This window comes from Sinohyriopsis cumingii, chromosome 18 (assembly GCF_028554795.1).
Source record: "Sinohyriopsis cumingii isolate HCF-2022 chromosome 18, ASM2855479v2, whole genome shotgun sequence".
Lineage (NCBI taxonomy): Eukaryota > Metazoa > Mollusca > Bivalvia > Unionida > Unionidae > Sinohyriopsis > Sinohyriopsis cumingii.
This window is the reverse complement of record NC_142978.1, coordinates 37,557,716-37,629,804: the sequence shown is the minus strand read 5'-3', so window position 1 is coordinate 37,629,804 and position 72,089 is coordinate 37,557,716. Positions and strand designations below refer to the sequence as shown.

Here is a 72,089-nt window from a genome sequence, read left to right as displayed (position 1 = left end):
AAATCAATGACCTTGAACTTGGTTGTAATGTTCTTTGTTCCTGCGCTAAACATTTATCAGCTTTTTGTATTACTCTATTCATAGTCAGTATTTTAATAGCTATCAATTCCGATCTTTGTAAGAATCATTTTTTCATTTTTAAAAGACTTACTGGATTCTTATTCAAGAATTACTAATGCAGTAAAAACATAAACAAACATTTCCAACTCATTCCTCTCATGAAGGACACCATCTATCATCCATTGTATAATACGAGTGGGAAGATGCAGATTTCATTGTCTAATTAAATACTGAAACCCAAAACTGAGTCTAATGGATTTGTTAGCTACATTGTAAAGATACCTGTGGCCAAATTAGTGTTAACTTTTTTGAAAAAACACAAATCAAAGACATAAGACTCGCCAATGTTATATTTCTTTCTGACTAGGTATCAATCTTATCAGTTTTGATAAGTTGCTATGTTCTTTGGACCAATCACTGCCTATGTACCACATTAAGATGTCAATCTTGGCACAGTTTCAATAAACAATACATGTATAGATGGCTTATGCTTGGATGAGTAAGTAAGACAATATCTCAACCATGGTCATAGATTCAAATGTTTTCACACCATTTGTTACATGACATCTTGATCTCATCACCATCATTATAGCGTTGTCTGTTGTATTCACACTGACACTCCTCTGGCTGAACACATATACCATCCTGCAAAAATGTTCCACTGGGACATTGACACCCGGAGACGCACTCATTCATGCACTCGGCTGGCATGACATAATGGAGAGCCTGACATGTGCGTGGACAAGGAGAGGCACAGTTACTGTATTCCAGTCCAGCTGGGCACGATTTTGCTGACAAAAATATACGTTAATAAAACAATCTGTTCATAAAATAAATGACTATCAACTGACCACCCTAATATATATTCTCAATTTCCAGTGAACTATGTGACAGAACAATCCCATTGTATTTATGTGAGCTACCTCACTTTATCATATGGATACTGTGTTATTTATGCTATCACACCAATATCATTGTACAAATGTAACATCTGTAATACACCAATAACATCCTAAAATAATTTCATAATGTAATATGCATAATAGACCCATAACACCCTAAAATAACATCATAATGTAACATTTGTAATATACTCATAACGTCCTAAAATAATGTCATAATGTAACATTTGTAATGCACCCATAACATCCTAAAAAATGTCATAATGTAACATTTGTAATACACACATAACATACTAAAATAATGTCATAATGAATTTATAATACACCCATAATGTCCTAAAATAATGTCATAATGTAACATTTGTAATACACCCATAACATACTAAAATAATGTCATAATGTAACATTTGTAATACACCCAAAATATCCCCTAAAATAAAGTCATAATGTCATGCAAAGGATTCATAATGACAGTTGCATCAATTTATTTGAAAGTCAGTTCCCTACACAATTCTGTGGTTTGGAATAATAAAACCATGCTTTTTTGTTATCTGATAAATATAATCTTACCTCTGTGCTAGTTTCAGATTAAATTTCTGAAACTCATAGAATACTTTCATTATTTTGTTCATCAAGATTCACAAAATTAATTGACTAATTTAATTAATTTCATTTGAAATGAGTTTTCATGTAACATCTATATTGGTGGGAATGTGCCCTGCTGGGTTACAAACAGGGTGTAGATAGGAACTCACCAGTCACAAAAAAGCAGGTCATGTGGGCGTGACCATGACCCAGAAGTAAATGTTATGGAGCTGCAAGTGTCCAAACACTGGACTCATTCTACAACTTACCAACATACAAAGCAAATCAAATTGAAATAATAGAATCATTTTGGACAGGGAATAATTAGATTAAGGATCTTTCAGTACAGGTATTATTAAAAAATGTGGGGTATTTACCACCACACAGACCCATAAGCGGTCTCATGCTAATGCAAATAATACCCACCCACCCACCTGTTGAAACTTGTGAATATGATATGTGATGGTTGATATAATGTGACCCCTAAGGCAGTGGACAGGTTAGAAAAATAAAATACTAGTGAAGAATGTTTGATGTGTCTTATTAATGATATAAAGAAGATCACTGGCCACAGTTAAAGTTAAGGAAAACTATGAGCAAATTGGTACTTCTCTCTTGTGCAGAATGAGTATTAATAAAGTTGTTGAGTAGCCATCAGTATTTGTAGGAACAAATTAGCATTTAGTCCTATCTGACAATTAATAATAATGACCAAATCTGAATGACATATTGGGTCAGAAAAATGCATCCATTTGTTATGACAAGAAGGGCTTACGGCATAATATGTTACTTCTCCAAGACACCAGTATGTTGAATCGAGCACATTCTCTTGCATAAGCATCAATGTAGTTGCACCTGGCAATCTCCCTTTCTTTCTGTGTGGAAGCCCCACAGTAAAAGTTCATGCACATGGAAAACCAGACATGGACATCGACCTGAAAACATTATAGAAAGATGCATCTATTTACTCTTGTATATTTGGCACTTGTGAGGTTATTATCATCATGAACATTCCTGTCCTGTAAAGTTAGCTACAATGTCAACATATTGTGTCATTTATAAGATTTGATTGACATGACAATTACCTGCACTCATCGCTAACTGATTTGTGGATAGATTAATTACTTAAATGTGTGATGCATCATCAGAACTTACTGGAGACAAACGTGTGATGCATCATCAGAATTTACTGGGGACAAAATGTGTGATGCATCATCAGAACTTACTGGGGACAAATGTGTGATGCATCATCAGAACTTACTGGAGACAAATGTGTGATGCATCATCAGAATTTACTGGGGACAAAATGTGTGATGCATCATCAGAATTTACTGGGGACAAATGTGTGATGCATCATCAGAATTTACTGGGGACAAAATGTGTGATGCATCATCAGAACTTACTGGGGACAAATGTGTGATGCATCATCAGAACTTACTGGGGACAAATGTGTGATGCATCATCAGAACTTACTGGAGACAAATGTGTGATGCATCATCAGAATTTACTGGGGACAAAATGTGTGATGCATCATCAGAACTTACTGGGGACAAATGTGTGATGCATCATCAGAACTTACTGGGGACACTACTTTTGATTTTGGAAACTTTAATTTGGATTATGAAAATTCCTACACTGACAATAAATATTCATATAAACCTATGTACAACAAATCTCATATTATATTTACAAATATCTTTAATTTGACAAACTATGGTTTAACTTGCAACTACCTCAATTACGTGGGTCTTTTCATTTAACTCTTATTGTTAAATTTCATAAATATCATATCAAGGAGAAGACAACAATTAGTAAGTTTATTTAACTGTTAAACGTACAACTGTGTGGCATTCTTCAAAAAGGTGTGACATCATAAATGAACAAGCTTTCTCCGCCTCTGTAAGTAAAGTTGTGTTATCACCGCAGTAATTGGGGATACTTCCAGCATTTTGACACTGTGAATTAAAAATAAAAGATATTACACCTACCTGTGATACAATTTTTTTTATAAAGGTTCAAACTGTTTGATGTCATAAAACACATGCAGGTATGTATGAAAGCTCATGATTCGACTCGTCATGGGGAATAAAGAGTGATTTTTACATGTTCTTTTGGTCTGGGGGTGGATGGGTGATAAAAATAATAAATGCAACAATTAAAATATTACAGAGTCATAATTAATTAATTTGCGTATCAAAGAATAGTAACAATGGCAGCTTAAATTGACCTAGTTTCCGATTTAAAATTCTCATATAGTTTAGACATTTTTAAGTTTAAGTTAGCAGTTTGGAAACACTGAGGTTCAAAAACCTGTGCTCAAATACCAATTTTAATCGAAGTAAAGAAATTCATACACCTGGAATAAGATTTCTTTTATTGAACTTACATATAAACAAACATTTTAAGAAGGGTATCATGCACATGGTCAAATAATGGCAAAGAATATTACGTGGCAAAATATAACCAAAAGATTACATTGATTTTATTTTTGTTTATCTGATTTGCATTGTTTTTGAGTCCAAGTTTATTGGCATCTCACCTCATCGTCGGTGTCAACAACTTTCCAGGAATTGGCAAACTCAAAGGCACTGCTTGTATAGTGACCACTTGTTCTCAGGATGAATTCGTCTGAAAATAAAAAAAGGAATTTATGAAACAAATTCTCAAAATTAAATAACATCACCATTAAAATATTTCTTTTCTATCAGTCAACATAAAACTTCCAATGAAGTATTTATGGATCCGATCAGGTGAAATGTTGATCACGAGTCTTTTTGCATCTTTGTTTAAATATTTTGTGGAGATGCTAGCCACTAACAACTTTTTGTGTGACAATTTTTGGGTGAGTTAGACATTAATTAGTTCAGTTTGACTTACTACAGGCAATTGATATACACTGCATGAAAAATATGTCACTTCCGGAAATGGTATACACACTTACCAGTTTTGTCAGGAATATCATTGAAGTTTCCGCACAGACCACCAATGGAAGCTCCCTGGGCTTTGAGTTTATCAAGAGTGATGTATATAGTTGACTGGGCATCCACTTTAACCTTCAGTCCATAAGGACTTTCGATGAAGATCCACTCTCCAGAGACACTAACCGTAAATGCTGGAAGATAAGAATGAAACAATGTGATCAACTGGTTGAGTTGATACGGTGACTGTTCAAGTAAAATGAAAATAGAATTTTCAAGCATCTGCCCAATTAGGGTTTAAGATTAATACCCTAAGATCTCATTTTATAATTTTTTAATGGCACATGGATTCATCTTATTATTTACATTGACTGTTTTAAACCAAATCTGGTCCCGTATTTATAAACTTTGCATAAAGTTCAGTTGATAAGATTATGCAAGATACTAAACCTAGAGTTCAGGCAATGTGTATATATATATATATATATATATATATATATATATATATATATATATATATATATATATATATATATATATATATATTATTTTTTTTTTCAGCCCGGATTAAGACATGTCAATAAACATTGTGTAGATCACACGAAATTGGTACTAAATAATTTACAAATACATAAAAGTAAACTGAAAACACGTTTTAGGTGTGTGCAATGTTGGCGCCACAAATATTGCAGAAAAGGTAAACTTATATGTAAATGGCAAAGAGCTTGCACTACAGCTTCTACAATCTTTGCTTGCATCACACATTTCATCCTCAGAAACAACTATCCTTTAATATGACACTATTTTTCTTTGCAAGATGCCAATCATTGATTGAGTACTAGCTTATTAAATAATTGCTATTCCCTGCAACGATGCTGCAACCTTTTCTGGTGGAAAATTGAAAATTTAGTTGACATTATCAAATTCAGTAGTAAGATGATTAATGTGAAATGTTGTAAACATGCACTACTCACATTTTAGTGGTGTCTGTACAGGGACATCTGCGCTTACATTGATGATTTGTCCATTCATTTTTATAACCCCTGACTCTGTTTCCACACTGTCGCCACTGTATATGTACACGTTCAGTCTCTGAAAAAGTTGATGCATAAAAACATGTCACTGCAAGTTTTGAAGAACTATTGTTAAAACAGTAAATTTAATAAACTTGTCTAAATGTTTAAACTCGTCTAAATGTATAAACTTGTCTAAGAGTCATATATTACCATAGTATAAAAGGACAACAAAATATAGGTCATAAACTAGATGAACCACAAATATAGCACATGTCCAAAGATTTACAACCATGTAATTATTCCAGCAAACATACACATAATAACAACAATTATCGTAATTAATTATGTTCCTTCCATTAAAGATAAGAAAATTCTAGATGACGAGTATCATTGTGACAAAAGTTGCCTGTTTACATATAAAACAAGAGGTCAAGTGCTCCTAGGATCATTCACCTGCCTGAATTCAGTCTGAGAGCTAAACAATCAGTTGGCAATGGAATCTGGTCTGTAGGGTATATTATTTTGTATCTAATTGATGGTTATGGTTGTGGTTTTGTGGATTTAAAGCCATTTTTCAGCATAAAAGAGACTACAAATTGTGGCCAGTATATTTGTGAAGAAATCCAGGAAAAAAACAATGACCTATGGCAACTTGCTGGCAAATTTTCTTGCATACCCATGTTGGCCAAGTCGAGGCTGGAACCCTTGGTACATCAGCACCATTTAAAAAATATTTCAATGCTTTCATGTCATAATGATTTCTGTGAAAATCTGCTGCAATTTGTTGAGTGGTACTTTAGATAAAGTTGTTTACATATTTGTTCTTAGTTTTGTTTTGTTTTATTTTTCAATATTGAGTAGAAGTTTTGTTTTATTTTTCTATATTGAGTAGAAGTTTCATTTTGTTTTATTTTTCTACATTGAGTAAAAGTTTTGTTTTGTTTAATTTTTCTATATTGAGTAAAAGTTTTGTTTTATTTTTCTATATTGAGTAGAAGTTTTGTTTTGTTTTATTTTTCTATATCGAGTAGAAGTTTTGTTTTGTTTTATTTTTCTATATTGAGTAGAAGTTTTGTTTTGTTTTATTTTCTATACTGAGTAGAAGTTTTGTTTTGTTTTATTTTTCTATATTGAGTAAAAGTTTTGTTTTATTTTTCTATATTGAGTAGAAGTTTTGTTTTGTTTCATTTTTCTACACTGAGTAGAAGTTTTGTTTTGTTTTATTTTCTATATTGAGTAGAAGTTTTGTTTTGTTTCATTTTTCTATATTGAGTAGAAGTTTTGTTTTATTTTTCTATATTGAGTGGAAGTTTTGTTTTATTTTTTTATATTGAGTAGAAGTTTTGTTTTATTTTTCAATACTGAGTAGAAGTTTTGTTTTGTTTTATTTTTCTATATTGAGTAGAAGTTTTGTTTTTATTTTTCTATATTGAGTAGAAGTTTTGTTTTGTTTTATTTTTCTACACTGAGTAGAAGTTTTGTTTTGTTTTATTTTTCTACATTGAGTAGAAGTTTTGTTTTGTTTTATTTTCTATACTGAGTAGAAGTTTTGTTTTATTTTTCTACATTGAGTAGAAGTTTTGTTTTATTTTTCTACATTAAGTAGAAGTTTTGTTTTGTTTTATTTTCTATATTGAGTAGAAGTTTTGCTTTATTTTTCTATATTGAGTAGAAGTTTTGTTTTGTTTTATTTTTCTATATTGAGTAGAAGAGATCATATTTGATAATATATCTGTATCATTTGTACAATTTTAGAAGCAATTAATGCCAGTGTGCTATTACATAAGCTTACATAAATATGTTAAGTGCTTTTCTCACAGTGCTTGGTTTTTTTTGAAAGTCATGTAATGGGTTTTCTATTTTTAGTAGTGGTAGCATATTGGAATCTAAATCTGTATCATTTGTACTAACATATCATTTGTAATATCATTTGTACTAACATATCATTTATAATATCATTTGTACTAACATATCATTTGTAATATCATTTGCACTAACATATCATTTGTAATATCATTTGTACTAACATATCATTTGTACTAACATATCATTTGTAATATCATTTGCACTAACATATCATTTGTAATATCATTTGTACTAACATATCATTTGTACTAACATATCATCTGTATTATCATTTGCACTAACATATCATTTGTAATATCATTTGTACTAACATATCATTTGTACTAACATATCATTTGTAATATCATTTGCACTAACATATCATTTGTACTAACATATCATTTGTAATATCATTTGTACTAACATATCTTTTGTAACATCATTTGTACTAACATATCTTTTGTAATATCATTTGTACTAACATATCATTTGTACTAAAATATCATTTGTAATATCATTTGTACTAACATATCATGTATTTATGCTAGTTTCACAATGCAATAGCATCAAAAGGTAAATCTCCTTAAGACATCTGGTAATATTAATCAACATTAGATTTACAAGTTGTTTTTTTTTTTTTGCAGTTTATAATTAATTATCATTTTCATTTCCTTCCTCGGTCTTTGTGAATTGTATCTTGGATTATCTCTTAGTCAAGTCTTATTCTTTTATTTAACATATTGTGTGTATTCATTTTAAGTCAAGTCCAACTGCAAACTGCAAAGATCCAGGTATGCTGTCACATAACACACTTGCAGATCTGGGTCTATGCAGTTTGTTAAGAGCAATCAGTGGAGCAAACAACACAGACCCTGGTGTGCTGGTGCACTATGTGATAGCATGTCAGGGTATACGTTGCTATGCAGTTTGGCTCAACTTGTGAGTATATACAATATATTGAAATTCCAACTTGTGACTGCTGCCTAGTAAAACAAATTAAGAGAACAATTGTTAAACCAATCACTGTAATATATATATATATATATATATATATATATATATATATATATATATATATATATATATATAAACCAACAAAAAAACAGATGTATATGAAAACCTTTAGCATAATAAATTGCCAACGGTCATTGAATATATTATTGAAATTGTAATAATTCAGTGGCTCACCGTGGAAATTCATGTCTCCTCCTGCTACAAAATCTTGTATAAATCTTGTTTACATTTTTTAAGTATTTAAAATGTTATTGTTTTTGCATTTTCTTTTTATATTTGACCTTTAACCTTCCATGAATGCCAGGGGAGGAGCCTAAAGATCATAATCCTATCACATTGGTTGACATGTGGGCAACCTATGACCCAAGCTTGGTTAATTTCCACAATGCAGTTTAGGAAAGATTATGGTCAAGTGGATATGTGGATGAATGGGTGGATTTACAGACTGATGTTATCACAATATTCCCCAGGCAAAAAAGTGCTAATAACAAACCTTCCTACAGGTATCCCACTGGTCACAATTGAGCATTGTTGCCTCGACTGTCCACTTGGTGTTGTCCAAGTCAGTTGCTAAGACATATGTGCAAGTTCCAGCAAACTGATACTCTAGTCCGTCGAATGTCCGGAAAAAGCTTCGTCCGAAGTTTAAACAAGTCCGAAAGGGTACATCAAAGGTTTGAGCAATTACATAAGTTTCCTCTGAAAGTAAACAAATATGGAAAATGCACCTATTCAATACAATGCAAAAACTAAAGATTCTTCTGTTTTCTTTTTCGATCAGTCCTCTCAACATCAAACAAACGGCAAATTATATAACATCATGTAAATATTATTTTTTCATAACTTATTAATATTTGTCATGACTTGGTTATGTAGAGACTTGAGAATTTTTTAAATATTAAATGGGGTAATATTTTTTTAAGCAAATTTAGATCAATCAGAGACATGACATCAAATAAAAGCTGTAAATGGATAAATCAAAATCTGATTAACGCGACTGTACTGTATTATCATAGTGTATTTCACTTTTTATAGACAGGGCACAAGACATTTTGACCCCAAGAAAATTCCCCAAGACATTTCGACCCCAGCCATGGAACAATTCAACCTTGATTCGAGCATTTATGAAAAAAGATGTCAACGGTGAATTATAATTAAAGTTATTTTTTATTAAGTTAATGAACATACACTAATTTGAATAAAAATAAATCAAATCTACCACATGCTGTAAATTTATATAACAGAGCCGGATTTTTTTAAAAACAATAATAGGCACATTGCTTAAATTGTAAATCCCACTAGTGACACGCTGATACATTGATGTGTACAATTGAAGAAAATACAAACACACCACTAAGTGGCTTTTATTAAATTAATGAATGTACGCTAATTTTGATGGAAAGAAATCAAAAGAACCCAAACAAATTTAAACAACACTTAGCACATTTTTAATGGTCAGTGACACTAATCAAACTGTGATTGATTGATGCCTACAATTATAGAAGATGCTGACAGCACTGAGGTCTTTTATCCTAGGTTATTACTTTTGATAATCGTAATCACAACAAACCCCTAAGTCGCTGAAAAAATTATGTCAACAGTTAATGAAAAAAAATGTATGCAGATCAAAAGAACCACACACTGTAAATTTATATAAAAGAGCTGACCATTTTCATTCCATGGCAATTTGTATCATAAGCTTTAATATAGGTGTTTGGTACACTTGTGTGTAACTTTGGATTGATTTTTATTAAATAACTTGTATATTGTGACATTTCAATCAGATATATTCTGATATAATACTAACTGAACTGTGTTAATTGTGACTGTGGTGTTTTACCCTTGTGTAAAATGCAATAAGCTTGTCACGTCTCGCCAACGTGCTTTGTTGTGTGAAAGATGCTGGAAATAGCAGCATAGCATCTGCGATATAGGTATGTGTAATGATTCATTATACATTTTATTATGTCTATCTATCTATATATATATCTATCTCTCTATCTATATATTTATCTGTCTGTATGTCTGTCTATGTATGTATGTATCTATATATATATATATAGATAGATATATATATATATATATATATATATATATATATATATATATATATATATATATATATATATATTTATTCTGAGTTGAACTGAATTAGTAGCAAGGATGTGTATTTATGCCATGAATGTTGGACCACTGGACTAATCCAATCAGAAAAATGTCAGTTTATCTATCAGCAGGTGTTAACACAACTGATCAAATAAGAATAAAAAAGCTAATACTTTTAAAAGATTTAAAATAGCAAAATTATAAATAATACAAAAATTAGTTTTGTTCTCATTGTATCATTCGTTTTTTTATATTTTTTGCTCTACTTTTTCCCCTTTTGTTTTATCCATTTATTTTCTTAATTAAGGAACTTATTATGTTATCTTTCTTTCTTTCTATTCTGAATTGAATTTGTTGTGCAGCACGTATGAGACTTGTATCCTTACGCAGTTAAAATTTGACAACAAGACTAATAATCCTGTCATGGAATAATGTCATTTAAACTAATCAATAGACGTGAACTGATCATTTTCCTATCGAAAAAATAAAATAAAAACTAATACTTAAAAAAGGAGATTATTATCTGAAACAGCTGATGTGCTACACAAGTGTGACACAGAAGGGGGACGTCTTTAGCCGTGGCGCTACACGTCACTGCCACCTAGTAGATCAGCCAAGAGCATCTGAATGAACAGTGGTGTAAATAAAACGTAATTAACTAAGACATCACAGTAATACGGAAACGATAAATAGAAATGTGATAGAGCAAATTTCTCTATCACTGATCTATATTTTAAAATTCTTTATTATAGATGGTAATGTTCTGTAAATATGAAAGCTTTTCAGCAATCATGAGCTCAGGAATGACGTAACGTCACGAAAAATTGCATAAAGCAACAGCTGGAATTGCATCACAATTAATACTTCCAGTTCAGTACCCATGAATGTAGTTCTAGTGTATTTTTAGAACATTTTTTCCTCTCTCATTTTGGTGGTGATAGAAGAGTTTTATTTATGCATTTTTGGTAGGGATTTAAAGGTAACTGTTTATTCTTGATAATATGAGCTCAGGGTGTTGTTGTCTGTATGTATTTTGGCAACAGTGCACAGTGAGTAATAAGGCCTTGGTGATGATCCAGAAGTGAAATCTGTGTTCTGTTTACATGCTGCTATGTTGATAGTCCAGCATCTAAAAAAAGAGCAGGTCAACCTTTGACAAGAACTTCACCGTGAAGTCATCTTTAAAGGTATTTTAGATTAACATATGATTTGCATTGATTGTCACACAGTGGAAAGGGCAGTACAGAGAAACAAATGTTGAGAAAATATAGTAAAAATAATTGTGTACTATGTCCAGCTGATGCGAAGTAATTACTTTAGTGCGCAACAGTACAACGTTCTGTTTTTCACTTTTCAGATCATTAAGGAAGCAGTTTCGGATGTACACGCTCTAGATGAGGATAAGATGTTAGAGGTGTTCGATCGGAACTATTTCAATCTGACATGGCCTGCATCACTGATCATGATAGTGAACCGTTCGTGGTTGAATGCACGTCTGCAAGAACCAGATTAATTGGTTCAGATCATTAAGGAAGCAGTTCCGGATGTACACGCTCCGCCTCGGAGGGTTGTTGAGGATAAGATGTTAGAGGTGTTTGATCGGAACTATTTCAGTCTGCCATGGCCTAAATCGCTGATCATGACAGTCAACTGTTCGCGGCAGAATGTGCACCCGCAAGAACCAGATTCGTTGGATTTTGAGGTAAATGCATGATGATAAGTTTAGACCATATTGCTATTTCTTCTATTGTCGATCAACCCCAAAAACCGAACACATATCTATATAAAACATGAATAGTACAGTATAACACAAAAATATGAGATACACACTTAATCAAAATAATTCTAAAACGAAATGAGTTTTAGCTAAGTACAAATTTTGGTTAGCCATAATATAATATTCTTCTTGTTTTGGAAATGTTATTGACTTTTTCAGATAAATATTGAATATCTACATAACGAGTTCTTGGTTGGCGACGTCCGGGTCGGTGATGGGCGCCACCTCATATTTGCCACAAAGGACCAGTTGATGCTTTTACAGCAGATTTGCAGATGGTACGTGGACGGCACATTCCAGGACGTGAACAAGCCATTCGCCCAACTATTATCCATCCACGCATTCTTGAAACAGGGCGAAGTCATGAAACAGGTCCGCTAATGTTCATCTTGATGTTCACATGGCGTAAACAGGACTATATGGCAGTAAGTATACAGAAAATAAAAGAAGTAACACCTTAAAACCTAAGGAAGAAAACAAACAAAACATTTTTGTCAACCGGTATTTTAAATGAACCGTTTAATATAATTTTATTATTTATACGACATTTAGTATTAGTTTGATTGCCTAAACGGCTAATCTATCATCCCAGTCTTACAGTCGAAATAATCAACTTAATTTGACAACCAAGGGAAAGTTGAATTTTGATACATTGATTGTTCTAATTTGCAGGTTCTGGAGAAGATTGTTGAGTTACTGGACGAGGCGCCGGTTGTCAATGACTTTGTGATGGATTTCAAAGCAGGTAGCTAATTTATGCAATTACTGCCGATAAAGCACGAGAACAACAATGGAAGTTAACAACAATTATTAATGATCCAATAACCTTTAAACAGTATTTTTAATATCATAATGGTAATGCATATAAACCGTTCCAGAGGTATGAATAATATGATACATTTTTAGATTTCCGATACATTTTCAGGACTGTAGCAGGCGATTCGCACAGTCTTGCCCAGCCCAGCTTGAATGTTAAGGGATGCACCTTCCAATGGGCTCACTATTTTTCGGAAGGTGGTGGGATGGTTGCTTCTTTCAGCTGGTCAGCAACTAAGCGATAAACGAAGGCATCATATTCAGACAAAGCGTGATCTTATTCTCTGGTTTAGTGTATACTTGCGACAACGTTTAATGCTGATATTCTGTTCTTTATCGTGGAAAGCAAGTAGCATTATATACCATCATGGATGGGCAGCTGATAAATACAATCACTGGCATAAGATGAGGCATTATGTAATTAAAGTTCACCAAGTTAGCTTATCAGGATAATCTGATAAGTACCCCATGCCTGTCAAAATATCACCATAACACAAATGCAAATTCGCATTGATATAACCTAGTTCCCAATATTTCATACAGTGGAAACAATCAATCAAAAATTCATCTCTGCAAGAAAGAATTTTTGTGATATTATAGAAATCAGTTAGCCATCTCGGCTTCTGTGAAGAGTCAGTCGATAGATTGCCAACTCATCCCACATATTATTCAAAGTTAACACGTCGCAACTAGTAATAGCCAGCTGCTCACTGTACGGCTGGCGCTGAAACACAACACTCTCCTAGTGTGCTCTGACTGAGTTAAGCAGACTCAGCCCAGAACCGATTACCTTTTCCATTGCTCCTCTCGTTTTCCGCCAAATCCAATTTAAGGCTTCCTCTGCCTGTTTGCTAACCTTGGTGATTAACTTCCTGCGGATAGTTCCTGTAATCCCAGTGGCTCCCGTGGCATGCCAAAGTCGGTGATGCAAAGCCATATCATCCTATTATTTCCACTGGTAGAGTGCTGGCCTTCCATCCATTCTGCTGGCACTCTTGGATGAGTGGCTGATACTTAGCCAATTTCATCTCATCGGCCTCCTGCATTCTAGCTTTCCGTAGCACTTTTAATTCTAACAAAATCACCTGTTTGGTTCCAGCTCTTAACCACAGTACAATATCAGGTCTGAAGGTAGTGTTACAGATATCTCTTGGGAATCTCGGCTGTCCTTTAACATCTGCCTGCATCTCTGGTTCCTCCTTTTGTTCACAAGATACCTCTTGTTTGAGTCTGTTGTTTTTGTGTCTCACCGCTTTTCACGAACCTCGTGAAGTTTAGACCACTTTTCGCTTGCTGTTTCTTTCTCCTGGCTATATTGATACTGGCAGCAATCTCAGCAAGCACTTAGTTACCAACAATGACGACAATCTGTTAGAGCTACATTGCAGGATGACAGCACGTGCTCTAACTGAGAGCATGTAGCCTGGCATGCCGAAGCTGCTCCCATACCATCTTTGGTGTTGCATACAACATGCAACAGTTTGAATGATCATTACTTCAAAAGTTATCATCCTGTTTTGGCGAGCTGTTTACAAATGCAGAGCCATACTAAGAGGTTTTGTTCAATAGAGGTCTTGCCAAGATTATGACTTTTATTGCTTAATAAATAATAGTAGGCTAATTATTATATATACTCTGTGAATTCATCAATTACCATTCACTGTGGTAATAACTCTGTCACTGCACCGTCATGTTGTTACTTTTTTTTTCGAAAATGTCTTGAACTATATTTCATTTATGAAAATCATTCTAAATACTGACTAATAATCGGTACTTGTGAAGCATGGAGAGGTGACGTTGTTTCTCGTGTCTACTCCGTAACATATTTTAGAATACCAAAAGGCAATACCAAGAGTGACTTACCTGTGTCTTGTCTGTTTCCACACTTTATGCAGCTTCCAGTCCCTGCGACTCCCCAACTTCCGCCATGGTGTCCTTCACAGCAAGTTACGTTATCAGACACTGTTCCTACCATACCTTGCGCTTTTTCTCCGTAGCAGTTTTCACTTCTGTAGCAGTACTGCTCTGATGTTTGGGTCTCTGAAGGAGAAGAAGATGGCACAATAGTGGACACTTGAAACAGTTCCAGTATTGGTTCCAATGCCTGTAAAATCATTTTCGCAGATTTTTCCCCTGATCGACTCAAAATTGACATCATTTGTAAGTTTTCTTCGCGGCATCCTATCTAAGATGTACTAATTCAGGAAACCAGTATTAACATCAGAAAAGGTCTATAATGGAATAATATTGTTTCAGGCCAAAAGGTGAAGAGGAGTTTTTGAAGAACCACACATTTTGGTCACTTATCACTATATGAATGGACAACAAATATTGGTAACAGGTTGATTTGGACCCGGCTTATTCAGTCCAAATTGTGCTCTGATTTGTGCACAATGTCAGGTTGATTTGGACCCAGCTTATTCGGTCCAAATTGTGCTCCGATTTGGACACAATGGCAGGTTGATTTGGACCATATGAAATGTTATGCAAGTTTCGTCTTGGGTTTAAATGTGACATTTACACTTGTTTAAAATATAATATTTCTCATTATTACACAAGTACGCTAGGCATTTCAAGTCTGCATTTAAGGAAACATAACCCTGATTTTACGCGAGATAATGGCGTTGTTAAACATAATGAAATAAATAAAAATGTAAGACTTTATCTTGCCTCGGCAATTTAGTAGTGAAATATTTTTAAAGCAACTCATTCGCCTTTGTGCAAACTGGACATCGATTATTTTATTTGATACCGACTAGTTTATTTTATTTTATACCAAATAATTTTATTTTATTTTATGCCAAATAGTTTATATTATTTTATACCAAAATAATAAAATTACTAACACTGAAAAGAAATCGTGAAAACTTGGCTAATACAGCAACATTTGTTTCCTATGTATTTGGTCTGGGTATGCTAATTCTTGTCTTAGATTTATTTAAAATTTATCTTTATCCTGTATATTGTACTCTCAACTACTAGTGCTAAATAATACATAAATAACAAGAAAACATATTAAACTGGACTCATGTCAAATGTATGACTCAGTTCAGTACAGTATCATATGTCTTTTATAATCCTATATTCTGCCAATCTTGTGGACCTCGTAATAATTAAAATACAGAAAATGATGACGTAACAAATTAGTGTTATCTCGATTGAAAAATCCTTGTTTAAAGCACGTTATTTGTTTTCTGCGAGTTCATAATGAATAGTTTCATTATTAACAATTTTTTTCCTGTAAAAAAATAACTGTTTATGTCTACACACAGGTATGTTATTGACCTTGTTATGTAGAATTTATTTTTAGACTGTATTGTACTATATATATATATATATATATATATATATATATATATATATATATATATATATATATATATATATATATATATATATATATACTATAAGTACTAAATAAATCTTATATACAAACATAAAAGTGAGAGTCTGTACGATTTAGTTCCATACAATATCTTACGCCAAGTTCACACATGTACATTCTCTTAATTTTGTGTCTGAATTCATAATGTATTATTTCATGTTCTGGAAATAACTAACACTGAATGGAAATCAAGTAAAGTGTTCACGAAGTAAATTTGTATGAAAATGCTTTAGCTGCATTTTTCGTCTATCTTAACTGAGTATGTTATTGTACAGTGAGCAAGGAAAGTTATTTTCATAGCTGAATTTGTTACGTATTATTTAAATGTATTTACTTTATTACTGAAAATGTATACCGTACGAGAGCAGAGATAAAAAGAAACACATTTGCTATTTAAATTAGTTTAATTGCAAACAATAATAGTGCATTCCTTACTGCTAACCTTTTTTTAAAAAAACAACAAGATCTATCGAGTCATCCTGAATTCAAAAGTTCAAAGAATTTTCACACATCCATAAGTATTCGATACCTGTTTCCAGCAGATGGCAAGAATAAATATAGTCTGCACTTATTTTTTGTTCTATGTTTACACTTTTTTTTAGTAATCATAATTGAAGCTTCTAAAATCACGGACTATATCTTTTATTCATGTTATTATTCAGGTTTTTTTCTGAAACAAATACAAATTAACTTAGTTTAATGCCCCTGTCCCTGGATGAAATCTGAAATTCTGAAAATAATGAGAAAGATATCCATTCATATGAGAAAGAGAAGAATTATAACTGGTTTACGTAGGCAGTAACATCAATTATAAAATTAATGAATACTAACGGTCCTGCCTGTCGTCGCAGCGGTAACCTGTGAAACCCGGAAGGCAATTGCAATTGCTGGGCTCCACACAGACTCCGCCATTAGCACATGGTGGATCACACAAAGCTGCAAGTATAAAGATGAAATTTGTTTGCATATTATTCGTCAAAACTAGCAAAACCATCAGTACTCATTCAAATCTTTCGAACATGTTTTCGAAGAACACAGTTTTGTAATTTCAGAGTAATATTACCAGTGTGTAGTGCTGTGGGAACGGAGGTGCCCTTAATTTCTTGTGCGTTCCCTTACTTTTTTTTGCGCTCGCCATTGTCCTCCCGCATCTGAGTAACACGCATTTCCTCACTTCTCTTTTGTGTTCCCTGTCTTCTTAGCACTACACCACTTAGTATTATCTTACTGAATTTTCTGAATAATATGTTTATATATTGTAGATATGTATATTGGCAGTAATATCTCCGGTTCATTAGATATACGTTTCGCGATACAAAGGTTGCAGCACAGTATTATGACGTCAAATGAGATGTGGAAATATTGCCCTATGAATGACCTCTAGTGGAATCGGTTTTGTCATCTGTTTTTTGTTATCTGAGAACATGATCTCGGTTAATTTTGTTGTCAAATTAGCTATATATAGTAAGTCTTTTTAATAAAAATTATAGTTTAAAAACGTAATCGGTCTGCAAGTCTGTTAAGTTCTCTATTTCGCAAGTGGCGAAAATTTTGCAAAATTACATAACATATGGCTGGTATGTTTTATTGTGCCCATCGCGATTCAGATATGACAACATTGTATATCTTATCAAAATAAACAATATCGTAGATACATATTTCCGTGCCGTTGCAGCCAAATACCTTGTCGCCAGGAACTGAATATATTGTTTTAGAATTTACTCATTAGAACAGTCGGATATCGTTCACGTAACATTGATTACCAACCATTTAAAAGCAACCATAAGGAGTGTATTTGCATTTAACACGGGTCAATTATATTTTTGATAAAGCACTACCTCCAATCATAAAATAATACAAATACGAATATGACGATGCCGAAGTTAGACGAAATGTTTAAGTGTTTTAACACACACACACACACACAATCGTTAGTAGGTTGTAATGCAGTTAGACACAATATGTGTGTGTGTGTGTGTGTGTGTGTGTGTGTGATTTGGATTTTTATGTAGCTTTAAAAAAAAATAATCAGTCACATCGCTATGATTGCTACAGTGTGACAGTTCATAGTGATGTCTAGCACTGGGGCATCATGCCGCAGAGATGTAGCATAATGTCCCACCCAGTACCATTATCCTGACACCAGGCCGACTATTCCTAACAATAACCTCTTAATGCTGTGCGCCAAGCGAGGAAGCTGCTAGTACCATTTTAACATGTTTTGGGTATGACTCGGCCGGGGTTCGAACCCACGACCTCCCGCCTCCGAGGCGGTCGCTCATAGTTCATTAAACTAGATCGACACCATGCTCTACCGCTGACGGCACAATAAACTAATAAATGATGTGAGAATGGCACAAGTTTATCACTGTCTATGGAACATATAATAAAGCATCAAATCTTACATCGATTAGGGCTAACGTTGCTTTCTCCGTAATACATACCGAAAAATGGTGCTCTCCATCAATCAATCAACCTATATTCTGTAACTTTGGTCTTAATCAAGCCAAAAATCAAAGAAAATTAATGTTTTTGGGTATTTTACAAAGTTCTGTTGTTTTTATTGATTTCCAGATTTAAATGGAAGTCATTTATTGCGAATACTGCATTGAGGGATGATATTCCAACTCGAATTCCAGTATAATGACTGAAAAGTTTAAAGACAACATTGCCAAATTGTGTTTAAACTTATTTTATTGCTTTTGCAAGGCAAGATTGGGGTAGCGCAGCAAGATCTCCAGTTTATAAAATGCCCCCCCCCCCATGTAAATGGAGAGAGAGAGAGAGAGAGAGAGAGAGAGAGATTATATGTTAGCGATTAATATAGGACCACGGATATATACCCCCCCCCCAAAAAAAAAAATCATATCCATCCATGTAAGTGAAATTATCCGTTATGAATATTAATTCGCAAATTAAGCAAATGTAATTCAGAGTTTATGTGATACAGAAGAAGGAAAAAACAATGAACAGAAAGATCAACTAATATGGGAAGCATTACTTGTTTCAGACATATAATCAGATTTACTGTAGCACACTAAATAACGTCTGAATTATTCATGTTACAGGTACACTTGATTCTTACGGTAGTTGCAGCTTGCTTCCGTCCATCCAGGGCAGCATTCAAGTACCTGAACCTCGGACTTCCTGTGTTGGTAGATACAAACATCATATTATGTTAGCATTTACGTTGAGAGAGAGAGAGAGAGAGAGATGGTGGGGGGGATTACAGATCTCTGGAGACTGACAGAAGGATGAAGGACAGAAGAAAAACAGACTAACGCACAGACAGAAAAACTTTCAAATAATATTTATAAAACTAGTTCAAATTAAATTTACATATTGCATCCCATCTAATTGTGAAATATTCCTGCTATTAAATAAAATGAAATACTTTGTCCACCTTATTGCATTTCTGTTTACACAGACTCCGTACCCTTTGCATTGTCCGGTTGTCTTGCGAGTTAAGAATTTATACTCACATATTATGCACAAATAATAATAATAATAATAATAATAATAATAATAATAATAATAAAGAATTTATACTCACATATTATGCACAAATAATAATAATAATAATAATTGTAATAATAAGTAGTAGTAGTAGTAGTGCAACTTTTCAGCAACTATGATTCTACTTTTGTTAATTTATGCAGAAAAAAAAACTTACTTTGAGAAGACACAAATTTCATTTGGTTGTGGGTTCAGTATGCACCGCTGGATCTCCGAGTCGGACAGTCCACTAAAACCTGATAGTTCAATGTTCAGGGTGTACATCTGAATAACCATCTGGGTGAAGTTTGCGCAAGGTGCTTTGACGTCATCCTCCACGAGTTTGTTGACGGAACATAAGTGGGTCTCTTGGCTGGATACGAAGGAAGATTAAATCTTTGTGATTTTCAAACATTTATCTCAAAAATGCACATGAAATGTGAAGCATGGGTATGAACACAGCAGCAGTAACGCAGTAGCTTTGCTTTTGTTTCATCTTGGTTTCCACCCAATGGCGTACCGATTATAGGGACAATATAGGTGAATCGCCCAGGGCTGCCCTTCTATAGGTGTGTCAGAGGAGAAAAGAATGGAAGAGAGAGAGAGAGAGAGAGAGAGAGAGAGGATGGTAATATTTTGAAAATTTGGTGATGCCAGCCTTGATGATGCCTCCGCCCTAAAGTAAGCGGCCGAGGGCGGCATCTTGTACCTGTTTCGACCACGCTTCGCCATTCTTTCGTCCACGCTACCGAATGAGATCGCGCTAGTCGGCTAGTGTATCCTTCACCTATTAGAATATATAGCTAGATCGCACGAGTCCTTAAGAATGTGCTGTTGAAAGATGACTGACGTGTAAAAATAAAGGTATAAAAATATTTTTTTCTTTTCATTTATATTGGTTAAAGCTTTAAGGTAATCTATGTAAATCTAGATGTATGCTAACTGTTGCCATTTCCTAGCTTCCTATTAGCACCTTTTATGTCAGTAAATCTACGTATCTTAGTCTTACGAGAAAGTTGTTTAATAAATACATGTACTTATCACGTCTATGGTGTTGTGACCTCATTGCTTTAAGGGCTGATATATATATTGATCAGTTCTATTTTGTTTTGCTTTTTTCTTTAACGAGCAATTCGTGCTCTTTACATGTGCTTGTCTCCGTTACATGGCTGGGAAAATCTTTGTTTGCCATTTCATGCTAAAGTTGTAAGATAAATTGTTTCAGTGAGTACAATGGTGTGTTACTTGCCCGAGTTTTTGTAATATGTAGGAATCTTTATTTCCACCAGCTTGAGGTTATTATAAAACAAATGCAAGAGAAACATCAATTACGTAAATTTCGTGCACGTCAAGCCATATAAAAGGTAAGTTAGCTACGTGGTAATGATTGTTATAGTTTATTGATGAACGACACAGCAACACAAGGTTTTCGCAAATTCGTGTATGCCAGTGTAGAATAGACCATTCTTAATGAGATCCTCATGAATATTAATACATCGTGAAAACGAGGCTAAGCTAGGCAGATCGAGAAAAAATATGACGTCATACTGTACATCCAGTAACGATCTGAGCTGCTTGCCAGATATTTATTTTGCATTCGTTGAGAATTTCGTCACGGGTGTATCCAAAAGAAAAAATAAACCATGAGTTAGGTGCAATAATTAGTTGTCAAAAATATCAAACAATTACTTCAGCACAGGCCATTGAAACTATATCACTGTATTTATTTAAAATACCGTGAGTCCTAAAATGAAGCAGTTGCCTAGCTTAGCCTCGTTTTGGATTCGTTGACCCTGGTCACATGAATACATTCTGAGAATGGTCTATACCGGTGCAGGATAACGCTCTTCTGCCTCACGCGTGACCTATATCCTGATCCACGGAGTATTATGACCTACTGCGAACTGTACAGAGTATCAAAAACTTCCAGTTTCAATTATCAATTGAACACTGATCGGACTAGCTACACATTTGAATTTTGTCAATTTCGTGTCCAAAAAGCTGTTGCGGTCATTATTTTTTTAAAATAAAAATTCATGTTGCCTTATTATTTATATGGGTACATAAATTCTACATCCATGTTGAATCGAGGAATATTTGTTGTCCGTCTCGATTAATTAACTTTATTTACATAAGTGAATTTGTCTGTGACTTGTTGATATTTTTATCATCGTGCAAGTTATCTGCATTACACAATTTCGACTGTGTATTACCATTCTAATATCTATTTTAACCATTGTTCTGAATCTCATGTGGAATTTCACAGTAAGTACATTTATTAAGTCCATTTATGTTATGAGCTATGAAACGTGGTATACATTAGCTACCGTATTTTAATAAATAAAGATGCTGATTGGCTGAAAATAATTATATATAAAAAATGAATGCATTTTTTAAAGAAGCCTACATATATGGCGTAACTGTACGCCAAAGCAACGAAAACCAGTTTTTATTGTATCACTGTTGTTAGACACGTGTGTGTGTGTGTGATTTGGATTTTTAACGTAGCTTTAACAATTTGTAAATTATATCGCTACATCTGCATTGTGGCAGTTTATAGTGATGCCTAGTATTGGGGCATCATGCCGCAGACATGTAGCATAATGTCCCAACCAGTCACATTACGCTGACACCAGGCCGACCAGTCCTAACACTAACTTCCTAATGCTGAGCGCCAAGCGAGGTAGCTGCAAGTACAGTTTTTATAAGTCTTTGGTATGACTTGGCCAGGAGTCGAACCTGCAACCGAGGCGGACGCTCTTACCACTTAGACTACCAAAGCGGTCACAAATTGCAAATGAAAAGATCTCACTGGACTGAATTACAACAATCGGCACCTACAAAGAAATTTAATTAAAAAACGAACCGTGCAGCATATTTTTATTTTCGTTTTGAAAATGTTCCTCTTGGACAAATCATGTACAGGATAAGGTGGGGTTTTGCTTACTCGGTTTTATGTGACTAGAATTAGCTGTCTATGCCGTTCATCATGGCAGGACTCCAACCCACATCAGTCTGGTCACCACTGAGTCACCGTGGCTCATTTCCGATTAATGAATCGTTTTCTGCTAAAGTATATGATACTAATGAAAACGTATATACTTGTTTACAAAAAAAAAATGTTAAATGTATAGTATATACCAGCTTATAAGACGAGACAAACTGTAAACAACAAAAATCCCGATGGCCATCGCATAATGCGCCTGCATATCAGGGTCTATGTTTACGCTACTGATTACCCCTTGCAAATGGCACATATCTAGATCGCATTATGGGACGGCAGATCTGGTATGCGCAGTTTTCACTTGGACTCTACTTGTAAGCCAGTAAATGTGGCATGTTTACGAAAATTATAGTAATGGGAAAACCCGAATAGTTTGGTAATTAACCTTAAAAAGATTATTATTCACAATTATTAGAACATGTTTTGTTTGGTTTTGTCGTCATCTTCATAAATTTCGACATGTGTAAGACCTAACTTTCTGAGTGGAACATAATCATAGTTGTTACCATCATGCGCATGCCTATACAAATTTTGAAGAAAAGAAATGAATGGATATACAGAAAGATTTTTAATTTTGTAAGGTAAATAAGATATACAAACCTTTTCACTGTCCATTGAGCAGTGCTGATGGTCAGAATCCAGAGGGTCAATTCAATCAAGGGTGGCAAACAGCCAGCCATGGTATCCCTCAGGGGTCAAGGGCCTATCCTATTTGTGTCGTCTTTTCGTAAATTTCACTACACAAGATACGTTCAAAAGGTTCACTATCTGTTAAGGAGCCTCGCCTTCTGAGTGTTTTAAGCTTGTAAGAGGCCTTATATATTTCCCATTCTACGTCATATATCGATGTTTAAAGTAATTATTATAAACGCAAACAAAGCAATATAATTCGTTGCGTTGCAAATGTTGCGAGTGGATTGTTTTTGCAAAACACAACCTGTTGCTGAAAGGAGCAGGACGGATTTTAGGTACTGACAAAATCGATGTTTTTCCGGAGAAAAGGAAGAAGATAGAACAGAGACAATAAGAAAGAGTAAAGAATTATTTGGCAACACCTGCTAGCTAATAAATGTCTTTACTCGCCTCTACATATCAATAGTAACATGTTGTAATGGTAAGACTTTCCTCTTTGTCCCACTTCAAAGTAAATGTTTATTGTGTAAATGCGTATTAGGAATGTACAGCTGTATGGTTTCATATTTTTCGATCATTTACTACGTATCCGCTTTCTTTACTGCGACGAACCCTTCTTCTCTTTCTTTCTTCCTTATTTTTTTCTTTTCGTTTTTTTTTTTTTTTTTTTTTTTGTTGTGATTTTATTTGTCTTTGATGGAAACTGGTCCTAAATTGTCTCTATTTATGTTTATGTGGTAGCTGTGTGTCTTTTGATATTGAAACAATGGGCTGAGTATAGTTGTTACCATTTATATTCTTATTTAAATATCGTCTATGTCTCCATTATTTCCTACGACTTTAGCCTAGTTTACAAAGATGCTTTTTATAACGATTGTCCAAAATTTCAAAACTAAAATAAATTGCATTACCGGTCTTTTTATTATTCCAATTTATTGTTTGGAATAAGTTTGCACAATCTTCGTCAAAAATAATTAATTCAATATTAATTAATTACCAACAATTCTGTCTCACCATCCAAGGAAAATCACGATGCGAAATTCTTAAAGTTTCATTTCAAAGCAATAGAGTAAGTATGCTCTATCTATCTATCTATCTATCTACCTACCTATCTATCTACCTACCTATCGATTTATCTATGTATCGATCTATCTATCTATCTATATATCTATCTACCTACCTACCTATCGATCGATCGATCTATCTATCTGTCTCTCTGTCTGTATATCTGTTTATCTATCCACTGACAGACCGATCTATCTATCAATCGATCGATCGATCGATCTATCTGTTTATATATCTGTCTATCTGTCTGTCTCTCTGCCTCTGTTTATCTATCCACTGATCGACCGACCGACCGATCTATATATGTATCTATGTATCTATCATGCCTGCCTGCATGCCTGTATATATGTATGTATGTATGTATGTATGTATGTACGTATGTATGTATGTTTTATTTCCCAGTCAATTTAATTGTCGACATGATAATATATTTCTTATAAAATATGTGAATATAATTTCATTATATGAAAATGATGTCAGAAGTTTTAACCAGATTGTTTTATAAAGTGTTGCTATGATTAACCTTAACACTAAATCGTAATGTCGTATAAGATGAAGCATAATAATTAGTCCTACACATCTTGTGACATTTTTTAAATATTACTTCAACATTGAAACAGTCACGGTAATTCTATTATTCCAAATGTGTATGCGTTAACACATGAAGGTATGTGTATATAACTTAAACATAATTTTCCAAAATAAATTGATTATAATGTTTTCTTAACTATAATGTCTAGAGGTTTACCTAATTTCACTATTTATGCAGAATATAATTGTTCAACTTGACACATCAAGATATTAGTGGTATGTGTTATACGTAACTTTTACACCATCTTCCCATTTTAAAACTTCATAAATTAATGGACAGAAAGAGCGATGTATATCATAAATGGTTACAACAAAATACTTTATTTGTGACCGATCTGGTGACTTAAGTGGTTAGAGCGTCCGCCTCGGATGTTGTTTCAAACCCTGGCCGAAAGACATAACAAAGATTTATAAAAATGGTACTAACAGCTGCATCGCTAGGCAATCAGGATAAACATTAAAAGGTTAGTGTTAGCGGCATTATGCTCCAGTGCTTGACATCACTATAATCTGCCACACTGCAGACATCGTAGCGATATGACTGAATTTTTTTTAAAAGCTACGTTAAAAATCCATCACACAAACTTTATTCAGTTACACATTAGATGTTGTTTTTAGATCAAACAGCATAAGTTAATATATCTAAAGAGTATATCAGAAATAGTTAGAACAAAGGACTTTAATTGATGAGGTAGGCAAGTATGTCAACTATGAAATCTTTGCGCCCTCTATAATTCTCCAGTGATATATTCATCCTGGATCTATTATTTTGTTTCTTAAACTTTTAGAAATTTTTTTTTCTTTCGCATTTGATACCTTTTTTATACAGAAGAATTGTAGTTAAGAAGAGATGGAAACCATCACAAATATCCACGGTTTTATATTTATTTTGAATTATATTTGCCCCACTCCTGCATGAATCCCCCTCTGCCGCTTACTGCATAGGAAAGGTTCTATCTGAAGCCTGCTTTATAGCATTCGAACTGTTTATGATGGAACATTGTGATAGGCTCCGATTGGAAATTGGTACGTGAATGATAACATATTTTCAGGGCCGGGTCGGGGGTGGGTGGTGGGTGGTGGTGTCCGGACCATCTTCCCCGGCTTTATAAAATAATGAACAAACAAACAAAAAAGAACAACAAAACGGACACACACAAACCTAAAGTCACTTGCCGCTTAAAATTTGACCATCGTTTTATTCTTGCGCGCGTTTATTGGCTATTAGGCGTACTTTGAGTAAATAGACACGTAATTTTGCTTTGGTGCGCTCTCGAGGAAACTCAGTGCCCTTTTAAAATTTGTACCCCCCCCCCCCCGAACTGATCGAGCCCTAGTTTTGACAGTCATTTACAGCAGAATTGGAAATATTGTTGGAATTTGATGACACGGATTTACTAATACAGCACTGCTCATTTTCATTTGTGTCAAGTGGTGCAACGGCATAGTTGTTATTCACGCTTGCTCAGTTGTATCCAGGAAAAGTTCATTCCAGCCTCATTTGAAAGCACGATAATACGGGATCAGAAAACGACATTATCACTTTCCGACTTTGGGACTTTTTTGTTCATAGGCAGGAAATTTATAGGTACAGAATTTATGTAAGTACTGAGCAGCCACGCACCAACATGCATTTTCATGTTTGGACATCAATAGCTGACTCGATGTCATATAGAGCTTATTTTATCTTGTTCATTTATTAAGCTCATGGAAGTGTGCGTGTGGACTTCGAGACACTTGGTTTGTTTAATATATTCTCTTTTGTTTCATGTTTTTGTACAATAATGTACAATAATATACAAAATACGATCTAAAATTATTGTTATTCACATTTTATAAATAAACTAATAGCAAAAATTAAGGGAAGGAAAAGAAAGAGTTGCGAATAAATCAATCAGTCTGCAAAATATCTTAATCCTCTTCTTAAGCGATGTGTAAAAACTTATAACCTTTGACCTTTACATTAAGTAAGCATAACATTTTTATTATATATAACTAGCATATTACCGTGTGTACTGAGAAAATAAAATGGAATTAAAAAATAACATTTAGATTACGTTTACTATTATATATTTAACTCGCATATTACCGTGTTTACTGAGAAAATAAAATGGAATTAAAAAATAACATCTAGATTACGTTTACTATTATATATTTAACTCGCATATTACCGTGTTAACTGAGAAAATAAAATGGAATTAAAAATAACATCTAGATTACGTTTACTATCATATATTTAACTCGCATATTACCGTGTTTACTGAGAAAATAAAATGGAATTAAAAATAACATCTCTAGATTACGTTTACTATTCAAAAAGAGATATAAAAAGACAGATTTTATAAGTATAGTCTTCATCGTTAATTATAAGAAAGCTTTACACTTAATAGTATATTATGTTTAGACATTTTTGAAAATGTAGCCAAACTATGCTTCCAAGTATAAAACGTGTAACTTCAGCTTTGAAACCAGACTTATGAAAAACACACAGACACACTTTAAAACCAGACTTATGCACCAGACTTATGACAAACACACAAACACTTTAAAACCAGACTTATGACAAACACAGACAATTTGAAACCAGACTTATGACAAACACACGGACACACACGCACACATTTTCAAATTGAATACAAAACGACATTTTTCTCACACTTCTATTACAATTAATCTGCTAACTAGCGACCAGTACATAACATCTATAGAGTTTAAAGTTTCAGACAGAGAGTAACCCAGCTTAGATAAAGTTATTATACATGTTCTCGCACACTTTTTGGCGTCTTTTTAGCGAACTTTGTTCCAATTAAGTCAATATAATAGGCTGCATCAAATTAGGAACTTTCTTTTAGTTACAAGATGACCTTACGTAGCATAGTTTTGATACTGTGAATTATTTGTTTAGTTTTCTTTTTCTGAAATTAATTGTTGGAAACTAACAGTAAATTAAAGTTGCTAATTGTAAATATTTGCACACCCACATTTGCTCCTTATGTAGTTTGCTCTGATATCAGACTATCTGACGATATTGACAAGTTTTTAAAATATCGAAATAATTTTTCTCGATATTTAAACAACATTCACATTTATATATGCAATAGTTTTTCTCGACATTTAGTAAAGAGTAGCGTGAGTAGTGGGGATTTCTTCTTTTTCTTCTTCTTCTTATTATTATTATTGTTATTATTATTAACAGTGAAACGTACTAAGCTGGACACTGCTCGGACCCTCAATATCGTCCATTTTATGAAGGTTACCAGTATACAGAAATCAGATAATAAAAAACGATATTTTGGACATAAATTATTGGCATGCATACGAAACCGGTTACAGCGGAAGCTGATTTATAGAAGTTGTATATAAAGTAGGGTGCGATGATTAATTTACCATGAATGGCCTCAGCCGAAAACCAGCTAAATGGTGTATTTAACAAGGCGTCGTAAATGTGCTTTTAAATATACACAAGATGTCCAGCTCGAAAACAAGAGTGACAACAACAACAACAACAACAACAATAATAATAATAATAATAATAGTTACGACAACAAATGAAGACTGACTTGGGTAACTTATCGGAGGCTTAAAATTGTTTTGTTAAATGAACTTACTTTATTTTACGTTCCACATATATTTTCGTTTCCAGTTACTTACGGCCCTGTTTGATTTGATACGACATGGAACCTTAATGACAAACTGACGATCTAGTGAACAACAAAATGTCTTCCATTAGATGATGCGCGAGTTAAATAGCACCATCTACATTGGCAAAAGCTCAAGAGAAAATTTCCTTTAATTTGTGTCTGAAATTTATGTCCTGATAAACTTTCAAAATGTGATAATTTTTTTTTATAACCGGATAGTATTGATCAGATTGATGAGTAGAATAGTGACATAATCATCTGGTCTATGTTGCCGAATGTTGCCTTGTAGTCATCATTATTTAAGCAATCCCGAATGTTGCCTTGTAGTCATCATTATTTAAGCAATCCTAATGTTGCCTTGTAGTCATCATTATTTAAGCAATCCCGAATGTTGCCTTGTATTCATCCTTATTTAAGCGATCCTAATGTTGCCTTGTAGTCATCATTATTTAAGCAATCCTAATGTTGCCTTGTAGTCATCATTATTTAAGCAATCCTAATGTTGCCTTGTAGTCATCCTTATTTACGCGATCCTAATGTTGCCTTGTAGTCAGTATTATTTAAGCAATCCTAATGTTGCCTTGTAGTCATCTATATTTAAACAATCCTAATGTTGCCTTGTAGTCATCATTATTTAAGCAATCCCGAATGTTGCCTTGTAGTCATCATTATTTAAGCAATCCGAATGTTGCCTTGTAGTCATCATTATTTAAGCAATCCCGAATGTTGCCTTGTAGTCATCATTATTTAAGCAATCCGAATGTTGCCTTGTAGTCATCATTATTTAAGCAATCCCGAATGTTGCCTTGTAGTCATCATTATTTAAGCAATCCGAATGTTGCCTTGTCATTATTAGTTTTCTCATAATCATTCATCAGTACAAATGTTAACACAAAGTGTGTGTATGTGTGTGTTGCGTGTGTGTAAACGTATGTGTCTAAAATCTACCACTCAATCAATCTATATATCTACCCACTTACATGTACATTTTATTGTTTTGGCTTTGAAGTGTTGCTCTGAGTTCCTTGACATGGATGAAAGTGAAATTCCCAAAGAGACTTAAAAGTGATTCTTAATTTTATCGGTACATTTCTTTTTCTCAAGTTTATTAAAAGAAAGCAGGTGATAATCTTACTAACACGCACACACACACAAACACACACAGTCAGGATGGTGTTGTCCAGAATTCTTTCGAATAATTTATAACAGTTCCAGAATAATAATATAGTCCAAATAATGAACACTTTCTATTTATACTGGACAGTCCAAAAAATATATTTCCTCTCGAATAATATCTAAGTACAACATAAAACACGTCTGCAGACTTACAGCAGGGACACTATAAGTGTGAATGACTCCAAAAATAGGAATGAATCTGCAGTGACAGAATACGCTAATCATTTTGCGTCGATTTGGACTATGCATGTGACCTTGCCCAAACAATGGGAAGTCACAGAATTATTCTAGAAACGTCGAAATCCCATCAACCACTGAGAAATTACGTGATAAGCGCCATTTAAGTCTTATTATTAAGATTATTAGTAATAATTGTCAACACATACGTTTGTAGATCATATGTAACTACTGCGCTCTTAAGATACTTGGGTCACGCAGGAAGAACTAACTAAAGATATTCTCTTTATATTACAGCCACAAATAAAAATTATAAAGATTAAATAAAATCATGTACCAGTAGTTTAAATAAAAACATATATATACATAACACTAGCTATACATAACACCTCCCTCATAAAAAAATATGCTTTAAAGATTTCTTTTTCCATATTAATCAAACACGCAAATGATGATAATAATGAAATTACACAGGAAAAGGTATAATGAATGTACAAAATATATACAAAATAAAGCAATATAAAAAGGTGAAGGTGCATCCACAATTAAATTTTCTTTTACTTGATGTGCCGCATATCGATGTTGCATTCTTGCAACACCAAACTATCACAACAACCTCTGGTTTGTATTTTTCATTTTTTTGATGAAAGTAAGAGGGTTGTGATCACTGAATACAATAATCGGAGAATGAGCAGAATTAATATACACTTCAAAGTGTTGTAAAGCCAAAATTAAAGCCAAACACTCCTCGATAATGGAATAATTCTCCTTTGCATAAGTAACTTGTTTTGAGAAACTGCATACTGGATAATGCACGTCATTTTTATCTTCCTGAATTAATACGGCATTAACCCCTACATCACTTGGATCAACATATACTTTAAACGGTTGACTGAAATCTGGAGCTGAAAGTACTGATGCACTCTTAAGTATAACCTTTAATTTATTGAACGCCTCCTGACATCTGTCAGACCAGTACAACTTGGTCTTCTCATTTAATAAATTGGTCAACGGCTCAGATTATGGAAATATTTGAACAAAGTTTCCGATAATATCCGTCCGTACCCAAAAATATCATCAGCTGATTTTTGGTAATAGGCACAGGGAATTTAGAGATAGCTTTAACGTTAGCTTCTACAGGTTTTACTTGACCATGCCCACTATATGTTCTAAAAATTTGACACATGCTCGGCAAAATTCGCCTTTACTTAGATTAATTGCCAAATTTGCCTCACTCGAGCGAACGAAGAATTTCAGAATAGTTTCCAGGCGATCCTTCCAGGAATCGCTGTAAATAATGACGTCGTCAATGTACGCATTACAGCCATCTATACCATATGTTACCTTGTTCATTGAGTGCTGAAATGTAGAGACAGCTATTGTTCATACAAAATGGCATCACTTTGTATTGATAAAGTCCATCTGGAGTTGCAAAAGCCGAAATTTCTTTTGCTCTATGCATAATTTGAATCTGCCAGAATCCTTTCAACAGGTCAAACTTGGTGACATTTTTCATTTCGAATTCTGTTAACATAATCAGCAATTCTCGGTATCGGAAACGAGTCCGTTCTAGTGACACTGTTAACTTTTATGTGCACATACGGACATAATTGTCTGGATTCGGCGCAAGAACACACGGCGAGCACCAATTAGTTTTGTTTGTTTAATTATATTTTTGAATGAGTAGACAGAAGATTATATCGTACCACTTCACAATCAAAGAAAATCTAAAAGATTAGTGTCGAAATCTTCCGTTGATAGAAGTTTTTCTTTTAACAATTCCAATGATTCATGGACTATATGTAAAAAAGGTAGTTCAAAAGAATTTAAACTGGCCAATTGAAAAATAAAACAAGATCTATAATACTTGTAAACATCATTTTTAATTTCCGGACAAAAAAATTATGTAAGATCTTGTGGTAAGTCTTAACGACTTCCCAACGACCAGCCAAATGAATTTCATGGGTTATATTAAGACCTTCCTGTCTATATGACGACTTAGGTACCAGGGCATGATCATTTTCGCTAAAAGACCTCTGAAACAATCAGATCTTAGGATCTTTTTCCTGTTCGACGACAAGTGGTTGTCCTTTTCCACCGTGCTCAGACATAAGAGTATGCGTGATTTAAAGAGGATCACAATGATCAATACCTTCTGATTGATTAGTAACAGCAGGAAAGGTGACCTCATCAAAATCCTGACCTATACATCTGTCAACAAAAGGAATAGTTGCCTGATCAATTTTATTCTCACGAGCTCGGAATAGTGTGTGGATCAAGTAACTGCACAAGCGGGGTATAATCAGGGATTTCATTTTCAATTAGAGCAACCTTTTGATACAAATAAGGCTTGTCAGATACAAGTGGATTAATGACAACATTATCTCCAGCTAAGTCATTGCCCAGCAATAAAATTGAACACCCTCAATGGGTACATAATTAATACCCCCCCCCCCCGCCCCATACTTTCTTTGAGCATTTGCTTCTACTGACAGTGAAGTATAAACTTCACGAGCCTTGCCAAGAAGTACGCTCTAATAAAACAAATTCCAGTGTACTCTCGGCCATTTTAAATTCTCTGCTCCTTTTTCAAAAATTAGAAAAACATTGACCTACATATTTTTCTTTTAAAGGAAGGAATAATCTAATATTTTTGTAACATCAAAAACTAAACTTTCACGAGTGGAATGCTTTCTGCTTGCCAGTTTTATTTCTTTTAATTTTTATTGCATTTCCATTTCTCTTTCTTCTTTTTGTAATTCCAATTTTTCATTTGTATCTCTTCTTGTTGGAATTTGATCTTCATCTCTCTTATTTTTCTATTTGTATCTCTCTCTCTTTCCTGCTTTTGTCTCCCTTTCTTTTTCCTGCATTTTCATTTTTATTTCAATTTCATTTTCTCTTTCTGTAAATTGATCTCTATTTCCTTTTATTTAAAAAAAAATTGATCTCTCTTCCCTTTTCTTCTTGTTGGAATTTGATCGGCATCTCTTTTAATTTTGTATCGGTCTCTGTTTCTCTCTCTCTTTCCTGCATTTGTCTCCCTTTCTTTTTGATGCATCTGTGTTTCTCTCTCTCTCTCTCTCTCTCTCTCTCTCTCTCTCTCTCGTTTTCGTGCATTTTCATTTTTATTTCCATTTTCTTCTTCTTTTTTTTGTAATTTGATCTATATTTTTTTCTTTTGTTAAAAAATTTGACTCTTTATTTTTTCCTCTTTTTCAAGCTCAAACTTTCTTAACTTCATTTCATTATTGTATTTTAATTTCAATTCCATAACATGCACGTTAGAGCCAGATTCAAGGACCAAATAAAAAAAAAATTCCTTATAAAATTTCAATACCGGAAATGTACTAGTCTTCCAAGAACTGTAATATTGTCAGGATGATGTTTTCCAGAATTCTTTCGAATAATTTATAACAGTTCCAGAATAATATTATAGTCCAAAATAATTAATCCGATTGCTTAATTCTCTCGTATATTGCAACTGTATTTCGCAATAGACCCCACATGACGAGAATTAATATCGTTTAAACGGATAACTTTTAAATTTCATTAGTTCTAATCTGGAAAAAGTTTTATGGTAGGCGATGGTACGATAAAGTACAGCTCAGTTTAAGGAAGTGTGTAATGACTAAGGGGAGATTTCTAATTCATTATATTCTTGGAAATTTATATTTGTTGTTGTGGAAATGTGGCAAGTGTTACTATTAACCGTACAATGGTATGCTACATGGAAATCTTGCGGAACAGTGTGTGGACTGACGAATGTACCACTCTGATTGGTAAGTATAGGAATTTTCATTTGTTTACAGTGTTTGATTCAACTGGGGCTATTTGGGGGTGTTTAACAAAATTTGAAGAATGCATGTTAGACATAACACACCTCTGGTTGTTGCCGGCTTTGCGGATGCTCTTGAAAGAGTTTTTTTTTTATTTTATAGTTAGTAATGTGTATTGCCTATGTGTCTGAAACAGTGTTTTATGTTATAGATCGTTCCAAACAGCAGAGAATTGTATCCTATCTGTAGCTCAGTAAATTTTCAGGTCAGCGTAATTTTTTTATCTAGCTTAAGGTATCTTAATTCGTTTCACACGAATTATTAAGACTGATTAGATACTTTTAGCTACATGTAATGATGCTGACTTGATAATTGATTAAGTTGCAGATAGGATAAAACTTGCCATGTAATGTGTATAGTAAATGTCATACAGGTCATGTATGCGCATTTATTCATATTAAATTAAATATGAATTGTTGTTTAATAATATAATACTAATTTTGTTTAATCAAAGTCTATTCAATCCAGCTTATTGAATGTTTTGCATCTTAATTGGCATCAAGAAACTTGCAAATGAAAATTGCCGATAACTGTGGACTTTTACAACGGTGGTCAGGTACTTTGTCATACGTATTTAATGGGGCGTGTAATTAATTATGTTTCAAATGAATGTGGATTGTTGAGGGTCCCAAGAAAATGGATAATAGTCATTTACAGTTACGTACAATCAATTTTAAACAATGGCATCCATTACTGAAATAATTGGTGTTGAATGCCTACATGACCGATATGACTTTTACAATAGTTTCTAGCATAATACCAAAGAACTCAACTTCGTGTGCATCTCTCTCTCTCTCTCTCTCTCTCATACAATGTTTTGTATGGTGTTTTCTCAAAGTTGGAGAGATCTGAAGTTGCTTTATGGGTGATTTTCTTTTTGTTATATATCTGTTGTTGTTGTCTGATTTTGTGACAACTCCGTCAGACACAGCAGAATACAACAAGGGGTTTCTTCTGTTAAAAGTTGTTTCTAGCGCATGGACCCCAAGACTGAGATGACATGACTGAGGCAACCAGACTGAGCTAAGTTGTTGTTGTTGTTGTTGTTGTTGTTATAGGGTTTAACGCCATTTTTCAGCACAAGATAGGCAATACATGGCGGCCATTATAAATGGTGGAGGAATAACCCAGAAAGAACCACCGGCCCACGAGAAGCTACTGGCAAGCTTTCTCACATACCGTCATTGGCCGAGCCCGAGACTCGAACACACGCAGACAGAGGTGAGATAGCAGTGATCCGTAACGGTGAGCGCTTTAGACCACTCGGGGCGACTGAGCTAAGTAAAGTTAGCAAAACAGCTAGATTTCTCAGTCGCATAGGTGAGAAACCATTACCAAAGCACAGATTGCTATGCATTGAAATAGTTTAATGTTTCTTATTATGTGTTGCAATTTCGGCTGTAAATAAAACATATACTGCCCCAAACCAATTAATACAAATATCTGGTCTCAAAAAAAATCCTATCAGTTAATAGCTACAGCCAAATGAATGCAAATCAGCACGGAAAATCTCCTCAATTCCCAGCAATATTTCTACATCTAGCACAGTTTCTGCATCCAGAAATACACTCGTCCAACAAATGGAATGCTATTTCTTCAGCAAGATCCAATTCTGTATTTGTGTGTAATATTTGTGGTGGAACAAATACACTTCGATGGAAACGTCCTGAACAACCACATACAAATTCATGTACAGTGTGACTCCGCTATAACACGGTAGCTGGGAGCCATAAAACCCGACCGCGTTATATACCGAACCGTGTTATATGCAACTAAGTCAGCTGAAGAAAATGAGCCCCACCCCCCACCCCCCAAAAAAATATTGTGTGTGGGTGTGTGTGGGTAATAAATGCGGGCGGTAAAATACGCGCTTCGTCGGCACAGTTACCATCTTAAATTGATGCATATTAAATGAGAAATATACCTGAAGTGATAATATAATAGTTTACTTTATTTAGAGAACCATGAATTGGTACATATACGTGAATCCTGTTTATATATAAATGTCTAATGTATAGCATGAATAGAGTATCAACACCGTGTACTCACCTGCGAACCTCATCATATACATTGAGTCCACAATACAAGTGATTCCATCGAAAATATGCACACAAACAGCTTTAAAATATTCATTAATTTTGTAACAGGTCATATTGGTCTGAATTAAGTGGAAAACATAGCACAATCACGTAACGAATAACGAAGCATATTTACTTTACGTTCCAAGTTGTTTGCGTTTTAAGCCGCCGTAGGTAGCGTTCGTAGGCATAAACTTACCTGAAAAAAACATTTAAGCAATCTTTTACTTGAAAACACCATTGAATCATCTTTTAATTGAAAACACGAATTAATCACTTTTACTTGAAAATCTTATTTAATCTGATTATCTTTTAACTGAAAACGCATATTAATTAATATTTTAATTGAAAACATTGATTAATCCTTTTAAATGAAAACACTATCAATTAAATCTTTTATTTGAAAACATCAATTAATCAACCTTTTGACAAGTTGTACAAATTCAAGGCTAGACCACTGGACCAAATGAGTTTTATTTGGCATCAAAGGTAAATAATAACTAAAATGACAACATATGCCTAACTGGAACTAGTTAGGTATATACATGTATTCTGGTACACATATACACATACAGATGCATGCATGCACACACAACCAATCAGCTCCACTCTTTGTTCACACACTTCCACACCACTCAGTTACATTGTGATGAAGTATTGTAATCAGTAACTGCTTCTGAAGTTCAAATCTAAAGATGCAGAGGAAAAGTTTAAATTATATAATTTTGGTGTAATCCTTATTCTGATATTTGTTATGACCCAATGGAAAAAAACTTCCAAAGCTATCTTATCCCAATTTATTATTCCAATCTAAAGATGCAGAGGAAAAGTTTAAATTATATAATTTTGGTGTAATCCTTATTCTGATATTTGTTATGACCCAATGGAAAAAAACTTCCAAAGCTATCTTATCCCAATTTATTATTCCCCAAAAAATATATGCTGCTTATAGCTATCCATCTTGATGTGTGTGGCAATCTCGAGTTGTACAATAGTCTTGTGTCACTGCCCTGAATAAGCATACATAAAACCAATTTGCTTCATATGACCCGACCAATAGCTATCCATCTTGTTGTGTGTGGCAATCTTGAGTTGTCTAATAGTCTTGTGTCACTGCCCCGAATAAGCATACATAAAACCAACTTTTGTCATATGACCCGACCAATAGCTATCCATCTTGATGTGTGTGGCAATCTTGAGTTGTCTAATAGTCTTGTGTTACTTCCCCGAATAAGCATACATAAAACCAACTTTGTCATATGATCTTACCAATAGCTATCCTTTTTGTTGTATGTGGCATTCTTTTGAATTGTCTAATAGTATACAACCAACTTTTGTCACACGACCTGACCAAACTATTCATCTTGTTGTGTATGGCAATCATTGAATTACCTATCAGTTATGTGTCACTGCCCTGAATAAGGATACACAAAACTAATTTTTGTCACATGATCTGACCAGTGACTATGCACCTTGTTGTGTAATGTAATCTTCGAATTGTCTAAGTCTTGTATCACTTCCCTGAATAAGCATACATAAAACCAATTTTTGTCATATGACCCGACCAATAGCTATCCATCTTGATGTGTGTGGCAATCTTGAGTTGTCTAATAGTCTTGTATCACTTCCCTGAACAAGCATACATAAAACCAACTTTCTGTCAAAAGTTATGTAAAATTCTGATATCAGAAAACAGTATGTAACACTAAGTCATGAGTTTGAGCTGTCTTCATTGTTAAAAATGGTAAATTAAATATTTACTTCTACTATAAATATACTATTAACCTTCGAAAAAGTCCTAATACGCATGAACTAAAAAAACACTAGTAAAACTTGTCAACTATAAATCTTTATTATGCATAACATCAATACATGTCAAGTTTCTAAAACTGTGAACTGCAAATTCGTAAACAAAAATCCCTGAAAGATAATAAATAACATATAAGAAAGTCTGCTCATTGTTAAGCAAATAATATAGTATGGTACTTCTGTATATCAAACTTGATCAGAGAAATTTTTTTCATTGTCCAACTGAAATACATTCTCAGCAGTAATATCTTTTAGAATATAATAAAAAGCTTTATGATTTTTATTTAAATAAAATATCTCTAATGCTTAAAACAAATACAGCCAGTTCATGATTTAGGAAAAATATGATTGCAAAAACTTCAAACAATTGTACAAACAAACAATAGATTTTTTACATATATTTTAGTCTTAAAAAAAATGTCAATTAACAAATACAAAAATAAAATCTATTGGGTTTTCTACTATTTCAAGAAACATTTTGGTATTGTATAAAAAAGTTAGTATCAATTGTGTTTTTACATCTTCAGACAGACTCAAGATGGACAAGTGGTCTAAGGTGCTTGCCCTTTCAGATCACTGAAATCTCACCTTTGTCTGCAAGGGTTTGAGTCTCAAACCTGGACAACATGGGAATGTGAGAAAGCTTGCCAGTGGACAGTGGCTATTCTCAGGATTCTCTAGGGTTTTTCTTCCACCAAATACACTTGCCACTAATTCTAATGTGCTGATAAAATGGAATGGTGATAAACCCATAACAACAACAACATCTTCAGATCTTATGAGTCTGGAATACATACAGGTGATTATGAGTTCTAAAAGCATACATGCCAACCTCGAAAGATATGTAAGCATAATTTTCGCTAATATAATTGGCTATAGATCATAAGCTGAGCATAAAAAGTGTAATCTATATTACTGTTACTAACATTATTGCCCCTACTTTGTTGTGGCTATGAGATCGAAGCTAATATATGCCATAAATCAGTACACCGTATGAAAAATGTCATTTATTTTACTACTAACCTGGATATGCAGATCAAAATAATTGTCAGAAATGTGCAAAATCCATGAGGATTAGAACCAGAATGCAAACACAAATCATTCCAAAATATTATTTATATTTAACACTCACTTTAACTAGTCTACAAGTCTATAACTTTTCTGAAAGATCGTCAAGTCCGCAGATTCTGTCCTCAATCCGATTGCTGTATTGTTTCACTCTCACACTCTTCTTTACAAATTTCTAAAGCAGTGTGGAATTGTGATCAGACATGTTTTAAAGTTAAAAAAAGAACCATCAGCTTTCAGAAATTTAATCCACAAAGCAACCCATAAAAGTCCATTTCATGTAATATTTGGCACCATTTTCTTTAAAAGTATAGACTGGTCCACTAACTATAGTCATTACCAATATAATGAATCTTTGAGGCAAAGTTTCATATTTAAGAAACCTGTTTTAATGGAAATGGATCAGGTAGTTGCTACAAATAGAAAACTGGGAACTTACGTGTAGCTCTATGATGGACAAATTAGCTCTTATGCTATTCATATGCAGCAGTTTTTCTATTTAGAATATTCTCAACTTTTTATGATGAGTGGAATTAAAGAGATGATGATATAAAATACAAACACAAGTTTTATTGCTTTATTTTGATTTAATTCTGAACGTATTGGAAGAGCGTAATCCAAACACACGAAAGCTTAAGATGTAATTCGGTGTACCGGTAGGTATAATTGATAAACAGTCCTGCTCAGAACTATCCTTATGGTAGTTTATACAGCTAAATGTCATAGGGGCAATTTTAAGGCAAGGTGTCAATAGGTAACATGATGTGTTATGCCCTCTGAAGACTGATGTAGGAAAGGCCATTAACCCATTAGGCTAATCTACATAGGTAAAGTACACTAAGCGGAACAATCCAATTTCTTTGAAGTTGAATATCTCAAAGAGATACATGTTGAAGAACTAAAGTCAATACAAATGACTGCCTCGAATGAGAATGTTTAAACCATCTCTATTAGGAATTATTGGCAAAAACAGAGGCATCAGATTTTACCCCATATATAAGACATAAATTGTCAAAACACAGCTGCAGAAACAATGAACCATCACAGAAACAGGTCCAGCAAAGCTTATTTTCAGAACTCCTGGTTGATGAATTTGACTGTGTGAAACACAGTGTCAAGGGTGAACCTGTCATTCTTTGCACACACTGCAAACATAACCCTGACATTAGTCATTATGGAGGGTATGACATCCGTTGTCTGCAGCACCAGCTGTATGTAACAAACCAGAACTTATCTGACATGGTGAACTGAAGATTCGGATTAGTTCTCTTTATTCAACTGTCTTATTCAAATACTAACAATCAAATGACCCATGTTTTTCAGGACATCAGATTTATGCAGATAAAGAGATTGCATTAATATCTGTACCGCTGTATGGCCTACTACAAGGCCCCTATAAACATTGAAGAAACAAAATTCCACCTCCCCCCACCAATGAAATGGTCAGTCCCTAAATGTGATTCATAGTTTCTGTTTTCTACGGAGTCAAGGATATCTCATGGTCACACCGCATTGCATAGTTCTGACAATTATGACTATCATTATTATCATACTATCCCACTGTTACTGTCAGCAAGAACATGTCAGTTCTGACCAGGATTGACTTAGAGGCGATATTCCACCATCCAGTGAATTTTCAAGTCTGACAGAAATTTGGTTTAATATTTTTTATAATGGCAGTGTGGTCAAGATTACGAGAGTTGCATATACATGTACATATGTGGTGATGACAATTGCCTATGCCAAGTCTACCAATTAACTTTTAAGTGTATTAAATGCTTTAAAGGAAACAGACAAGTTAATTTTTATTCAAATCTTAATTTCCAGTCATTTTCGAAAGACTTAAATGAAAAAATATTTTTTCCCCTCAATTTGGCTATGTGACTTTTTTGTCATGTACATGTCCCCTCCTCCCCATCCTCAAAACACATTCTGAGCTTTACACTGTCTGGGAATATAGCAGGTATGTACATTTCTCTTCTGATCTCTGAATAAATTTGAGTTTCACAGAAATTCACAAAATTGCCTACTATCACTTTATATTATACAGCATTAGTGTACCAATTAGTCCTACAATGTAAGACATAGCACATATTGGATTTGTTTTAGTGCTATGTCTTACTATCCAAATAACGGCCTTGTATAGCGTGTTTGACATCGGAATGAGTAGTCAAAGTTTTAGGAATATCTCACACATTTGGCAGCATATACTGACACTCTTCCACTAATTTATGTGCAGTTAATATACTTACTGTGCTACCTTTATCCTGGAGGAATGAAGATATGACACTAGCAAATGGACGCAATTTCATGTTCCATTGACATACATTTGAATTTGATGCAATGGGACGGCAGTCAAGGTATGCCGAAGTATGTTTAAGTAGGTTCATGTGGCGTATGTTTCTTGAACGAAATGAAATGTTGCTTTACAGTTCCAATAAGCAAAATATATTTGTATTCGTTTCGTTAAAGAATAATATTTCAACTTAACCCAATTTTGGCATTCCCAGCTGTCATCGTTTTCCAGTCAAATGAAATGTAGGCCAAAAAACTTGAAAACAGGTCCATCTCTTTTGTAAGAATTTGAATTTATTAGAGAAAAGACATCAGAATAAGTAAAGTCTGACTAAAACATTATGACTTTACTTTGTAGAAAAGCGCCATTATTTTAGTTGCCAGTTGTGTGAGATATTCCTGAAAATTTGACTTTCCTTAAGATGTTAGTCACCATCAAAACACACTACACAGCTAAGTTTGTTAGGCAGTAAGACCCTGACACCCAACACATAAATATCAGCATCAAGGTCTTACATGTAGGACTAGTGTACCTTTAACTCTCAGCCTATTTTAATACTGCATTTAGTTGCATATAACACACCCTTTTTCACTTATGTTCTCATTTTCAGTCAACTTTGGGCATGAAATAAAAAACCTAAAGCAGGCTGATCTGACAGAAGGTTGAAGTTACTATAGCTGCCTCCATGTGTCAAATTCACTTCTTGTGAATTACATCCACTGCACACTGCATTGTCACTAAATTGTATACATGACTACTATCCTTATTAAATAAATAAATAATGCTTACAAATCTTAACAGTCTTATTTTTTGACTGCTTAAATTAATAAACTCATTTCATTTCACATCACTGAGGGGTTTTATTCTGTGCTGTGACTGGAAATTCATGTACGTAATGACTGGTAACTTGTTTTCTAAAGCTCCTGAAAGTACAGCACTGCAGTGATCAATACGATGATTACCGTACATGTATGTAAATGTTGAGTGTTCCATAACAGGATCATATATAGTTTTGATTCATTTGTTCTTGGTTGGATTAAATATAATATTTAGAATTCAAGCAGTGTTAATGTTATCATCACAGGCACATTTTTTTGGGACATATTTGACTATGGTTAGTCTTTTATGTTAAAACTGTAACTTAGTGCAACAAAAATAGTCAATTAATGTATAAAGTTAATATTTTTTTCTTCTTTTGAAAATAAACTTGGTACTTATTTTTATTTTTCATCTTAAATTGTAGTATTTGATCCATCTTTATGACTATATATTGATTAAGGCTTCCATGGCTCAGCTTGGTCTTTTCACTGTAATCAGCACCCACTAGGCTTTGATATGCTAAATAGCTGCTATGCATCTATCTTGGTAAATTTGCAATTTACTTTCCTTATAAAATAGGCTTGGTTCTTTGTTACAAGAGAATAAACAATATTTAATTGACAGCTAAGTGTGGACAGTACTTTGCTGATTCAGTGTGGTCTTTCAAGGTAATCAGTGCTGACTAAAGCTTGATACACCAAACATACCAGTAGTGACTTTGCCTTGTTTATGTACTTGTAAATTTGAAGTTTATTTATTTTTCTTCAGAAAATTAACCTTGTTCATGGTTTTCTCATTTAAAACCACAGTTTTGTTACGACAGAGTGAGCAATGTTTAATTGACTCAGCAAATTTTTCAAGAGTGATGATAAAGAGAAATTTGGGATTTGATGCAACAGACTGAACTCCTTCAACATGGTGAACTTTAAACGGCCCTTTAAAGGGTCATCCGTTTAATCTGACAGATATATTGTACCTTTGATATTGCCACTTTTTCATGTACTATTAAAAATGGCAGACTGTTGTTATGCAAAGACAATGAAGCGAAATTATCAAGATTTTAAATATATTATATCAAATGTACACTATATGGTTAACTACATTTTTCTCCTGGTTCAGAGTCAAAAATTGGGATGCATGTTATACACACCTAAGTAAAGTATGCCCAAAGGAAAAGGTTAAATAACAGAATAAATTTACAGTACATTCTACACATTAAAATAATGTATGTACCTGCTTATATGTCAACTCTTACAATTGGGGATGCCCACTGCCAACTGGGGAAATTAGGAACAAGAAAGTTACTGATACTGCTGAAAAATTAGGGACACTTACCACACCAAAGAGAAGTTCCACATGGAAGCCAGAAGAATGATAAAATAATTTCAAAACATTACAAAACATGCCTATGTACTGTTACATAACACAGCTCTGCGTATTCTTTTAATTGTCTCCAAACTGCTTCAAGCTCTTTTCAGCTTTGCCAAAACTCCATTTCCAATGTCATTTCATGGCAATTATAGTGGGCTTGCAATCACTGTCTGGCATTTTAAAGTCAAGACACACATGAAAGGTTTACAGAAACTCTGCCGATTCTAGTTCACAAATAAACACAAATATTTAGAAATGTAATTAAAAAGAAACAAACAGCACAGTACATCATGAAGAAAACAAATGAAATGAAGCATCTAGATAATGGCATGAAAATGATCATCTGACACAAGATACTAGAAAACACTGAGGACTCAAATGAGCTGTTCTGATTATTATTTTTGGTTTATTTTTAATGAAAAATCATAATTGTTTTGTCTATGGTGGCATGATTTGTGAACAGGCTTAGCAATTTGGGACATTCACACCAAAAATAAGGGCCATGAGCATCTCTGTAAACTGTAATGATCCAGTTCTGCCATCACATAATGTGCTGGCAGGTCTGGGTCTATGCAATTTGTTAGATCATTCAGTAGAATAAACAATACAGACCCTGACCTGCTGGCACATTCTGTGACAGTAGATTAGGGTGTATGTTATTTTTGCAGTTGGACTTAACTTGTACACAAGTTTATATAGTAAGATTCCTAACATTATAAAAGTGTAAACACACATTACAAGTTTAGATTGTGTTTTTATAAATTTATAAAAATGAACATCAGTGAATATTTTTCTAAGAAGCTGGATCATAATACTAGACTGAGCATTTATTATCCAAAAAAACTGAAAGAAAAAACACAGTACATTTAAAATATTCACTCACATACCACGAATAAACTCGTATCAAGCTTTGCTTTGATAGCAGATAAAATATCTTTTCCACTTTTAAGAAATGAATCAGTGCTGCACTTCAATGAAAATTACACTACAGGTTACAAGTCAATCAATACAGTATTATCAATGGACAACTAATACAGTATTATCAAAGGACAATTAATACAGTAATATCAAAGGACACTTAAGAGAGTAATATTAACGAACAATTAATACAGTATTATCAAAGGATAATTAATACAGTATTATCAAAGGACAATTAATACAGTATTATCAAAGGATAATTAATACAGTATTATCAAAGGATAATTAATACAGTATTATCAATGGACAACTAATACAGTATTATCAATGGACAATTAATACAGTATTATCAAAGGATAATTAATACAGTATTATCAAAGGATAATTAATACAGTATTATCAAAGGATAATTAATACAGTATTATCAAAGGACAATTAATACAGTATTATCAAAGGATAATTAATACAGTATTATCAATGGACAACTAATACAGTATTATCAAAGGACAATTAATACAGTATTATCAAAGGATAATTAATACAGTATTATCAAAGGACAATTAATACAGTATTATCAAAGGATAATTAATACAGTATTATCAAAGGATAATTAATACAGTATTATCAAAGGATAATTAATACAGTATTATCAATGGACAACTAATACAGTATTATCAAAGGACAATTAATACAGTATTATCAAAGGATAATTAATACAGTATTATCAAAGGATAATTAATACAGTATTATCAAAGGATAATTAATACAGTATTATCAATGGACAACTAATACAGTATTATCAAAGGACAATTAATACAGTATTATCAAAGGATAATTAATACAGTATTATCAAAGGACAATTAATACAGTATTATCAAAGGACAATTAATACAGTACTATCAAAGGATAATTAATAGAGTAATATCAAAGGACAAATTATATAGTAATATCAAAGGACACTTAAGAGAGTAATATTAACGAACAATTAATACAGTATTATCAAAGGATAATTAATACAGTATTATCAATGGACAACTAATACAGTATTATCAAAGGACAATTAATACAGTATTATCAAAGGACAATTAATACAGTACTATCAAAGGATAATTAATAGAGTAATATCAAAGGACAAATTATATAGTAATATCAAAGAGTAATATGGATTAAAAAAACAAAGGTATAAACTTTACAAAATTAAGAAGATTATTCTAAAGTACAAGTAAACTTTCTTTTGATTTATAATCTTTTTTATATAAATTTAAAACAAAGTTGTTACATCTTGTAAAGTAGCATCACAACAGATTGCACATGCCACCAAATAAAGATTAAATTTCTTTTGACCAGAAGAAAAAACTGACTTCATATGATGCTGTGTATAAATTTATGCTATGGGCCTTTGAAAGTTAATTTACTACAAACAGAAGTCTGCATTATAACCATAAAATTCCATTTCGGCTCCCCCCTTCACAACCAAATATGTCTAATTTTTGACCCAAACCAAATCCCAAAATAATGCCCTAAATTTGCTCCGTACAAAAGTCGTCAAACCGACTCATGCAGGACTCAGTGATATTTTTATCAAACTAGATCTCTTTAAGTCATGTAAGAGCTTAAATGAATAAGAATGTATTGAACCATGTTCAAACTAGATCTCTTTAAGTCATGAAAGAGTTTAGATGAATAAGAATGTATTTAACCATGTTCAAACTAGATCTCTTTAAGTCATGGAAGAGCTTAAATGAATAAGAATGTATTGAACCATGTTCAAACTAGATCTCTTTAAGTCGTGGAAGAGTTTAGATGAATAAGAATGTATTGAACCATGTTATTTAGATCCTGATCCAAATGATCCAGCAATTCTTTGCTGGAAATCGACTGTCAAATAAATATTTGACAGGTCCTTTAGTGTCCGGAGATAGTCAAAACTGCTCTTGTACTTCTGGTCTGTGATATTCAAGTCACTAAAGAGTCTCTTCAGGCCAACAGCTCTAGCATTTTCAATGGTGGCAGTGTAGTTCGCCTTTGAAATGGTGCCAACATATTCTGACAGAACTGTGGCGTTTTGTTTGATTTCTTGAGCATCATTTCGGATCTGTGCCACCTAGAAAGAGAAACAATGATATGATCAAACCAAACTATGACTGAGAGCTTGTATAAATAGCATATACTTATCCTCAAACCCGATTTCTTTTATAACATTGTACATAAGCAGCTGACTATGTCAGGCAGGTCTATGGAATAGCATGCATCTTAAACTCCATAAAAAATTATCTGAAATGTAAAGTAACTTTACCTACACATACAGACACTAACATTAGGAAGTACATGCAAATCTGAAACATAAAGTGTCTTTATGCATACTCACAGATGTGTAAAGTGACTTTACCTACACATACAGACACTAACATTAGGAAGTACACACAAATCTGAAACATAAAGTGTCTTTATGCATACTCACAGATGTGTAAAGTGACTTTACCTACACATACAGACACTAACATTAGGAAGTACATGCAAATCTGAAACATAAAGTGTCTTTATGCATACTCACAGACATGTAAAGTGACTTTACCTACACATACAGACACTAACATTAGGAAGTACACTCAAATCTGAAACATAAAGTGTCTTTATGCATACTCACAGATGTGTAAAGTGACTTTACCTACACATACAGGCATTAACATTAGGAAGTACATGCAAATCTGAAACATAAAGTGTCTTTATGCATACTCACAGACGTGTAAAGTGACTTTACCTACACATACAGACACAAACATTAGGAAGTACATGCAAATCTGAAACATAAAGTGTCTTTATGCATACTCACAGACGTGTAAAGTGACTTTACCTACACATACAGACACTAACATTAGGAAGTACACACAAATCTGAAACATAAAGTGTCTTTATGCATACTCACAGACGTGTAAAGTGACTTTACCAACACATACAGAAACTAACATTAGGAAGTACACACAAATCTGAAACATAAAGTGTCTTTATGCATACTCACAGATGTGTAAAGTGACTTTACCTATACATACAGACACTAACATTAGGAAGTACATGCAAATCTGAAACATAAAGTGTCTTTATGCATACTCACAGACGTGTAAAGTGACTTTACCTACACATACAGACACTAACATTAGGAAGTACACACAAATCTGAAACATAAAGTGTCTTTATGCATACTCACAGACATGTAAAGTGACTTTACCTACACATACAGACACTAACATTAGGAAGTACACACAAATCTGAAACATAAAGTGTCTTTATGCATACTCACAGATGTGTAAAGTGACTTTACCTACACATACAGGCATTAACATTAGGAAGTACATGCAAATCTGAAACATAAAGTGTCTTTATGCATACTCACAGATGTGTAAAGTGACTTTACCTACACATACAGACACTAACATTAGGAAGTACATGCAAATCTGAAACATAAAGTGTCTTTATGCATACTCACAGACGTGTAAAGTGACTTTACCTACACATACAGACACTAACATTAGGAAGTACACACAAATCTGAAACATAAAGTGTCTTTATGCATACTCACAGACGTGTAAAGTGACTTTACCAACACATACAGAAACTAACATTAGGAAGTACACACAAATCTGAAACATAAAGTGTCTTTATTCATACTCACAGACATGTAAAGTGACTTTACCTACACATACAGACACTAACATTAGGAAGTACACACCAATCTGAAACATAAAGTGTCTTTATGCATACTCACAGACATGTAAAGTGACTTTACCTACACATACAGACACTAACATTAGGAAGTACACGCAGATGCACACTTAAATCCTACTTTTCATTTAAAAGCCTGCAGATGATATGTGACGTACTATTTTTTCAGTCTCTTTCCTGACCACTTGAGCTTCCTGATAAAGTTGCTCCCTTGCTGATTCTTCCTGCAGGATAAGGGCACGAAGGAATCGGTTTTCCACATCATCTGGGATGACCACCTTCCCTAGCTGTGTACCCTTCACATCAAGAAACAATCCCTTCTGGTTGTCAGCACAGCTCTCGTATGGAATGCAACCACTGTCACATGCTGCCAATCAGAAAAGTGGTGGATATCAAGGGAAGTAAAAGACAATAATAATAAAAAAAACATTTGTGAGTTGTCTCTGTAAGCCTCAACCCAGACTATTTTAATTCTAACCATATGACTGGTGTATGGAATCATATCTATACTTAATATGCTTCCATGCTAGGTCTTTGGAATTTACAAATACAAACTGGGGACTGGAGATACATCTTCAAAACATGGACCAATACAGGAAGGGAAATTACTGACTTTGATACAGGAATGGAAATTACTGACTTTGATACAGGAAGGGCAATGACTGACTTTGATACAGGAAGGGCAATGACTGACTTTGATACAGGAAGGGAAATTACTGACTTTGATACAGGAAGGGTAATGACTGACTTTGATACAGGAAGGGCAATGACTGACTTTGATACAGGAAGGGCAATGACTGACTTTGATACAGGAAGGGAAATGACTGACTTTGATACAGGAAGGGAAATGACTGACTTTGATACAGGAAGGGCAATGACTGACTTTGATACAGGAAGGGCAATGACTGACTTTGATACAGGAAGGGCAATGACTGACAAAATTTACTACCACTATAACTCGTTTTGTAACACCAGATTCATTAGAGTGAAAACATGTGCAAGGTAAAGAATATAAAAAAAGTGGCAATATGTAGTAGATGCTATGTACATAATGTTACATCTTAGCTTCATTTCATTGAAAATTGTATCAAATTAACGTTATTTTATTTGTATCAATCTTACTATCTTTCATCATGGACATTTTGATCAGTGGCTGAGAGGTCTGCAGTGCTCACCTTACATATCACCTCTCACCTCTGTCCATGCGAGTCTGAGACTTGGGCTCAGCAAAAAGCTTGACAGTAACTTCCCACTGGCTGTCAGTTCTTCAGGGTTCTTGCTCTACCAAATACACTGACCGCCATGTGCTCAAAAATGGCATTAAGCTCATAATGACAACATCATTTGGATCACTTCAATTTCTTCAAGTTTTTCTGTAACTGCTCATTGAAACAATTTGTCAAAGTGACTGAAAAAATTGGGGGTTGGTTTGTGTTTAACAGCAAAGTAAGACATGAAAATAATCAAATGCCGAGGTAACAGGAGTAAAATGCCTTTCTCAGTGATACACTACAGAATCCGACAGAAGTCGCTGCTGTTCAGACATGAAAATCAGATGAGATCAATGACCATACCGTGGTGTGCTATGCATCATCACAAAACATTACTTACAGCCAAATTCAAGACGAACAATGTGGTGCAAAAAAGACAGAAGGTCCAGTAGCTACTGTTCATTTTCTCACTGGAGAGACTACGATTTCTTCAAATACATATGATTGATTGATTGATGCCATTAGCTGAGGCATATAGCCGTTAGCCATAGATACAGAAATATTCCAGATACTCGTGATGCAGGATGGTAATACTGATGAATTTCAAGTGAGTGGTATTTTTACGAGTATGCAATCAAACTTGTAAATTTCACAAAGACAGAATTTCATGGTACTTTGAAATTGGTGTCACTATTCAATGTAAATAATTACGTCAATAATTGGCAACTCAAGAGTTTAAAGAAAAAGGATAAACTGCAACTCGTGCAGTTCTCATGAGCAACTTACAGCCACTGTATGGACATCCAGGTCTACAGCATATACCCCCTAGTCTTTCCCTAATGGCCTTGCTGATAGTTTCTTGCACTTGCACTCGATTAAGTATCAGCTGTCTTGTTGAATACACGGGAATAGCTCCCTATATTAGAAACAGAAAAAGTAAGAATACATAATTCGTACCTACAGTCACAATTTTGTTTCCCAATAGATGCATATATTTAGTTAATTCCAAACTTATCAATTGTCATATCTTAAAATACTTGGATATAATTTGTGTAAAAAGAAATGATTTTGGAAAATCTTTATAACAAATTGCAAAATGCTTCTCAAAGTACATATTTTTCAGGAAAGTGAACACGAAATATTGAGAGATTTCATTTGTCATCACTCAAGAAGACTTATACAGATAAGTCGGACACACACACACACACACACATATATATATGGTATTTTATGTATTTATTTTTGGCAATACTTTTTAATTGTAATATGAAAAAGTCACCTTTTCAAAAATGTTTAATCTTATAAAACATAATCAGCATCACCAATGACATTCAAATTTTGGCTTATTGGCCATTTTGCAAAAGAATCAAGCCTGTAAAGCACATTGGATATCTAGGAAGTTTTGAATTACAAATTAAATGGTTATGATTTACTGTAACTATACCTTATCATTCATGCCTGTTTGAGAAAGATTAGGTTACAAATGTCCGCTATGTTTAATGCATATAGATAAACATACCAAGTCTCTTGTTGCTGCTAATCTTCCCATGTTTTGTTGAAATAACATTTTATGTGTTTAAATACCAGCTGAAATGGCTAAATAGGTATTTATAATTTTATCCATTTTAATCTATAAAAAGGTATTTACTCACGTTCCTTGTTGTGCATAAGTGATGGGTACAAGATGTTTTTTTTTCTCTTCATCAATGTGTTTTTAAGCAAAACAGAATTAAAATGTTGTAATAGACTGGTAATCTTCATTACTTATAGAGTATTGAATATTTTTGAAAATGACAAAGAAAAAAAACAAGAATGAGGGAATCAGACTTTCATCTGAATTTGTTGCCAGATGGAGCTGTTCAACTATCTCACAACAACAGATACTCATCCACTTCCATAACTGAGCCAATAACTTCATTGGTATAAAGGTTAATATTACAATATGTACAAAACAGTATTTTAAGTGTGTATTGAACAGCCAGTATGCATGTGTATCCTAACACTGCATGTAACTGCAGTGTAGAATCTATCATATAAATTAATTTCAGTGCACTAAATTTTTAAAATATAGTTATAAACTATAGATGGGTGGGAAGGTGGGAGTGGGTGGGTATATATTGACATAAAGTTAGGTAGTTAGGTAGGTATGTTTGATTGTTAAAGATAATTGTTTTTTTAAATAGTTCCAACAAACTAACGTTCTGAATTATGTAAACGCAATTCAACTGAAAATAAATTCATCTATGCTGATGTGTCATTTTCACAGTTTACTTTCCTGGGTCACCTGGCTAGCTTCAGCTTTTATTACTATTTAATGGATAGCCAAACCAATCAGGGCCTGGGGAAAAAAATTAATTAAAATGAAAACAAGGTTCCCCTGAATTTGGGGTGCTAAGTGGTTTTACAATTAATGATGAAAACAAAGTCCCACATCACACTTTTAATGTAACGAAAAGTAAAATTTATATCACTCAGGAAGAATGCCATAAGAATAATTTAGCTGTATACAAGCCAGTCATTATTTTGTCATCACATCTTACTCTTTATGATGTCAACACTTTCTTAAAGTTTAAGATAAAAACATATCACTTGACATAAACCAATTTTCAATGGAGATACAGTCTGGGCAGGCTGAAACTAACCTTGCCAAATCACAATGGAGACAGTCTTGTTTTGGCAAGCTGAGACTAACCCTGCCAAATATCAAAGGAGACAGTCTTGGCGGGCTGAGACTAACCCTGCCAAATCTCAATGGAGTTAGTGTATGAACAGGCTGTGACTTAGCCATGCCAAATCTCAATGGAGATACAATATGGGCAGACTGATACTTAGCCCTGACAAATATCAATGGAGATGCCATATGGGCAGGCTAAGACTTAGCCCTGCCAAATATCAATGGAGATACAGTATGGGCAGGCTGCGACTTGGCCATGCCAAATATCAATGGAGATACAATTTGGTCAGGCTGAGACTTAGCCATGCCAAATATCAGTGGAGATACAATATGGGCAGACTGAGACTTAGCCCTGCTAAATATGAATGGAGATACAATCTGGGCAGGCTGAGATCAACATCATACAATTATTACTTTCATCACAGAAATGCCCCAAAAGTTGTATTTGCTTTCCTTCTGTTAATCAACAATAAAAGATCAGCCTTTTCACTTTTATAAGTGCACTGCATACAAGGAGCTGCATTAAGTAATAAAACTGTTATGTATAGCTACATTGTGTGCTTAAATTTTATCCATCATTGTAGGTTGTACATTAAGCTCATGGTCATTTGTATGTAACATGTTTAGATTGCTATCTTTTGTACATATTTGTAAGTTATAAATAAGTTGTTTACTGACATCTGAGTTAAAGGTCTGGCCTTAGTTACAAAACTTAGAAAGCTACAGAAGCAAACATTGGACCCACAACCTGGTCATTTTATTGTGTTCAAGTTTTTATATAATGTTCTGGTAATTATTTATTGTTTATTCAGTTATAATTTGAGAGGAATCATACATTTCAATTATTCACTAGAATTACAAATGCTCATTGACTTTTGGATTAAAACATTATTTTGGAATCATTGTGAATTCATTCAAAGACATTCTGGATTACCGGTTTATCATTGCAATACATTACAACCATTGGTGCATCAGCACATTCAAGACTGGGATTCATTCAGAACACTATACTTTTGGACTTATGATAGAACTTTTGGGATAATTTGGGATTTAATTCACAATACTGTAAGTTCCTTTGAAATTTTCACTTTATAATCTAGGGAAATAAATTGCTTGTTGAATATTACAAAACTTGTTGGTTTTCTTTCTGTTATTTAATCTAAGACCAAAGAGTCATAACAAAGACATGTAGTGTACAAGAAGAATCCCATTGGGGGGTGGGGTGGAACAGATCAGAATGACCATTAATTCTTCATACATGCAAGATGTTTGTACTCAGTATTTTTATTTCAACTGACTGAATAATCATAGATTTAAGTATTTTAGAAGGAAATACGTTTGGAGTACAATTTGATATTATTTATTATTTCTTCAGGGAACAAATGTATTACTCCTAATTCTGGGCATCTAATCAGATCACTATAAAAAGGAGTGCCTTTTTGTCCGAGAAAGTCCTTACCTTTTTTGTAAAAAAAAGAAAGATTTCAATTAAGTTTCCATGTCTGCAAAAACATTACTATTATCTTTGTATGATTCTTTATTAAGTTATATTTAAAAAGCTGAGTTTTTTAAAAACTGAATAAAAGAAAGAAGTGTCTTCTTCTTTTAACGTTTGGTTCTTTAATTGACTGCACACCTTTTACTGCTTTGATCTATGATTACAGAGTCTAATACAAAAATTAATATAGAGTACAAGCATCTTGCACATATTGCAAGTCCGTTCCAATGAATATCCTCATTCCAGCCCAATCCAGTGAATATCCCCAATCCAGTCCATTCCAGTGAATATCCCCAATCCAGTCAGTTCCAGTGAATATCCCCATTCCAATCTGTTCCAGTGAATATCCCCATTCCAGTCTGTTCCAGTGAATATCCCCATTCCAGTCCGTTCCAGTGAATATCCCCATTCCAGCCTGTTCCAGTGAATATCCCCATTCCAGTCTGTTCAGTGAATATCCCCATTCCAGTCCATTCAGTGAATATCCCCATTCCAGTCTGTTCCAGTGAATATCCCCATTCCAGTCCGTTCAGTGAATACCCCCATTCCAGTCCATTCAGTGAATATCCCCATTCCAGTCCATTCCAGTGAATATCTCCATTCCATTCTGTTCCAGTGAATATCCCTATTCCAGTCCATTCCAGTGAATATCTCCATTCCAGTCCGTTCCAGTGAATATCCCCATTCCAGTCCGTTCCAGTGAATATCCCCATTCTAGTCTGTTCCAGTGAATATTTCCATTCCAGTCCGTTCCAGTGAATATCCCCATTCCAGTCCGTTCAGTGAATATCCCCATTCCAGTCCGTTCCAGTGAATATCCCCATTCCAGTCCGTTCAGTGAATATCCCCATTCCAGTCTGTTCCAGTGAATATCCCCATTCCAGTCCGTTCAGTGAATATCCCCATTCCAGTCTGTTTCATTGAATATCCCCATTCCAGCCTGGTCCAGTGAATATCCCCATTCCAGTCTGTTCAGTGAATATCCCCATTCCAGTCTGTTCCAGTGAATATCCCCATTCCAGTCCATTCAGTGAATATCCCCATTCCAGTCCATTCCAGTGAATATCTCCATTCCATTCTGTTCCAGTGAATATCCCTATTCCAGTCCATTCCAGTGAATATCTCCATTCCAGTCCGTTCCAGTGAATATCCCCATTCCAGTCCGTTCCAGTGAATATCCCCATTCTAGTCTGTTCCAGTGAATATTTCCATTCCAGTCCGTTCCAGTGAATATCCCCATTCCAGTCCGTTCAGTGAATATCCCCATTCCAGTCCGTTCCAGTGAATATCCCCATTCCAGTCCGTTCAGTGAATATCCCCATTCAAGTCTGTTCCAGTGAATATCCCCATTCCAGTCCGTTCAGTGAATATCCCCATTCCAGTCTGTTTCATTGAATATCCCCATTCCAGCCTGGTCCAGTGAATATCCCCATTCCAGTCCGTTCCAGTGAATATCTCCATTCCAGTCTGTTCCAGTGAATATCCCCATTCCAGTCCGTTCCAGTCAATATCCCCATTCCAGTCTGTTCTAGTGAATATCCCCATTCCAGTCCGTTCCAGTGAATATCCCCATTCCAGTCTGTTCCAGTGAATATCCCCATTCCAGTCCGTTCCAGTGAATATCCCCATTCCAGCTGATTCCAGTGAATATCCCCATTCCAGTCCGTTCAGTGAATATCCCCATTCCAGCCTGTTCTAGTGAATATCCCCATTCCAGTCTGTACAGTGAATATCCCCATTCCAGCCTGTTCAGTGAATATCCCCATTCCAGTCTGTTCTAGTGAATATCCCCATTCCAGTCCGTTCTAGTGAATATCCCCATTCCAGTCTGTTCTAGTGATTCTATCTACCACATTTTCATCACTTATAGCAAGTAAAATCTGATTTATTTCAAAGACGATATTTTCAACTAATATGAATTCATTGTGAACAATTTTCATAATAACAGCCAACAATCATTCATTGTTTCTGATATGATTCACATTTCAAAATTATTTATATTCTGCCCACATTCCAAAAAATACCTATATTTTGCCCAATCATTGTGAAAGAAAACTGAGCAGGGTGAAGTTATAAAACTGATAAAATCTGGCTATAAAACAAACCTTGACTGCATCTATGGCGCTGTTTTTCACGATCTCTTCATAGTACAAATCAAACTGTTTATGTAGCAGCTGCAATTCATCCTTACGTAGGTAATACTGTATGAAAACCGTTATGGACACCTGGAATGCATTTGTTATCAAATCACGATGAAGTTGTGATGATTAAAGTATTCTACTCGTATCTGTCAAGATTTTAAGGATTATGGAGTTATGCTGAATAATGCAATTTTAATTGGTGTAAATAATTTTATAGTCAACTATGATATTTATAAAAACAATAAACATGTATACCAACAGGCATAAATATGCCAAATAAAAATATACAATTATTAACCATATTTCTTCAGTATAAATGTTAAATTTACTTAATTTCAAACATTCATAAATAAACAGTTTTTAAGTTTGTAGGAATCTCATTTTGAATCACAAAGATATAATTCATGATGGATGACTGTGAAATTTAATACAGATGAGCATTGTTATTTATCTGGGCTAAGTTCATGTGCACAAAATTAACAAAAAAATACCCAAGAAATTCTCATTTTATCACTTTCTATATTTATATACTCTACAAATTACTAGAACAGTCAAACTTCAGTATTTTGCAAATTAAACTTCTACTAGTCCAGTCAAGCTTTGAAGTCAATAATGAACACAAACTTGAAAATTTTACATAAACCATATAATGGCACAAACGACATGGGATAGAATTTTATAGTTTGCAGATATATAAAAAGCAGCAATGTTGGTAGCAATGTTGGTAGCAAGTGATGACGCCAATTTGTTTACAAGTCTGGATTTAACTATGCTCTATCATATTTTGTTGATTACTAGTTGCACATAAGAGATATAGTCACCTTTATGATTTGAATATGTGAACACCATGGCATGAAGACACATGTGCATGTACCCACATGTACATTTATAGGGGTTATCTGAAAACAGTTTTCAAATGTTTTTGACTTTACCATTTTCAGCTCAAGTTTTAGAAACCAAAAAATGAAATTGCTTGTTTATGTGATATTAATTATATTTACCTACTTGTAATTATAATACTGTCATATTGTGGACTGGTATGTCCTATTACCATCTTACTACATGTACTTAGAAAACATACCCCCCCTCCATCACCACTGTGTCTATATTTCATTTTTGTTCTACTCCATCAGTAATCAATGTGCCAGGCACTGGTCATGGTGAATGACTTCCATTTTCTATTAACAAATCTGCCAAAGTGTTGTGTATTCCACGGTGTCCCAGGAAGGGAAGCGCTCTCAAAGAAACGTTCCATTACTGTGACAACTGAAAATTAGGTGATCATCGGTAGTATGGTATCAAAGTTAAAACAAATTCAGAAAATGTTAAGGAAAGGCAATATTTAATAAATATTTCAGAATTCAAAATTTTTTAATTAGGATCTTTATATGCTAAAGTTGTAGTAGATCCATTAAATAATTATCATTTATGATATTCATATAATATGGCATATCTGCAGTTAACCCCAACCTCCATAAACTTCAATTGTATTCCCAAAGGTCTAGAAAGCACCTTATATGAATCTGAAAGGATGACATTATTCATTACCTGGCCATTATACTATGTATCCAAGAACTCACGAGATGACAAATGACGTGGCCTCAGCAGTCAGATAAAACGTCTGTATCAATTAGGTTTAGTCATGTGACCAAGATTGGTTGTATTATTTGTTTAAATTGTGATGAAGATGATTTTTTGATATTTTGCATGGTATTATTTTAATGAAAGGAATATATAAAGATGGGATTAGAAACATGGTATGAATGTGATTGGATAAAGGTATGGTATGAATTGGATAAGATTGATTGATACAGTATGAATGGGATTGGAACTGGATATGGTATGAACGGGATTGGAAATGGATATGGTATGAATGGGACTGGATACAGATATGGTATGAAATGGATAAGATTGATTGATACAGAATGAATGGAATTGGAAATGGATACAGTATGAATGGAATTGGAAATGGATACAGCATGAATGGGATTTGATGACTTACTTAAATGTGTACATGGAAGGAAAATTGATAAATTGTGTTTGATACCATGAATAAAAAAATGTACAGTTGTCATTCTTGATGGCTATGTGAACTACTTGAGTATATCTTTACATACAGGTCATTCATATGTGACAAATATGATGACAGCGGTTTCCAGAAATTCTCAAATGCTTTGATAATAGGCTTGACTTTTAACAGGACATCATAGCATACTCCTAAAGAGTTAAAATTAGTTACAATGTATACTTTCTGCTACACTCACTGGAAGTCACATAGCCAAAGTATATGATGTAATAATCAGGAAGGGCACAAAACCGCTCAAAGTAGTGTGTTCACTCAGTGTTTCTCCCAGGTCATGTTTCACAATGAAAATATACCATGTTGCTCTTACCCAATATCAGGCCATTCTTTCTCATGCCAGGCAGTACTTAGTATAGTACAAGGTTTTTATCTCCAAACTTGACAATTTTTCTTATAGACATAAACAGTAACTGATTTGCTCGATTTAATTTCAATATTTGTTATGATTATAAGTGGCAATATACCCATGCAGGTCACTGCTCAATGATGCCAATGAAATATAATTAACATCTACACCGATTGGCTCATGGCAGTGTGTACACCAATAGGATAGTATTTTCGCATGCAGTTAAACAGATATGATTAAAGGGATTATCCTTTCCAACATGAATTGTCTTTGCAGCCAAATAATGGGTATGGTTGTTGTTGTTGTTGGGTTTAATGCCATTTTTCCGCACATGATAGGCTATACATGGTGGCCAGTATTAATGGTGGAGGAAGAACCCGGGAAAACCCCCGGAAAGAACCACCGACCCACGAGAAGCTACTGGCAAGCTTTCTCACATACCCACATTGGCTGAATCTGAGACTCGAACCGGCGTAGGCAGGTGAGGTGGCAGTGATCTGTAATGGAGAGTGCTTTAGACCACTTGGCCACTCAGGGCCCCAATGGGTATAGTAAACTTTTAAATAATTTAACCAAATTCATATAGTTTACTGCTCCAAATTAAAGCTAAATATCTAAGTGGAAACCTCTACTGCTATTTTAGATTATTTCATTCGCAAAAGGATAAAATCATAAGATGCAGTGAATGCTACTGACTTGTTATACCTTCATTTTTTAAAGGTACATCTAATGAACAAGCAAACACACAAATCCTGCCCTTCAATTAAATTAAATTACAGTTCATGCAAGAAATTTAAAGGACATATGAATGAAGAAGAAATGTAAAGGTTAATAAAATTAAGAAATTTTTTGTATGTCATCTACATACATAGCCAATGTAATTAATGATTATTATTATTACTGTTGGTAAAATTTTAAATTTGTGACTGTAGCTAACCATGCATCAAATTTCCTTTCAAAGTATTACTGCCACATGTATCTTCTGTGAAGGAAAGAAGAAAAAAAGAAAAAAGTAATTCATGTACTGAATAAAACCTTATCCGATTTTATCCTGACATACGAATTATACGAAATAAATTCCCAATTTTAAAAATAATAATAATAATAATAATAATAATAACCAAAAGAAGAACAACGATTTATGTTGGACAAATATGTGCTTTTGAAGATGACATACACTCTTAAAGTGCCAATTCTTTTTAGTTTAACATACCCTTTTTGGAGGTAATTCACCACTCCATTTTTAAATTCTAGGGAAAATACTGGTAAATGATTGTCATAACTGATTAAGTTATAAATGACTGTCATAACTGGATAAGTTATAAATGACTGTCATAACTGAATAAGTTATAAATGATTGTCAAAACTGAATAAGTTATAAATGATTGTCATCACTGAATAAATTATAAATGATTGTCATCACTGAATAAGTTATAAATGATTGTCATCAATGAATAAATTATAAATGATTGTCATCACTGAATAAGTTATAAATAATTTTCATCACTGAATAAATTATAAATGATTGTCATAACTGAATAAATTATAAATGATTGTCATAACTGAATAAATTATAAATAATTGTCATAACTGAATAAATTATAAATGATTGTCATCAATGAATAAGTTATAAATGATTGTCATAACTGAATAAGTTATAAATGATTGTCATAACTGAATAAATTATAAATGATTGTCATCACTGAATAAATTATAAATGATTGTCATCACTGAATAAGTTATAAATGATTGTCATCACTGAATAAATTATAAATGATTGTCATCACTGAATAAATTATAAATGATTGTCATCACTGAATAAGTTATAAATGATTGTCATCAATGAATAAATTATAAATGATTGTCATCACTGAATAAGTTATAAATAATTTTCATCACTGAATAAATTATAAATGATTGTCATAACTGAATAAATTATAAATGATTGTCATAACTGAATAAATTATAAATGATTGTCATCACTGAATAAGTTATAAATAATTTTCATCACTGAATAAATTATAAATGATTGTCATAACTGAATAAATTATAAATGATTGTCATCACTGACTAAGTTATAAATAATTTTCATCACTGAATAAGTTATAAATGATTGTCATAACTGAGTAAGTTAAAAATGATTGTCATCACTGAATAAATTATAAATGATTGTAATCACTGAATAAATTATAAATGACTGTCATCAATGAATAAGTTATGAATGATTGTCATAACTGGATAAGTTATGAATGAACAATATGATGTTTTGGGATATTTATAATGTGCTGGATCAAAAGGAAAAGAGCAGAAAAGAGGAAAGGATGAAGAAGGAATGTGGAGGAAAGAAAATAAGAAATTCCCATAGGAATGCTTGCAAGGTTCCTGAACTTTTCCAAATTCACATTTAACACTGAATACTGAAAAGGAGATGAAGATGAGAATGATAAAATTAATACAATAGTCCCTCAAAGTGATTGATGCTCATCTGTGAAAAAAGAAATTCCAGGAATTCGAGGCTTTTTCTTAATCAGCAAATTTTGCAAACAACTGAAGAAAATTAAAAGATAAGGTGGAGGAACTTCACTGACAACTGCCTATTATTTATTTACACAGTTATTATCTTGACAGGATGTGACAAAATTACCCACAATTCATAACTAGAAACATCCACTGACCTCCAATTTCTTGGGTTCAGTAATAAAAATAATAATTACCTTGGCAATACATGCATCTGTACAAAATACAGAAACAAACAGCCTAGCAACATTTCAATTTGTAAGACAGTCAAATGAGTGATGAGCATGCAAGACAAAAGGAAGAAAAAAGTTTTCTTTAGAAATATTTATGTCAGGTAGATAGCTAGACAGATTGGTAGATAAATAAATAAATAAGCTGACCTCTAACTTATCCGATGTGAAGACAGCGACATTTTCCAAAGTGATAAACTGGGTGTCTGCCTTAAAGACCTTAAACTCATAGTCTGGTCCAATGAAATGCTTTCCTCCGCTGTACACTTTTGTTGTATCTACTGTTCCAGTAGTTTTTTGTCGCACAAAACCATACTGAAAATTCAGTATGAAGACTGACTTTTAATTTGATCATGATTGCAAATAAGAACATCAAAAAGTATTTGCATTTGCTATTTTGTCAAGCTTTTGAATTAACAAGTCTGTTGCCAAAATTTTCACACTGGCAAGCAAACGTGTTTTCTAATGTATATTACCTGTCAGAAACGATGGAATCTGATACATATTACCTGTCAGAAGCGATGGAATCTGATACATATTACCTGTCAGAAATGATGGAATCTGATACATATTACCTGTCAGAAACGATGGAATCTGATACATATTACCTGTCAGAAATGATGGAATCTGATACATATTACCTGTCAGAAATGATGGAATCTGATACATATTACCTGTCAGAAACGATGGAATCTGATACATATTACCTGTCAGAAATGATGGAATCTGATACATATTACCTGTCAGAAACAATGGAATCTGATACATATTACCTGTCAGAAATGATGGAATCTGATACATATTACCTGTCAGAAATGATGGAATCTGATACATATTACCTGTCAGAAACGATGGAATCTGATACATATTACCTGTCAGAAATGATGGAATCTGATACATATTACCTGTCAGAAATGATGGAATCTGATACATATTACCTGTCAGAAATGATGGAATCTGATACATATTACCTGTCAGAAACGATGGAATCTGATACATATTACCTGTCAGAAACGATGGAATCTGATACATATTGTGTGGCAATTTGCTATCTGTAACATTGTGCATATAAATTTGCTTAAAAAAGATTTGTGTCAGATGTTAAAGAATTAGGATAAAGGAACACTCGAGTATTGAATGGACTTGCTTTATAACCAATGTTTCTAAAGTGCTTATACAGGAAAAGTAATGGCTATGCATGGCCAAGTAAATTTACAAAGCACAGAGAGGGTCTGGTCTATGCCTCAAAAAGTATGTTAAAACAAAAGGTTCAATTTGTTCATTCATATTGCACACCTCTCTCTCTCTCTTTTTCTCTCTCTGTGCTAAGTTAGAACATTATAACCGAGAAATGTTGTATCCAAATTTTGCTGATGTCAATGATGTTGGACATACATGTGGTAAACAATTTATACTGGCATGCTTAATATTATAATATAATATAATTAATTAATTAATATTATTATATAATGGTATTAATATTTTCAAGAATTGTATATTCGTATAAATACATGTTAGGCACAACAAAATATACGTTTTCAATTGCACTGGTTTTAAAACTATGGTAGGTAGGTAGATATCTTTATAACATTATATACTGTACATTATAATGATCAGAGTATATAATGCATTTAGCACTTCAAGTACTAGCCCTAAACCAGCTCAATTAGATGCACAAATCAATTTTAGGATGTTGATGCTTTTAATTTTTATTTCTTCCTATGTTTTATTTAAACACTTTGCATTATAATGATTTGTATATACATGTGCTAAGCACTTCAAGTACTAGGCTAAACCTGCACGAATTGATTTCGGGGTTGAGGGTTGGCGTTGGAGTGGTAAGGTCAGCAACAAAAAATAGGAATGGTCAGCTGACCAGAAACATATATTTTTTGTGCTTTATCATGAATGAAAAAGAAGATAAACTCATGTTTTACCATTTGAAGCAAGAGTCAAAATATACATATCAGCCAGTGAATCATAAAAATCACTTTCTTGTGAAAACATCTTTATTCGACAACTTAATGACAAGTAAATTAGTCCTATATTTATTGGTTGGAACAAAACTGTCAATAGTCATCTTTTTTCCATTTATCTAACCTTCTTTTTTATATGATTTTCAATGACATGCAAATGCCCATATAACTTTGTGTCTAAAGAGATATTTTTTCTTTTTGCACCAGATTTTGATCCATTTTCATAACAGTCAGAATTCAAAATGAAGACAAGAGAAATTTACTTCAAGCTAACAGACTGATAAATCTGTCCCCAGTATGCTCCGGTGGCCTAGTAGTTAGAGTGTCCATCTCAGATGCAGGAGGTTGAGGGTTTGTACCCTGGCCAAGTCATACCAAAGACTTATTAAAAAATGGTACTTTGCAGCAGCCTCGATTGGCACTCAGCATTAAGCACTGGTCGGCCTGGTGTCAGGATAATGTGACTGGGTGGGACATCATGCTACATGTCTGCAGCATGATGCCCCAGTACTAGACATCACTATAAACTGTCACACTTAAGACATTGTAGCAATATGACTGAAAAATCGTTAAAGCTATGTTAGAAATCCAAAATATACTAACACTGTCTCCATAATGAATTTTTTATACACTTTTTATATCCATATGGTTGTTATCGAGTCTGTCTACGTATCTGTGTATCCCCCAGAGGTGTAAAATTGAGGGTAAAAAGAACTCCTTGGTGTCAGAACTGGGGGTCCAATAAACATAGTGGAGGTCAAAAATGTACTGACAAATTTTCATCTGACCCATACTCTTCCAGCTTGGAATAGGATATTGAAACTTGCACAACATACTCTCTCTTTCTCTCTCTCTAAACATACAAATAAACAAACATGCACAATTAACAAACAAATGCACTGTCCATTCAAAGATTAATTGTATTAGTTTATTTTTCTTTTAAAGCCATACTTTTAACAGTCTCCTTATAATCTTGTTGAAGCAATAGTATAGACCAACACATTACATATAAGCCAATACAGAAAGCCAAATAAATCTTTTTAACGAAATGGCAGTTAATTTAATGCCTGTCATAAAAAGTGTAATATCATCGGTTTCATTGTACTTCATCCTAGAACACATTGTACTTCATCCTAGAACACACTTATCCAAAAATCAAGGAGGCCAATGATTTATCTTCATTCTAATAAGTTACACTTGAACTTTAAGATCTTTCTTTTATTGCAGCAAAGTTAAAAACCAACAAAATCTGCAATGACCCCCTGACTTTGTTATCCAAATAACACATTTGACTCTGCAAGTTTACTGATTTCTTTGTTGTGAAAGAATGTCTTGGGTTATGTGCTGTATTCCAGTCAAGAGAATTATTTTCTCCATTTTTCATTAAAGTTAGATCCACAGTTACTCTTCTGTGTTCTGCTTCTTTCACTTTCTTTGCTAATGATTCTTAGTGCACGTTGTTTTAATCTGGAGATCACTTTCTAGTGTAACAAGCATTAAGACTAGATGTCTTATAGAGATTGATGGAAATTGTGAGAGCTCGCGAGAATAGGGGAAGCTCCTCAGTCATAACATTGCCTAATACAAGTCTGGTTCCCTGTTTGGTATGCTCCCTGCGCTGCACTCTGCTATACGAATAGAGGAGTGTAACGCAGGGAGCAAGAAAAGCAGGTAACCAGTCAATGCCTATGCGCAAAGTATAAACGATGCCATCCCTCGTCCAAAGCACTGGACATTAAATAAATCCTGATTGCATTATGCGAATCCTTTGCATCAACAAAATGCACAGCAATAAAATGTGTGCATCAATTTTCTCCAGCGTGTGTCCCTGACACACAAATATGCGTAAAGGGAAACACTGCGTATGTTGTTATAACAAAATGTATTTATGTTCCCATCACCAATCTGCCACACCTGCATTTTGATAAATCCACTCACTTCCAGTTTATCAGTTTAGTGAAAACATTATCTTTGTTTTCTTGGTAAAAATAGCCATTTCATTTTCTCATCAACATCCTGACTTTCAGCATTGGATCAAAATCCTTAATATCAACAACAATAAGATTTATTCTCACAAGTTCATAAGCAGTGTCAGCACTCAGCCAGCACTGCAACTCTGTATTCATCAAATTCTGGCATGAAAATCCTCACATACACTCTGCTCTTGAAGCAAGAAGGACCTTTGAGCTGGGGACCTCTTGTAGCAAGAAGGACCTTTGAGATGGGGACCTCTTGTAGCAAGAAGAACCTTTGAGCTGGGGACCTCTTGTAGGAAGAAGGACCTCTGAACTGGGGACCTCTTGAAGCAGGTATGAAGAGAGTAAATTTTGTATACCGAATATGTAATACCCCATTTGTCACATACAAAAGGTATACATTTCCCTTCTGTCACATACAACAGGTATATATTTCCCTTCTGTCACATACAAAAGGTATATATTTCCCTTCTTTTGCATACAAAAGGGCTTGCTCACAGCATCAGAATAACAAACACATATCTTACTCATAATATGTTCCTCCATGGTTAAACAAATAAAACTCACAAAAAATTACATTAAATATATGTTTAAAAAAGAAAAATTACCTGCCTACCTTAATTTTTAAACCAGTGCAATAGAAAACATTTTTTGCCTAATATTTGGAAATTCTCTTTAAAAATATTTACAAGTTTAGATTTTCAAACACTCACCTGATGGTACTCAACTGCAGAGAAACTTGCTGGAATAAGAATGACGATGAGAAGTGCTCCAATAATCCCACCAACTATTAATGCCTTCACTGCAAATCCACACTTTTCAGTACTCATGTTTAGCTCGTAATAATAATAATAATGACAATAATAATATACTAATATAATAATAATAATAATAATAATAATAATTATAATAATAATAATATACTACTACTACTAATAATATACTACTACTACTACTACTAATAATAATAATATAATAATAATATACTAATATGATAATAATAATAATAATAATAATAATAATAATAATAATATCCTACTACTACTACTACTACTACTAATATAATAATAATAATATACTACTACTACTACTACTACTAATAATAATAATAATAATAATAATAATAACATACTACTACTACTACTACTACTAATATAATAATAATAATAATAATAATAATAATAATAATAACATACTACTACTACTACTACTAATATAATAATAATAATAATAATAATAATAATAATAATAATAATAACATACTACTACTACTACTACTAATATAATAATAATAATATACTACTACTAATATAATAATAATAAGAATAATAATAATAATAATAATAATAGACCATCAGCAGCAGCATGGTGACAATAACGATCATGCAACTGATAATTATCTTATGAAGAACAGGAAGAAAACGATGGTGGTAATACAATAATGGTCTAAGAAATCCATTGATCAACCAGAGTTTTGCCAAAGAAAGAGAAATTATAATTTAACTATTGAATGCATAAGATGATGATGATGATGATGATGATGATGATGATATTGATGTCTAGAATAAAATGAAGACATTATCTTTGGCATCCATTCACAGAGTGAAGTCTTTCCACTGATGATAGTTTTATTTTAATAATCATAAACAATTAATTTATTTTATAGCTTACTACAACAGAAAATCCGCTAACATCACCAAGTTATCAAAAGAGACTTCAGAGAGATGCAATCGCACTTCAGACTGAGCCATCTTGATATTATTTGGAGTGGAAACTTATGGCAACATACAGTATTCCCTTCTTTACAATCAGAGTTTGCTTGGTTGTGTGTTTTATAGCAACATACAGTACTCCCTTCTTACAATCAGAGTTTGCTTGGTTGTGTGTTTTATGGAAACATACAGTAGTCCCTTCTTTACAATCAGAGTTTGCTTGGTTGTGTGTTTTATGGCAACATACAGTACTCCCTTCTTACAGTCAGAGTTTGCTTGGTTGGGTGTTTTATGGCAACATACAGTACTCCCTTCTTTACAATCAGAGTTTGCCTGGTTGGGTGTTTTATGGCAACATACAGTACTCCCTTCTTACAATCAGAGTTTGCTTGGTTGGGTGTCTTATGGCAACATACAGTACTCCCTTCTTACAATCAGAGTTTGCTTGGTTGGGTGTTTTATGGCACAGCAACAAAAGGAGGATTTTATTGCATAGGTAATTGCAAAGATCGGCCTTTCTCAAGAATACAATAAGGTAGCCAATACAGATTGATCGGATGGGAGAATAAAAGCATTCCTTTGGTCAACTTAGTTTGGTCCTTGAACCACTGAACTAAGTTTTATCATGAAGATTAGGAGTGTCTTATGGGAAGATACTGGTATCCTAAATGCAGTGTTTGTACTTGTGTGTGCATGCCAATAGAGGATCCAGAAATATTGCTGGGGGCAGAGGGTGGCTCAAGTGTGCATGTAAACATGCAAACTGTGAAATGGAACCCCTAGTAGGGGCCCTGGGGATGAAGCCTCCTGAAGTTTCTGCACTTGAAACATTTCAAGAGCATAATTTTAACCATCTTACTGTACAGAAAACACTCCAGGAAACATTCGAGTTGTTTGCACTCATTTACAGAGGGAGAGTGCCAGCTTTGCCCCCTACCTTGAACTGCCCCTGAATATTCTCGACTTCATTAAATAATTTACTTTATACCGTACAGTAAGCCATAACTATCTGCATGATTTATGATAAAATCTATACTGCTTAAACAATGAAAGATAGTTACAAAAACAATAGGGCCTCATCAATACCACTGTTACAATATAATACCAATGCAACAAAGATAAACAATACTGTTAGAAATACAGTGTACAATCCAATGTTATATACTGTATCATTCAACATCAAATATTATACACAGTAATTTAGCTTTCCAACATCAACTGGATGATTTCACCACCATCACTGCAACAATACTGGGAGTTTTGACCCATTTTGTATGCCAGTCGTTGATCAATGTAGTATGAACTAAGAAGGTACAGTAATGACATCGGAAAGAAGAATTAAGAGTAAATTGTTTCAAATTTGGTTGGCAAAACTGCATATGCCAGGCTTGAACTCCCTTATCACCAATGTAATAAAATGACAAAGTTTCATATTCATTCTGGGGGGGTCCAAGTGGCCGAGTGGTCTAAAGCGCCCACTATTACGGATCACTGCCATCTCACCTCTGTCTGCGTGGGTTCGATTCTCGGATTCGGCTAATGTGGGTATGTGAGAAAGCTTGCCAGTAGTTTTTTGTGGGTTGGTGATTCTTTCGGGTGGTTTTCCCAGGTTCTTCCTCCACCATTAATACTGGCCGCCATGTATAGCCTATCGTGTGCTGAATGGCGTTAAACCCTACAACAACTACAACAACAACATATCTATTCTGATTCTTGTAAATTTGAATAAAGAGGTTATTATTGCATCTACTGATCAAATACACCAAACCATTAAGAATCGTTAAAATGTATTTCTGTCCATCATCAGTTATTTACAATCAACAATTCACAAGATATCTTCTTAGACTTTCACTGCTCCGGTGGCCTAGTGGTTAGAGCGTCCACCTCGGATGCGGGAGGTCGTGGGTTCGATCCCCGACCGAGTCAAATCAAAGACTTACAAAAATGGTACTAACAGCTGCCTCGCTTGGCGCTCAGCATTAAAAGGTTAGTGTTAGGACTGGTTGGCCTGGTGTCAGAATAATGTGACTGGGTGGGACATCATGCTACATGTCTGCGGCATGATGCCCCAGTGCTAGACATCACAATAAACTGCCACACTGCAGACATCTTAGAGATATGACTGAAAAATTGTTAAAGCTACGTTAAAAGTCCAAATCACATCACAACACATTTTAGACTTTCCTTGGACATCTTTAGTAAGTCTCCACAATTCCTTAGGGTTAGCTTAAGAACTGTTTATTTGTGTCTTGTCAAGTTTTGATTATGAAACTAAATAGATTCACATTTTGCTAATGATCCTAATTTTTTATATAATATAATAACCAATGTTGATGATTTTGTGTACAGATCATAAAGCAATTTTCTTTGTCTGATAAGTATCCCAGGTAGCTCTTCAACATGAATAGTAACTCATTTGTGTGGTACACTTCTGCATACTGCATACTAAATTACATTTGTAAATTTGTCAATACTTCCATTCATTTAGGTTTTATCAAATATTAGATTCCAAATAATTTACAGAATTGAATCTAACAAATTATAATCCCCTTTATTGTATGACAATATTGCTGACTTATATCACTTGATGTTCAGAGACATAAATTTTAGCAAGGGTTTTGGAAATTTCCTACAAACTGTCAACGAATGGCTAATTTTGTAATTTATTTGCCATGTTGATGCACAAATAATTAAAATACGAAAGGAATATTCAAATTTGGTGATGTCATCAAACTTCACCCATAAAGACAGTATATACACGTCATATCTGACTCCACCGGACTGAATGGGATCCAGAAAACCAGGACCAGTAAAAACTTGGTCAGATATTGCCATGACTAAAGTCAAAATCTGTATATAATTTGGTATAGAATATCTGTTTTGTGTATGATTAGGAATAAATTATCTGTTTTGTGTATAACTTGGTATAGATGAGCTATTTTGTATATAATTTTGTTTAAATTACAATACTGGCACAGCTAGGGTACATTAGGCCAAAATAGAAATGTGTCTGTTTCCAGTCAGCCAACTATCCTGTTTTTCAGTTTACACCATAGTACTTTTTCCCCCCTTAGTAAAAAATGTATTATATACAAATTTCAAAAAATAAAACAAATCTAAAATTGATTTATGTATCTACTGGTGTGCGTGTGGGTAACTTGGATTTTTAACATAGCTTTTAACAAAATTCAGTCATATTACTAAGATGTCTGCAGTCTAGCACTGGGGCATCATGCCACAGACATGTAGCATCATGTCCCGCCTAGTCATATTATCGCATCACCAGGTTGACCAGTCCTAACACTAACCTCTTAATGCTGAGTGCCAAGCGAGGCAACTGTTAGTACCATTTTTGTAAGTCTTTGGTATGACATGGACGTGGATCGAATCCATGACTTCCCGCATTCGAGGCAGACACTCTAACCACTAGGCCACCAGAGTGGTTGCATCTACTGGTCAGTTGAGCCTATTACTTGAAGCTCTTAGTACATTATATATACTAATCATTTTATATATATATATATATATATATATATATATATATATATATATATATATATATATATATATATAGATAGATAGATAGAGAGAGAGAGAGAGAGAGAGCGAGAAAGAGATTGATTTAAGATGTTAAAAAAGATATAATTTTTTTTACAGAGAATACAAACAAAAAATTATTCCAGAAAATTGATTTGTGCATATGAGCTGGTTTTGCCCAGGAATTGAAACACTTAGTACATTATATATAACAAACATTATAATATGTATCATGTTTTTAAAAAAATTAAAAAAGTAAAAAAAATTACCTGTTTACCCTAATTTTAAAACCAGTGCAATAGGAAACAAACACATACTGATGGGGGGGGGGGCCTTAGGAACATGCATTAAAATCTCAGATAAGTATTAAGCAACCAGGTTTAGTTTTCTGGCCTCCCTTGTTGATTAATGCCTACATACCCTAATTTTAAAGCCAGTGCAATAGAAAACACATTTGTTTCGGACCTTGAGAGAAAATCAAAAACATCATTGTGTGTGTTTTTGAAGAGTACAGAATGTGGCAATCGTTTTGGTTAGCTGACTTTAGCTATAGGACAATGGCAAGTTCAAAGATAGATCAATTCTCATCAGTAGAACAATGAAATGAAAAATGGCTGACATATGTTTTGAAGTGCACAATTTCCATGCATGATGACAGAAAATCTCCCCCATTTATTTCTGGTCAAAGGATGAAGGATTCACCTGTCAAACTTGTCTTGGACAAGTAAACACTGTCCTGTCAAACTTGTCTTGGACAAGTAAACAGATATCACTGTCCATTGCCTTATTCTAACTTCTGGATTTTATGGTAATTTCCACATGATGAAATAAATCTGGTATTAATATAGGAAAAGAAAATATCCTTATGAATAAAACAAGATATATTCATATTAACTGGATTTAATTAAGAGACAGAAGAATGTCTACATAGATATATAAAATTTTTAAAAAATTGCCAAAATCAAACAGCCTAATCATACTACCCAAAATACTTCCATTTTAGCATTCTACATTGTTAAAGTTTGCATGGTGCAAAGTATTTTTTTTACTTCAAAAAGTCGGTTTTTCTTTTTTGTTGTTGGTTTTTTTGTTTGTTTTGTTTGTTGTGGGTTTTTAAAAATTATAACTAATTTAGTTAACCTTAAGAAACTGATTTTACAATACTATATATTTTAGTATTCAATGTCCTTCACGTTTAAATTCCTAGATAGAAGAACTTTGTACAAATACAGGCCTCTGTCACAGAGTCTGTGTTCCCCAAAATAAATAATATTTGGGATAGGTAACTCAGTGGGGAGAACAAGATCAACCAATAGTTATCCGCTTTTTTTTTTTTCCTGACACGACCACTGGGGCTTGTATCGTTGCTTACAATTTACCTGTCATACATGCACTGTGCAGTTATTGTATAGTGCATGTATGACAGGTAAATTGTAAGCAACGATACAAGCCCTTGTGGACATTACTGGTGGCGGAATGTAAAAAAAAAAAGAAAAAAAAAAGAAGACAGAACTACTTCTAGTGGTGTATGAGGTGGACTAGTACTATTATTATACCCCATCTCCTACCTCTTCAACCACAACAGATCAAGGTGAGGCTACGAAATCGTAGCTATGAGGAGGACGTGAGCGAGTATAGGTATTAATGATATCATTGGCTAGGAAAATTCAACATACCTCCAGGAATGGCTGACTATTGAATAATTTGTGCACAGTTCTTTGATTCTTGGTTAGTTCACACCGATTCAGGATAAACCCACTTTCTTTGGACAGAAGACTTCGACCTGAATCTTTTTTGGCACTACGCACTAACTGTCAAAGAATACCATTAAGTAACCAGTCTGAAGGGTGTGACTAAAATACGCAGTGAAAAATGGAACGCAATTAAAATAAAACAAGGATTTGACAAATACTGCCACACAACAGAAATCCGAACGCGTTATTGGAAGTTAAAACTTGGTCAATTATTAATCTGTTCTTGGCAGTGATGGAGGGGGATATAATCTGTCATCCCCCACAATGATATAGTGCTTAGGTTAATGTTACCTAGGTGATGATTGACCAT

General features: G+C 33.8%; 1 protein-coding gene across 3 annotated transcripts; it reads right to left on the bottom strand.

Annotated features, from left to right (window-relative positions):
* Positions 1-37,956: 37,956 nt before the first annotated feature.
* LOC149776419 (uncharacterized) lies at positions 37,957-71,862 on the bottom strand. Of its 3 annotated transcripts, none has more exons than XM_089940831.1 (7): positions 71,702-71,862; positions 65,490-65,615; positions 60,975-61,139; positions 55,613-55,732; positions 50,122-50,251; positions 48,283-48,491; positions 37,957-46,508 (listed from the first exon to the last, which is right to left on the bottom strand). In XM_089940831.1, exons 2-7 carry the CDS (start codon positions 65,604-65,606, stop codon positions 46,233-46,235), a joined length of 1,017 nt encoding a protein of 338 aa, XP_089796957.1. In that variant the 5' UTR covers positions 65,607-65,615; positions 71,702-71,862; the 3' UTR covers positions 37,957-46,232. The 3 variants fall into 3 exon arrangements, with proteins under 3 accessions (XP_089796957.1, XP_089796958.1, XP_089796959.1); XM_089940832.1 differs by having other exon boundaries at positions 65,490-65,612; XM_089940833.1 differs by lacking the exons at positions 60,975-61,139; positions 65,490-65,615; positions 71,702-71,862 and adding an exon at positions 56,470-56,678.
* Positions 71,863-72,089: the final 227 nt, after the last annotated feature.

Bases quoted from the DNA above. Each gene is read 5' to 3' on its own strand.
- LOC149776419 (XM_089940831.1), bottom strand. From the start codon at position 65,606: ATGAGTACTGAAAAGTGTGGATTTGCAGTGAAGGCATTAATAGTTGGT. The intron at 55,733-60,974 runs GTCAGCTTATTT...AATGCATTCCAG, and splicing joins TCACATCGGATAAGTTAGAG to GTGTCCATAACGGTTTTCAT. The intron at 50,252-55,612 runs GTTTGTTTTATA...TTTCTAATATAG, and splicing joins GCGCCATAGATGCAGTCAAG to GGAGCTATTCCCGTGTATTC.